The sequence below is a fragment of the Tachyglossus aculeatus genome, chromosome X4 (genome assembly GCF_015852505.1).
Source record: "Tachyglossus aculeatus isolate mTacAcu1 chromosome X4, mTacAcu1.pri, whole genome shotgun sequence".
Lineage (NCBI taxonomy): Eukaryota > Metazoa > Chordata > Mammalia > Monotremata > Tachyglossidae > Tachyglossus > Tachyglossus aculeatus.
In genome coordinates, this window is record NC_052098.1 from 2,650,128 (window position 1) to 2,721,944 (window position 71,817).

Genomic DNA, 71,817 nt, shown 5'->3' on the forward strand with positions numbered 1-71,817 from the left:
TGATCCCGGCTCTGCCGCGTACCTGCTGTGTAATCTTGGGCAAGTCGCTTAACTTCTCTGTGCCTCAGTTCCCTCATCTGCAAAATGGGGATTCAGTACATGTTCTCCCACCTACTTAGACTGTGAGCCCCCTGTGGGACCTGACTACCTCATAATCTACCCCAGAGCTTCGAACAGTAGTGCTTAACAAATGCATTAAAAAATAAAAAGCAGGTGTTCAGGATGCTGCTTGACTGTTTTGTGAAGCACGGCTTGTGGGTGTGGGCAAAGCCCTGGGAAGGGACCTTTATTCCTGATGACTTTTGAGCCAAGCAGTGCGAAGATCAGCATGGGCCTGGAAGTCAGGAAACCTGGGTTCTAATGCCCTCTGTGCCACTTGCCTGTGTGTAATACTACTACTATTGATATTGACAGTACCCTTGTAAATTTTAGCAAGTGGCATAACTCCTGGGTGCCTCAGTTTCCTCACCTGTCAAATGGAGATTAACTCCCTGTCCTCCCTTCCCCTTAGATGGCGAGCCCTATGTGGGGTCGATCAATCAGTGGTATTTATCGAGCACTTATTGTGTGCAGAGCACTGTACTGAGCACTTGGGAGAGTCCAATAGAAGAGAACGGCTTGACCAGTTCCCTGCCCACAACAAGCTAACTGTCTAGAGGGGGAGACAGGCGTGAATAGTAATGGATAAATGAGGGCTATGGATTTCAGTGCTGTGGGGCTGAGGAAGGGGTGAATAAATATTATTAAAGGGTGTCAATCCAAATGCAATGGTGACACAGAAGGGAGTGGGGCTGTGTTCCATCTGATTGTGTTGTAGTTATTGCATTGAACGCTTCCCTGGTACCATCATTGCCATTTTGTTGCTGGGAACTGGCCTCCCACCTAATAACAATAATGATGGAATTTGTGAAGCGCTTACTATGTGCAAAGCACTGTTCTAAGCGATGGGGTAGATACAAGGTAATCAGGGTGTCCCATGTATGGCTCACAAACTTCATCCCTGTTTTACAGATGAGGGAGCTGAGGTCCAGAGAAGTGAAGTGACTTCCCCAAAGTCACACAGCTGGCAAGTGGCAGAAGTGGGATTAGAACCCACGACCTCTGACTCCTAAACCCAGGCTCTTTCCACTAAGCCAGACTGCTTCAATAATAATAATGATTATGGTATTTGTTAAGTGCTTACTATGTGCCAAGCACTGTACTAAGCACTGGGGTGGATGTGAGCAAATCGGGTTGGACCCAGGCCGTGTCCCATGTGGGGCACCTGGTCTCCAACCCCATTTTCCAGATGAGGTCTCTGAGGCCCAGAGAGGCAAAGTGACTTGTTCAAGGTCACGCAGCAGACAAGTGGCGGAGCCGGGATTAGAAGCCAGGACTTTGTGACTCCCAGGCCTGGGCTCTATCTCCTATGCCCTGCTGCTTCTGCTCTGTTCTTTGGTCCTCTACTATGCACCGAGTACAACGCTGCACACAGTAAGCGCTCGATCGGTATGACTGATGGATTGTTATTGTTTTATTGGGCCTCGGGGTGGATGGGGGGAGTTGGTGGGGGCCTATCATGGGGGGGATTTGGTGGCCTAGGCCAGGCAGGTGGAAGGAGGAAAGGAAGGAGGGAAGGAAGAAGGAAGGAAGGAGGAGAGGAAGGAGAAGCAGCGTGGCTCAGTGGAAAAGAGCCCAGGCTTTGGAGTCAGAGGTCATGGGTTCAAATCCTGGCTCCGTCAATTGTCAGCTGTGTGACTTTGGGCAAGTCACAACTTCTCTGTGCCTCAGACTGTGAGCCCCCAGTGGGACAACCTGATCACCTTGTAACCTCCCCAGTGCTTAGAACCGTTCTTTGCACATAGTAAGTGCTTAATAAAAGCCATCATTATTATGGAGAAGCAGCGTGGCTCAGTGGAAAGAGCATGGGCTTTGGAGTCAGTGGTCATGGGTTCAAATCCCGGCTCCACCAATTGTCAGCTGTGTGACTTTGGGCAAGTCACTTAACCTCTCTGGGCCTCAGTTACCTCATCTGTAAAATGGGGATTGACTGTGAGCCCCCCGGGGGACAATCTGACCACTTTGTAACCTCCCCAGCGCTTAGAACAGTGCGTTGCACATAGTAAGTGCTTAATAAATGCTATTATTATTATTAAGGAGGGAGGGAAGGAGGGAAGAGGGAGGGAAGGAAAGAAGAAGGGAGGAAGGAGCCGAGGAAATAAAGGAAGGGCCGAAGCTAGGTGAAGGGCGGCGGTGGGAGTAGGCAGCGGCCGCCAGGAGGCACTCCTATTCCCGGGCAGCGCGGACTCTCCGAACGGCCCCCCGGCCCGGCCCCGCCCCTCCCCCCCCACTTCCGCCCCCAACTCTGCTGCCCCGGACGGACGGACACCCAAATCGCCCGCCCGCACGCGCTGGCCCTCGGCGAAACAGGCGGCGGTGAGTGTGAGGGACGGTGGCCGGGGGATCACCTGCCCGCCGCCCCGATCACCTCCTGGGGTTTTCTGGGCCCGGCCCCCAGACCCCTCTCCCCCTCCCAGGCCGTCGGAGGACCTCCCCGACCAGGCTTTTACTTCATCCCCCAGCCCTACTAGGCGTTCGGTGAAAGGACGGAACGGCCGAGCCCAAAGGGGAACATTGGGGGCGAGAGTTGGGCCAGTTTGGGCCCCTTCCGGCCGCGGAGCCGATCGGTGGCCGCCGGTAGAACGAGGAGGAGAAGGACGGGATTTTGTTAAGCGCTTACTACGCGCCAAGCGCTGCTCTGAGCGCTCCTTTAGATCCCCGCTGAGCCCTCGTCCGACACGGCGAGAATTCAAGCGGAAAAAAAGCCGTTTACGTTCAGGTGGCTGCCTTTGGGCGCAGGCCCCTGACTCTCAAAAATGGAAAGAAGATAGGGCTCGGGACGTAAGACTCAACGGACCGAAATAATACTCAGCAGCGTTCAATCCGTCGTAGTGATCGAGCGCGGTACATTGTTGTCAAGTGTATGCCGAGTACGGTACATTCAAAAGTTTTGGTTCCCCCCCCCCCCCCGCCCCTCGGTGTGTCTGCCTTTGTTCGGTCGGAGGGGGAGAAGCCACAGCTTTGGACTCGAGAACCAAAGAACTTCAAAGAGATACTCTTTAGCATTGTTGTAAGCGTGTACTTAATACATTACGTTCAGAAGTTGTTGTTGTTTTCCCAGGGTCTGTGCTTAAGTTTCGTTACTGGAACAATGAGTCACAAGTGTAAACCGTTCCCCGAATAAGTAAAAACAACTCCAGCCGTATACCCCTAAGAAACTAGATTTTTCAATGCATCGTCATGTGCCTCTCCCTTCCTGGTTGTGTTCGGAATTATGAAAAGAGTCATCTCTAAGCGAGTTTACAACCGACCCCTCCAAGAGCTTTAGTACCCTCTCCTATATGACAAGTTTTCTAGGTTGGGAATTTTGAAAGTGAGGATTATATTTTTGTTTTTCCAGTCCCATTCTTCGTAGAACTGACCAAACTCCGTGACATTTAGACACAATTCCATTTTTTCTCCTAATGTCTTTCATGTTATTAAGAAAAATAATAATGATAATGGTGCCTGTTAAATGCTTACTATGTGCCAAGCACTTGGGTAGATACAAATTAATCAGATTAGACAAAGTCCCTGTCCCACATGGGGCTCACACCCTTAATCCCTGTTATGCAGATGAGGGAACTGAGGTCTAGAGAAGTAAAGTGACTTGCCCAAGGTCACACAGTGGACAGGTGGCAGAGCAGGGATTAGAACCCATGACTTTCTGACTCCCAGGCCTGGGCTCTATCCACTGAGCCATGCTGCTTCTCCAGTCACGTTCTCATCACATGTCAAATCTGGCATTTGTTTGAAGGCAGTTATTAAATCGCCCCTTATCCGAGCACCCTGCCCGGGCTGGGAATCTAAGACTTGGCCCAGTCTCGGCCTAGAACGCCAGACCTAACGGGGAGTGATCCTGGTTTATTTAATCCCCATTTTACAGAAGAGGCAACTGAAGCACAGGCAAGTTAAGTGACTTGCCTAAGGTCACACAAAAGGCAGTTGGTTGAGACGGAATTAGAACCCAGGTCCTCTGACTCCCAGGCCCGGGCTCTTTCCACCAGGCCATAACCGTTTCTCTTTCCAGGCTGACCCCATTTTCTTTAATGTGACCCACGGTCCGGTTGCCTATTTAATGACTTGAGCGGCGTTTCTCCATCCCGCCTCCGTTTTTCCATATTCCCCCATCAGATTTGTAGGCACAATAGTTTACTAAAGGTCCCATCGGTGCTAACTATAGCAGAAGAGTCATTTTCTAACTTGGGTGTCATGCTCTGGTTAAGTAAAGTTGAATATAGGGCTGTATTAATGGAATTGCATGGCTCGTTTAACTTGTGGTCTCCCTGATCTTTGGCTTCCATACTTGTGTCTTTTTGTATCAGGCAATGGCATATGACAAATGAGAACTTATTTATCGAAAACGCCCACAGAGAATTAAGTGCCCTCCAAGGGGTAGTCTTTGAATACAATCAGCCAACCGTATTTATTGATTACATCCTGTGTGTGCAGAGGACTGTGCTGAGCACTTGGGAGAGGGAAATTATTGTAGAGTTGGTGGCCACGTTCCCTGCCTGCAGTTGTTTAAGTCCAGACAGTACTATTTGCAACCAAAGACTACAGTAACTCATTGTTTATTTTTATATCTGAATCAACATCTTTCCCCCGCCCCGGTACATCATCCACCCTTAGGGTTGAATCTTTCCAGAGTAGTCAAACAATGTCCAATTCTCCATGAGCTGGGACAAGTCACATCGTGGTCAAATGACAAATGTGCCAGGACTCACTTTTGGGATGTGTTGTCATAATAATAGTAATGATGGTATTTGTTAAGCACCTACTATGTGCCAAGCACTGCTCTAAGCACTGGGGTAGATACAGGGTAATGAGGTTGTCCCTTGCAGGGGGTCACAGTCTTAATCCCCATTTTACAGATGAGGTAACTGAGGCACAGAGAAGTTAAGTGCTATTGAGGCTTTTCTAGTTTTGTTTTGTTGTCTTTCTCCCCCCTACTAGTCTGTGAGCCCATTGTTGGGTAGGGATTGTCTCTGTTGCCGAATTGCACTTTCCAAGGGCTTACTACAGTGCTCTGCACACGGTAAGTGCTCAATAAATACAATTGAATGAATGAATAATAATAATGATGGCATTTGTTAAGCGCTTACTATGTGCAAAGCACTGTTCTAAGCGCTGAGCACTGTTGAAAGTGACTTGCCCAAAGTCACATGGCTGACAAGTGGCGGAGCCGGGATTAGAACCCACGACCTCTGACTCCTAAGCCCAGGCTCTTTCCAGTGAGCCACGCTGCTTCATTCGAGAGCAGTTGTTGCTTCCTTGGGGTTTTTGGAATTTGTAGTCCTACCAGCCCAGAAGACAACCGAGTATGTGTAGCAGCAGTAGCACACTTTCTAGTTTTGGCCTAGCCTCACTTTCTATCTGCCCTCCTCCCCGCCCCCCTTCACCTCCCGTTCCAAAATATGGAAACAGAAGCCTTCCCCTACCTGCCCTCATTTCCCCCCACTCCCTCTTCCTTCTGTGTCACCTATGCCCTTGGATCTATCCCCTTTAAGCACTTGATATTCAGCCCACCCTCAGCCCCAGGACACTTATGCAGGTATCTGTTATTTATTTATTTTAATGTCTGCCTCCCCCTCTAGACTATAGGAAGCTCGTTGTGGGCATGTCTCCCAACTCGGCTGTATTGTCCTCTTGCTAGCGCTTAGTATGGTGCCCTGCATGCAGTTAAGTGCTCGGTAAATACTAATGATCGATCAGATTGCTTGATCAATCAATCAATCGTATTTATTGAGCGCTTACTGTGTGCAAAATAAGGAGCGCCAGAGGGACATCCCAACCCACCCTTGCTGGATTTAGCCCAGGCTGTGCGCCCTCAAACAGCCCCTCATATCTGGCAATCAGTTACTCTCCTGCCCCGCCGCCCCCCTTTCAAAGCCTTATTGAAGGCCATCTCCTCCAAGAGGCCTTCCCTGACTAAACCCCCCTTTCCTCTTCTCACCCTCCCTTCCACATCACCCTGACTCACTTCCTTTGTTCACTCCCCCCCCCCACCCCAAAACCCACAGCACTTATGTCCGTATCTGTCATTCGTGCACTTATGTCTGTGACCTTTGGGCATTTGATTTTCTCACAGCCCTCAACCCCACGGCACTTAAATTAGACATTATAAATTATTTACTTCTGTTAATGTCTGTCTCCCCATATAGACTGTAAGCTCACTGTGGGTAGGGAACATATCTGCCAACTCTGCTGTATCGTACTCTGTCAAGCGCTAAATGCAGTGCTCTGCACATAGTAAGTGCTCAATCAATGTCATTGATTGACTGATTTCCCATCCACCTGCAACTTCTCCATTCATTTGTATTCCCTAGTCCACACTCCAGATTTTTTCATTACTTTTCCTGGCTGCCACAAACGAGTCAGTGTCCAATAGCTTGATTCAACACTGTCTCATTCCCCAGGAAGCGGGTAATGGAGGTTTTTTTTTTTCAGAAGCTTGGCAGAGAGAATGTTCTCCTTGTGTTTGTTGCATTTTGTAAACCCGAGTATCAATCAGTGGCATTTAATTAAGTGCTGCGTGACCTTGGGCAAGTCACTTCACTGTGTCTCAGTAACCTCATCTGTAAAATGGGGAGTAAGGCTGGGAGCGCACGTGGGACATGGACTGTGTCCAACCTGATAGTCTTGTATCTATCCTGGCGCTTAGTACAGTGCTTGGCTCTCTGTGTGTGTGTGTGTGTGTGTGTGTGTGTGCTTCTAGTGTTGACAGTATGCTGGATATATCCTGGATATATGTCCAAAAAGCAGTTTCATCTGTAAAATGGGAACTTCTCCCTCCTACCTAGATAGTGAAGCCTGTATGTGACGGACTGTATCCAACCTCATTGTCTTGTATCTTTCCCAGTTCTTGACACAGAGTAAATACTTAGCAAATACCACGATTATTAATATTAATAATACATTATCATTGTTGTTATTTTAAAAATTAAGCCCAATCTGATGGCCCTGCAAAAAAAAATTGTATCATACAGGATTTTTGAAGACCAGATAATTTTTTTTTAACTTTTTCAGGAGAAGATATCTCTTTAAGATGGCCTCAGCTGTCTTGAATTCCGTTCCCACCACTGCGTCTCGTTTTGCCCTGTTACAAGTGGATAGTGGCAGTGGTTCTGATTCTGAGCTCGGGGAAGCCAGAAAAGGTCGAAATACTGGAAAGCCTCAAGCTTCAGTTAGCAAATCAGCTACAAATGAGAAGAAAGAAAAACGGAGAAAAAGGAAGGAACAGCAGCAGAGCGAAGCTAATGAGGTAATGAGAACCTTACCAGCGAGCAGTGCTTTCTCTTTCCTTTCCAAAGGGTTCCCCCAAATCACTGACTTCTGGTCTAAACTTGGCTGGGAGAGTGAGGAGGAGAGATTTACCAAAGGCAGGTGTGTTGGGGTGGGAGTGCGAGGAGAGGATCCCAAGACAACTCTGTACTTCTGATTGTTTACTGCCTGTTTACTTGTTTTGATGTCTCTTTTCCCCCTTCTAGACTGTGAGCCCGTTGTGGGGAGGGATTGTCTCTGTTGCTGAATTGTACTTTCCTAGAGCTTAGCACAGTGCTCTGCACACAGTAAACGCTCAATAAATACGACTGAATGAATGCAAACTGATTAGAGCCAGGAGAGGGGTTGTGTTCTAGGCATGTTGTGAGGGTAAAATGATATAACAGAAAAATAAAAGTATATGTAAAATTAAGACATTAAAATTCCTCCCTCCACTTATCTTTCCCTTGCCTAGGTGTTTGCTATCTTATACCCTTCCCTTTGTGGTTGACCATTGATGTTTACTGAGATTTTTGCCTCCCCATTTACGTACATAACATTCAGGATTGTCCAGGGCATGTGGGTAAAATATATTTTTTTAGAGAGCGAGATCTACATGTGAGAGGTTAGCATGGGCCTGGAGTCAAGTGACCTGGGTTCATTCATTCATTCATTCATTCAATTGTATTTATTGAGCATTTACTGTGTGCAGAGCACTGTACTAAGCACTTGGGAAGTACAAGTTGGCAACATATAAAGACGGTCCCTACCCAACAATGGGCTCACCGTCTAGAAGGGGGAGACAGACAACAAAACATATTAGCAAAATAAAATAAATAGAATAGTAAATATGTACAAGTAAAATAAAGTAATAAATCTGTAAAAACATATATACAGGTGCTGTGGGGAGGGGAAGGAGGTAGGGCGGGGGGATGGGGAGGGGGAGAGGAAGGAGGGGGCTCAGTCTGGGAAGGCCTCCTGGAGGAGGTGAGCTCTCAGTAGGGCTTTGAAGGGAGGAAGAGAGCTAGCTTGGCAGATGTGCAGAGGGAGGGCACTCCAGGCCAGGGGGAGGACGTGGGCCGGGGGTCCACGGCGGGACAGGCAAGAACGAGGCACAGTGAGGAGGTTAGCGGCAGAGCAGCGGAGGGTGCGGACTGGGCTCTAGAACGAAAGAAGGGAGGTGAGGTAGAAGGGGGCGAGGTGATGGAGAGCCTTGAAGCCGAGAGTGAGGAGTTTCTGCCTGATGCGTAGGTTGACTGGTAGCCACTGGAGATTTTTGAGGAGGGGAGTAACATGCCCAGAGCATTTCTGCACAAAGATGGTCCGGGCAGCGGCATGAAGTATAGACTAAAGTGGGGAGAGACAGGAGGATGGGAGATCAGAGAGCAGGGTGATGCAGTAATCCAGTCGGGATAGGGTTAGAGATTGAACCACCAGGGTAGTGGTTTGGATGGAGAGGAAAGGGCGGATCTTGGCGATGTTGCGGAGGTGAGACCGGCAGGTTTTGGTGACGGATTGGATGTGAGGGGTGAATGAGAGAGCAGGGTCGAGGATGACACCAAGGTTGCGGGCTTGTGAAACGGGAAGGATGGTAGTGCCGTCTACAGTGATGGGAAAGTCAGGGCGAGGGCAGGGTTTGGGAGGGAAGATAAGGAGTTCAGTCTTGGACATATTGAGTTTTAGATGGCGAGCAGACATCCAGATGGAGATGTCTTGAAGGCAGCAGGAGACACGAGCCTGAAGGGAGGGAGAGAGAGCAGGGGTAGAGATGTAGATTTTGGTGTCATCAGCGTAGAGATGATAGTTGAAGCCGTGGGAGCGAATGGGTTCTAATTGCGGCTCTGCTGCTTGCCTGCTCTGTGATCTTAGGCAAGTCACTTTTTTTAAAAATGGTATTTATTAAGATCTTGCTATGTGCCAGGTCCTGTACTAAGTGCTGGAGTAGACACGGTCTGTGCCCCACATGGAGCTCAAAGTCTTACTCCTCATTTTACAGATGAGGCACAGGCAAGTAACTTGCCCAAGGTCACACAGCAGATGAGTGGTGGAGCGGGATTAGAACCCAGGTCCTCTGACTCTCAGGCCCGTGCTGCTTCTCTAAGTACTCACTAAGTAAATACCATTGATTGATTCTCTATGCCTCAGTTTCCTCATCTGTAAAATAGGGATTCAGGATCTGTTCTCTCTCCCCTTTAAACGGTGAAAGGGGACAAGGGGCTGTGTCTGAACTGATTATTTTGTATCTACCCCAGTGCTTAATACAGTGCTTGGCACTGAGTAAGCACTCAATAAATACCACTGTTATTATTATCATTATTATTAGAGGTTCAACACAGTTTGCATATTTGTAAGTGTAGCTAATAAATAATATGCACCAAAGTGGAATGATCAAGTTCATATGTGGCTCCAGGAAATCATCCCACCAATCTCTCTTGTTTCTACCCCAGCACTTAGTACAGTGTTTGGCACATAGTAAACGCAAAAGAAATACCACAATCATTATTGCTCTCCACATTTAAGCCCCTAGAAGAGGTGAACTTAGAGCCACACATTCAACCTGAGGGAATTTTGTGAGGAATAGTTCCTTGAGGCTGGAATGTGACACCAGCAACTCTAATGCCAAAGTGTACTGGGGCTTCTATAGATCTGTTTTGACCCACAAGCTATTCCCCCTTCCCCCTCCCTCCCCCAGCCCCATTGCTTCAATTGGGGGACCCCACAGTTATCACTTTACAGGGAGGCAGGGAATTTGTCTGTTTATTGTTGTATTGTACTCTCCCAAGTGCTTAGTACAGTGCTCTGCACACAGTAAGCACTCCATAAATGAACTGGTTAATTGATCAATTAACCCCAGGCCCAGTCCAACAGGGCTCTCATAATAATAATAATAATTATGGTATTTGTTAAGCGCTTACTACGTGCCGAGCACTGTTCTGAGCGCTGGGGTAGATACAAGAAAATCAGGTTGTCCCATTTGGGGCTCACAGTCTTAATCCCCGTTTTTCAGATGAGATAACTGAGGCGCAGAGAAGTTAAGTGGCTTGCCCAGGGTCATGCATCAAAGAAGTGGAAGAGCCGGGGTTAGAACCCACATCCTCTGACTTACAAGCCCGGGTTCTTTCCACTGAGCCATGCTGCTTCTCATCTTCCGGGCAAGCATGGAAAAGGTGGATGATGATTTTTGCTTTTCAGTTTTTCCTCCTTGCTGTGTCTGACCCAAAAGCCAGAAATCCCAACAGTCCTAAGAGAGTGAGATTTATCTGCTATAGGGATTTTCTGCAATCCATTTAAGCCCTGAGCTCATACATCTGTCATATCGTGCTCTCCCTAATGCTTAGTAAAGTGCTGTGCATGTAGTAAGCGCTCAATAAATATCATTGAGTGATAACTCTTCTCATCACTGGTATTTATTGAGCACCTCCTGAGTGCCAAGCCCTGTCTGTACTAGGCGTTTCCCCGGGAGAGACCAACCGAAGCAAGATGCCCGATCCTTGCCCCCAAAGAGTTTATGATCTAATGGGAGAGACAGATAGATAAAAAATTGTTGTATTGTACTCTCCCAAATGTTTAGTACAGTGCTCTGCACACAGTAAGTGCTCAATAAATAAGTCCTCTCAAGTGCTACTCCAGCCACCTGTGCTTCTGACCCCATTCCCTCTCATCTTATGAAATCTCTCACCCCTTCCCTCCTACCCTCCGTAACTTCCATCTTCAACTGCTCACTCTCCACTGGTTCCTTCATCTCTGCCTTCAAACATGCCCATATCTCCCCCATCCTAAAAAAACCCTCTCTTGACCCCACCTCCCCTTCTAGTAATTGCCCTATCTCCCTCCTCCCATTCCTTTCCAAACTCCTTGGACAAGTCGTCTATGCCCACTGCCTAGAATTCCTCAACGCCAACTCTCTCCGTGACCCCCTCCAATCTGGCTTCCGTCCCCTACACTCCACTGAAACTGCCCTCTCAGAGGTCACCAATGACCTCCTTCTTGCCAAATCCAACGCCTCCTACTGTATCCTAATCCTCCTCGACCTCTCAGCTGCCTTCGACACTGTGGACCAACCCCTTCTCTTCAACACGCTATCCAATCGTGGCTTTACAGACTCCGTCCTCTCCCGGTTTTCCTCTTATCTCTCCAGCCGTTCATTCTCAGTCTCCTTTGCGAGCTCCTCCTCCCCTCCCATCCCCTTACTGTAGGGGTTCCTCAAGAGTCAGTTCTTGGTCCCCTTCTGTTCTCTATCTACACTCACTCCCTTGGTGAACTCATTCGCTCCCACAGCTTCAACTTTCATCTCTACGCAGATGACACCCAAATCTACATCTCTGCCCCTGCTCTCTCTCCCTCCCTTCAGGCTCATGTCTCCTCCTGCCTTCAGGACATCTCCATCTGGATGTCTGCCCTTCATCTAAAACTCAATATGTCCAAGACTGAACTCCTTATCTTCCCTCCCAAACCCTGCCCTTTCTCTGACTTTCCCATCACTGTAGATGGCACTACCATCCTTCCCGTCTCACAAGCCCACAACCTTGGTGTCATCCTTGACTCCGCTCTCCCGTTCACCCCTCACATCCAATCCGTCACCAAAACCTACTGGTCTCACCTTCGCAACATCGCCAAGATCCGCCCTTTCCTCTCCATCCAAACTGCTACCTTGCTGGTTCAATCTCTCATCCTATCCCAACTGGATTACTGCATCAGCCTCCTCTCTGATCTCCCATTCTCCTCTCTCCCCACTTCAGTCTATACTTCACGCTGCTACCCGGATCATCTTTGTGCAGAAACGCTCTGGGCATGTTACTCCCCTCCTCAAAAATCTCCAGTGGCTACCAATCAACCGGCGCATCAGGCAAAAACTCCTCACTCTTGGCTTCAAGGCTCTCCATCACCTTGCCCACTCCTACCTCACCTCTCTTCTCTCCTTCTACAGCCCAGCCCACACCCTCCGCTCCTCTGCCACTAACCTCCTCACTGTACCTCCTTCTCGCCTGTCCCGCCATCGACCCCTGGCCCGCGTCTTCCCCCTGGCCTGGAATGCCCTCCCTCCACACATCCGCCAAGCTAGCTCTCTTCCTTCAAAGCCCTACTAGAGCTCCTCTCAATCAATCAATCAATCGTATTTATTGAGCGCTTACTATGTGCAGAGCACTGTACTAAGCGCTTGGGAAGTACAAATTGGCATCACATAGAGACAGTCCCTACCCAACAGTGGGCTCACAGTCTAAAAGGGGGAGACAGAGAACAGAACCAAACATACCAACAAAATAAAATAAGTAGGATAGAAATGTACAAGTAAAATAAATAAATAAATAAATAAATAAATAGAGTAATAAATATGTACAACCATATATACAGGTGCTGTGGGGAAGGGAAGGAGGTAAGACGGGGGGATGGAGAAGGGGACGAGGGGGAGAGGAAAGAAGGGGCTCAGTCTGGGAAGGCCTCCTGGAGGAGGTGAGCTCTCAGCAGGGCCTTGAAGGGAGGAAGAGAGCTAGCTTGGCGGATGGGCAGAGGGAGGGCATTCCAGGCCCGGGGGATGACGTGGGCCGGGGGTCGATGGCGGGACAGGCGAGAGCGAGGTACAGTGAGGAGATTAGTGGTGGAGGAGCGGAGGGTGCGGGCTGGGCAGTAGAAGGAGAGAAGGGAGGTGAGGTAGGAGGGGGCGAGATGATGGACAGCCTTGAAGCCCAGGGTGAGGAGTTTCTGCCTGATGCGCAGATTGATCGGTAGCCATTGGAGGTTTTTGAGGAGGGGAGTAATATGTCCAGAGCGTTTCTGGACAAAGATAATCCGGGCAGCAGCATGAAGTATGGATTGAAGTGGAGAGAGACACGAGGATGGGAGATCAGAGAGAAGGCTAGTGCAGTAGTCCAGACGGGATAGGATGAGAGCTTGAATTAGCAGGGTAGCAGTTTGGATGGAGAGGAAAGGGCGGATCTTGGCAATGTTGCCTCTCCTCCAGGAGGCCTTCCCAGACTGAGCCCCCTTTTTCCTCTCCTCCTCCCCGTCCCCCCCACCCTACCTCCTTCCCCTCCCCACAGCACCTGTATATATGTTTGTACAGATTTATTACTCAATTTATTTTACTTGTACATATTTACTATTCTATTTATTTTGTTAATGATGTGCATCTAGCTTTATTTCTATTTATTCTGATGTCTTGACACCTATCTACATGTTTTGTTTTGTTGTCTGTCTCCCCCTTCTAAACTGTGAGCCCGTTGTTGGGTAGGGGCCATCTCTATATATCGCCAACTTGTACTTCCCAAGCGCTTAGTACAGTGCTCTGCACACAGTAAGCGCTCAATAAATACGATTGATGATGATGATGATGATATAACAGTACAGTATGTCAAGCGACTCCTAAGCTTGGGGTTTTGGCTATTGGGGTTCACCCAGCTCACCATACCCTGGGGACTGTGGACACAGTGGGGTTTTTTTATGGTATTTGCTAAGTGTTTACTAAGTGTCAAGCATTCTTCTAAGCGCTGGGGTAGATACAAGGTCTGATGTAGTCCCTGTCCCACATGGGATTCACAGTCCAGGAGGGAGAACAGGCATTGAATCCCCATTTTACAGTTGAGGAAACAGAGGCACCGAGAAGTCGAGTGACTTTTCCAAGGTCACACAGCAGTCAAGCGGCGGAGCCAGGATTAGAACCCAGGTCCACTGGCTCCCAGGCCCGGTCTGTATCCGCTCGACCATGCTGCTTCTCAGTCTGGAAAACCCAGCCATGCCCTTGTTGATGAAGAAAGAAATCAAGAAATGGAGATTTCAGGCAGGGCCGAAGCCATTTGCCTTCCGCACTTTTATGCTCCTGTGTTTCCTTGCTAATCACGTGCCTCTTCTTTGGTCACTTGGATTACTTAAAAATTAAATCCATGTTCTTATGCTTCTGTTTTGAAAGAATCCTAACCTTTCTGTTCCTTCCTCCTGAGTGTTTTATTCCTGGCAGGCCTGTAAGCAACAAGGAATGCATACAAATGCATACAATGCATAGCACAACCCATGCTGAATTTAATGATTTCATGTACCAACCTGCAGAGTAGGGCAAATTTGGCACCGAAAATAACACCCTCATTGTTCTTCCAGGTTACAAAGAATTGATTCAGCTGGGAAATTTTGGCGTAGCGAATATTTGGGTGCTACCTGCTAAGTGACCAATTACTGCTAACCTTCTCGAAGGTTGGCCACTAGTAACGGCATTGGTAATCCATTCTTTGTTTTTTGCTTTGCAGCTCAGAAACCTGGCTTTTAAAAAGTCTCCACATAAATCTTCCCAGGGAGCTTTTAGCGCGCAACGTGGGCAAGCATTGCCAAACCCTGTGGTGAAAGGCTCGCTAGAAGAAAATTGGAACGAGTGGAGACAAAGGGATGAACAGGTGGTGTACTAAATCAACTTATTTTGTTTGGTTGTTTGTCGGAATCCTCTTTCACTAGTATACTTTTCCAAAGGGGAGGAAATTGCCATTCAAGTGTACGTGTTTACTGTTGGCGAAGAGTTCCCTTACATCAGCATCTTTGTCACCATCTTTTGCCAAAAGAACGAGTTGATTTGGCTTTCTTTTAAACTTCGGTTTAAATAGCACAGTGGGCTGAAGTCACTTCCAACCCATTATATTGCTCCGAGATACAGAATGATAATAATAATAATTAATAATTATGGTGTTTGTTAAGCGCTCACTAGGGGCAGGCACGGAAACAAGCAAATCAGGTTGGACACAGTCCCTGTCCCATGTGGGGCTAGCAGTCTCGATCCCCATTTTACAGCTGAGATGACTGAGGCCCAGAGAAGTGGAGTGACTCGCCCAAGGTCATACAGCAGACAAGTGGCAGAGCCGGGATTAAAACTCATGATCTGTTGACTCCCAGGCCTGGGCTCTATCCACTAGGCCATGCTGCTTCAGAAAAAAAATTGAATTTATGGCATAGGGTCAATTGTTACAATATCAATTCCGGTCAGTCAGATATTGTCATTAGGGCGATTTGCCAGCTAATTTGCTGCACTTCTGGCCTGAGAGTCTTGGATCCTCGCTGGTCTCTGTCCCTGAGGCTGGGAGGGGAGGCTGGGATTCCCTCTCCTGCCTCTGGCCGAAGTGTTAACACTGTGTTAAGAGCATTAAGTCCTGTGCATTTCCCAGACAACTCAGCATTCGGCTCATCCCAGCAGTAGCTTCTCTAAGCGGATGCAGCTGATGCCAAAGGGACAGGCAGAAGTAAGGGAACCATGGGAAGCAGCTGATGCCGAAGGGACCGCTACCCTGCTTGTTCAAGCTCTCATCCTATCCCGTCTGGACTACTGCATCAGCCTTCTCTCTGATCTCCCATCCTCGTGTCTCTCCCCACTTCAATCCATACTTCATGCTGCTGCCCGGATTGTCTTTGTCCAGAAACGCTCTGGGCATGTTACTCCCCTCCTCAAAAATCCCCAGTGGCTACCAATTAATCTGCGCATCAGGCAGAAACTCCTCACCCTGGGCTTCAAGGCTCTCCATCACCTCGCCCCCTCCTACCTCACCTCCCTTCTCTCCTTCTACAGCCCACCCCGCACCCTCCGCTCCTCTGCCGCTAATCTCCTCACCGTACCTCGTTCTCGCCTGTCCCGCCATCGACCCCAGGCCCACGTCATCCCCCGGGCCTGGAATGCCCTCCCTCTGCCCATCCGCCAAACTATCTCTCTTCCTCCCTTCAAGGCCCTACTGAGAGCTCACCTCCTCCAGGAGGCCTTCCCAGACTGAGCCCCTTCCTTCCTCTTCCCCTCGTCCCCCTCTCCATCCCCCACATCTTACCTCCTTCCCTTCCCCACAGCACCTGTATATATGTATATATGTTTGTACATATTTATTACTCTATTTATTTTACTTGTACCTATCTATTCTATTTATTTTATTTTGTTAGTATGTTTGGTTTTGTTCTCTGTCTCCCCCTTCTAGACTTTGAGGCCACTGTTGGGTAGGGACTGTATATGTTGCCAACATGTACTTCCCAAGCGCTTAGTACAGTGCTCTGCACACAGTAAGCGCTCAATAAATACGATTGATTAATTGATTGATTGACAGGCAGAAGTAAGGGAACCACGGGAAGCAGTGTGGCCTAGCGGATAGGTCTCAGAAGGACCTGGTTCCCAATCCAGGCTCTGCCACTTGTCTGCTGTGTGTGATCTTGGACAAATCACTTACTTTCTCTGAGCCTCAGTTACCTCACCTGGAAAATGAGGATTAAGACTGTGAACCCCATGTGGGGCAGGAACTGCATCCAACCTGATTAGCTTGTATCTACCCCAGCGCCTAGTACAGTGCCTGGCACATAGTAAGTGGTTAACAAATACAATAAAAAAAATTTGCTGGAATTTTCATCCGGTGAGATGCAGAATCAGACTGGGGATGCCTTCGTACCTCCCAGTCTTCCTCCCCACACCCCACTCCTTTAGCCCGTCTGCAGGATTATTCTCATTTAGGACAGCTAAGGTGGGTTTTTAAAACCAGAATTCAGACATTTTTAGAAACCATTCTGAAGACCAGGTTGGAACCTTTTAATGGGCCATGATTTTGATATCCCACCTCCAAGGTGTTTGCAGATCACAATTTAGAGACCTAGCTTTTGTTCTCCCGAACTATCCCTTATAGCTACATAAAAATTGCTACTTAAAAATGGGGGCAAAAAAGTCGAAAGTTGAGGCACCCCTTATACATATTCGTAGGTCACTCATTGGAACTTTGGTTTAGCCTGGAATCCCATGGTAGTTAGTCAGTCAGAATTTAAGTGCATACTGTGTGCAGAGCACTGTACTAAGCACTTGGGAGAATACAACACAACAATAAACAGACACATTCCCTGCCCATAATGAGCAGGGAACGAATCTACCAATTTTGTTATTTTGTACTCTCCCAAGCACTTAGTACAGTGCTCTGCGCACAGTAAGTGCTCAGTAAATACCATTAATTGATTGATTGATTGATTGACCAGTGACAGTTATGCCAAGAAATCCTATAGCTCCAAAGAGTTAATTTCTTTTAAACCTGGAGCTAAAACCTAAAAATCTGTTCATGTAGTGAAGTGTTCCTTGGTACATCTGTGATATTAGCTGGAGTATTTCTCCAGTTTGGCAACTAAAAGATAACCTGGATTAAAACTCACCGACAAATGTATGAATTCTTTTAGTGAGGGCTGGAGAAACAGGATGCCCAAGGCTACAATAATTACCCTATAAAGATTAACTGTATGGGATGTTAATAGTTACATGCATAAAATATCTTGAGGGCATCGGAAAGCTTGATTTCTTTTGGGGGGTGGGGGGAGTGCTCATTGTGTAAACAAATCCCTATTGCTTTTTGAGAGTCTTGAGGAAGTATGTAAGTCTGGTGAGAATTTATCAGGTGATGAGCAGGGGGTAGAGTACCCAAGCCTCTGTCCCTATTTCTGTTTCCAATATACTGCTTATCTGCCTCATTTAGCTCACTATCCTGTGTTAACACTAATGCCGAAGCCCAGCAGGGAGACTGGGCCTGGCCATTTCTTATGAATTCTGGCCAGGGGAAAGGAGATGATTCTCTCTTAGTTAGCTGTGTTAGATGTCAGCATTGGCCATGTGTAGGCACAACAGTCGGACAGATGGTGCAAATTCTCACCTCAAGACTGCGCCAGTGGACTAGAAAGCAGAGGCAACATTTAAAGGGGGCAAGTTAAAGAAATCTCCCAGCATGATGTAGCAGATAGAGCACGGGCCTAGGAGAAGGTCACGGGTTCTAATCCCGGCTCTGCCACTTATCTGCTGGGTGATCTTGGGCAAGTCAGTTCACTTCTCTGAGCTTCAGTTACCTCATATGTAAAACGGGGATTGAGACTGTGAGCCCCATGTGGGACAGGGATTGTGCCCAACCCAATTGCTTGTATCCACCCCAGTGCTTAGTACAGAGCCTGGCACATAGTGAGCACTTTACAAATACCACAATTAAGTATATATACCTCACCGTGCCTCGTTCTCGCCTGTCCCGCCATCGACCCCCGGCCCACGTCATCCCCTGGGCCTGGAATGCCCTCCCTCTGCCCATACGCCAAGCTACCTCTCTTCCTCCTTTCAAGGCCCTACTGAGAGCTCACCTCCTCCAGGAGGCCTTCCCAGACTGAGCCCCTTCCTTCCTCTCCCCCTCGTCCCCCTCTCCAACCCCCCATCTTACCTCCTTCCCTTCCCCACAGCACCTGTATATATGTATATATGTTTGTACATATTTATTACTCTATTTATTTTACTTGTACATATCTATTCTATTTTATTTTGTTAGTATGTTTGGTTTTGTTCTCTGTCTCCCCCTTCTAGACTGTGAGCCCACTGTTGGGTAGGGACTGTCTCTATATGTTGCCAACTTGTACTTCCCAAGCGCTTAGTACAGTGCTCTGCACACAGTAAGTGCTCAATAAATACGATTGATTGATTGATTGATATACTACATCCTCTAACAGGTAAACTCCCCCACTAGACTATAAGCTCGTTGTGGGCAAGGAATGTGTCTGCCAACTCTGTACACCGTAAGTGCTCCAGGAATACAATTGGTTGAATGATTCCGTTTTCCCTTCAGAGGATTTTGTTTTTCAGGCTGCCCTTACGAGAACTCAAATTCCCAGCATTTCAGGGTTCACAAGAAGGGGAACATCACTTTGTGACTTTGGCTCAGATGTCAAGATCAAAAGGTTCCAAGAATGAAAAGCAACTGTAGGCATTTGGAGGGGGGAAAACCCCCAGAAGTTGGTGAATATTCCAGGATGATTAAAAGACAGTGGTCTAGTTAGAAATGATGAATTAAAATTAGGAGTAAAAAACCAAAAACAGTCTGGCAAATTATCTGTTCAGTGAACCATACAAGTCAACATCTTACCTAATCAGCTCAGCCTGAACTGACTAGAGATGGCAGATGAGATGCCAACAGTGGCTGGTGCTTACCAGAGACAAAACTTTTCAAACTCTGTGGTATTGTTGAACTTAAATAATTCAAGGACCCAGCGACTAGCGGTTTTGCTGCAGATGGGGGTGAAAAGAGAGGCAGGCTGTACCACTGACTCATTGACAAGCAAACAGAAGACTCTTTTGTGTCTGACCTATCAGAAGACAAAGGCGTGAGGGAAAAGGGAGAAATTGAAAGATCGTAAACTCCTTGAAGGCAAGGATTGGGTCTACTCATTTTTTTTTAAGGGTATTTTTTAAGTACAGCATAACGGATAGAGCACGGGCCTGGGAGTCAGTAGTTCACGAGTTCTAATCCCTGCTCTGCCACTTGTCTGCTGTGTGACCTGGGCAAGTAATTTCACTTCTCTCTGCCTCAGTTACCTCATCTGTAAAGTGGGGATTGAGACTGTGAGCCCCATATGGGACAGCGACTGTGTCCAACCTGATTTGCTTGCAACCACCTCAGCACTTAGTACGGTGCCTGGCACATAGCAAGTGTTTAACAAATACCATGATTATTATTATTGTCATTATGGGCCAGGCACTGTACTAAAACACTGGAGTAGATACACGCTAATCAGGATTCATTCTATGTCCCCCATGAGGCTCACAGTCTTAAACCCCACTTGACAAGTGAGGGAATTGAGGCCCAGAGAAATGAAGTGACTAGCCCAAGGTCATTCACCAGGCAAGTGGTTAAGCCAGGTTTAGAACCCAGGTCCTTCTGGCTCCCAAGGCCATGCTCTATCCACTTGGCCATGCTGCTTCTCAAGGGCTTAGTACGGTATACTGACCTATAGGCTTAGTACAGTGCTGTGCACACAGGAGCTCAATGAATAATAGTGATTAATAATAATAATAAGAATGGCATTTATTAAGCACTTACTATGTGCAAAGCACTGTTCTAAGCACTGGGGAGGTTACAAGGTGATCAGGTTGTCCCATGAGGGGGCTCATAGTCTTAATCCCCATTTTACAGATGAGGTAACTGAGGCACAGAGAAGTTAAGTGACTTGCCCAGTCACACAGCTGACGATTGAGAGGAAGCGGGGATGGGGTATTTGCCCTCTGCTGCTACATAATCTCTGCCAAATCTGCAGTTGCTACTAGCCAAGTCATAGCAGCTAAAGCAGTGAGGAGCTACTCCACCATTAATATATACTCCAACTATAATTACATTTTTCTGAGGCATAAAACTTTTGACAGCAGTATCTAACTTTACATGCTTCTTGTCCACAGATTCATATCATATATGTTGAGAAGCTGTGTGGCTTAGTGGATAAAGCACGGGCCTGGGAGTCAGAAGGACCGGGATTCTCATCCTGGCTCTGCCACGTGGCTGTTGAGTGAGCTTGGGCATGTCACTTCACTTCTCTGTGCTTCAGTGACCTCAGCTGTAAAATGGGGATTTAGAGTGAGTCCCATGTGGGACAGGTACTGTGTCCAACCTGATTAACTGGTATCTATTCCAGTCCTTAGAACAGTGTTTGGCGCATAGTAAGTGCTTAACAAGTACCACTATTATTGTTATTTTCCCACATATTTATTTGGGACTGGAAACTAAACTCTTGGTTACATAAAGCTGGACTCACTCTCCAGGGACTCTGCCTTTTCTCCGATGGCATCTCAGGGGACATCTTTGTCTGGGACTTGCTAGGGGTAGATTGGGAAAGAGTAAATAAAACTGAGAAGCAGCACGTTCTAGTGGAAAGGGCACAGTCCTGGGATTCAGAGGACCTGAGTTCTCATCCCAACTCCTCCACCTGCCTGCTGTGGGTCAAGTCACAACTTCTCTGTTCCTGTTTCGTCATCTGTAAAATGGGAAAATCCTAGTCCCTCCTACTTAAACTATGAGTCCTTTCCACTAGGCCACACTGCTACTCTTTTCCTCTTCCCTCCAGTGCCCGCCCCATTCCCCCTTCCCCAAGGTGACCAAACCCCCAAAGGATTCTGGGATCTCTAATCCTTAGCTGGCATAAACACAAAGGGGTTTTGGAGGCAATTTTCTACTTTTTAGCTCTTAGATCAAATGCTCAATGTTTATCAGTGATTGAATATTCAGACTGTCAACTTTTGCTAAAGGTATGTTTAATCAAAAGAACCATGGGCTGTGTAGGAAAGTGATAAGCAGATTTCATGGTGTAACAGGAAGTTTAAAAAGGTCAAGCTCTTTGGTCAAGCTCACAAGTTTGATGCTTCAGTTAGTCTGGAGTGCACCAACTGTGGCTTCAGATTCCCAAGAGGAAAAATTAGCTGAATGGTTCTTTCTTTAGCTTCAAAGGAAGGTGACAATGTTAAGAGCTAGATCTAGTTTTTCCAAAGTGATTAATTTGTTCCTTCTGCATAAGGAATACATAATGAAGGTAAAGTCGTCTTGAGTGGGGTTAATCATTTTAGGTAGGAAAAAGTGAATTCACCCCTCTCTCCCTCGAGAAGTAGTAGTAGTAAGCTCTTGACCATTGGCCTTAAGGTGCTCAATCAGCTCTCTCTTACCTATCTACTGTGTTCTCCCACATCAGTCTGCTTGCCGTCTTTGTTCCTTTTAAGCTCACTTACTCACAGTGCCTCATTCTTGTGTCTCCCACTTCCTACCTGGCCCCATGCCTACCCCCATACCTGGAACTCCCAATCTCTGTAGATCCACTAGACCCCAGCACGGCCTAGTGAAAAGCATGGAGGACTCAGTCAGGAGACTTGGCCTGGTATGTGACCTTGAGCAAATCACTTTGAAGCACCTCTCTGTGCTTCAGCTTCCTTATCTCTGAAATGGGGAGAAAATACCTGTTCTCCCTCCTTCCTTATTATTATTATGGTATTTGTTAAGTGTTTACTATGTGCCAGGCACTGTACTAAGCACTGGGGTGGATACAAGCAACTCAGGTTGGACACTGTCCCTGTCCCACATGGGGCTCACAGTCTCCATCCCCATTTTACAGATGAGGTAACTGAGGCCTAGATAAGTGAATTGCCTTGCCCAAGGTCACACAGCAGACAAGTGGCAGAGCCGGGATTACAGCTCATGACGTTTCTAGACTGTGAGCCCGTTGTTGGGTAGGGACCGTCTCTATATGTTGCCAACTTGTACTTCCCAAGCGCTTAATACAGTGCTGTGCACACAGTAAGCACTCAATAAATATGATCGAATGAATAAATGAATGACGTTCTGACTCCCAGGCCCATGCTCTATCCACTATTCCATGCTGCTTCTCTCCTTGACTGTGAGCCCCTTGTGGGACAAGGACTGTGTCCAGTCTGATTATCTTGAAGCTACCCCGGCACTTAGCACATAGTATGTGCTTTATTATTATTATTACTGCTGCTACTACAGCTCACCCCATCTTCAAATCCTTCCTGAAATCACATTCATTCAGTCATATTTACTGAGCGCTTACTGTGTGCAGAGCACTGTACTAGGCACTTGGGAGAGTACAATACAACAATAGACATCTTCTCCAAGAAGCCTTCCCCAATTAATCTTTCTCCCCACCTATTTGTAAATTCTTTCAGTACCTGCCTCCTCCCCTAGACTGTAATCTCCTTGAGGGCAAGGATCGTGTCTACCTACTCTATGGTCCTCTCCCAAGTACTTAGTACAGTGCTTTGCACCGAGTAGGCATCCAATTAATGCTGTCGGTTGATTGGTATTTGAGTGCTTGTTGAGTGCATTTTAATGATAATAATAATAATAATGGCATTTATTAAGCACTTATTATGTGCAAAGCACTGTTCTAAGTGCTGGAGAGGTTACAAGGTGATCAGGTTGTCCCACGTGGGGCTCACAGTCTTCATCCCCATTTTACAGATGGGGGAACTGAGGCTCAGAGAAGTTAAGTAACTTGCCCAAAGTCACACAGCTGACAAGGGGCGGAGTCAGGATTAAAACCCATGACCTCTGACTCCAAAGCCCGGCCTCTTTCCACTGAGCCACACTGCTTTTCTGCATGACCGTGAAATGACGTGAGACTTGTGCACCTGTCCAGGGCATGAACCCGATAGTTCTGGATCCTCAGGGATGTTTCAGCAGGGACAATACCTTTGGGAAAACCTCAGCCATCCCCATTTGCTTCTTTTCTTGTACATATTGGCTCAGTCAATTTAATCGTATTATTTTGCAAAGGCGGACAAAGGTTTATGATGTGTTGGTATTAACTATTGTTGTGCTTTCATAAAAGCCCTTTTGAGTCTTTTCTTTTTCTTACCTTCAGTTTACATCAGAAATGTTTGAAGCAGACCTTGAAAAGGCATTACTGCTAAGCAAACTGGATTATGAGGAACACAAAAAGGTATTTTTGTATTAATGAATCTGAACATATTAGAAGCCCAACTCACCAGGCATTAAGGCCTTGCTTCACCCAATTTGATTCTTGGAATTTTTAAAAGGCATTTTTGATTTCTTCCAGACAGCCTATTTCTTTCATAAGCCAACTGTTGTTTGTTAAGTATGTTTTTCTCATAAGATAATAGAGGATGGAGAACTGTGAAGTGAAAGTTGACTAGTAATTTTGGGAAACAAACCAAAAGAGTTTTCATTGTCTCCTGAGAGAGGGGCTAGGTTATAGGTATTTTAGAAAAAGGAATAAAGTGGATAGATTTTTATGGCTTAAATCTTCATTTTCTGCCTTTTATGAAGTGCGAGGAAACAAAACACGCCTTTCAGCAAAGTACCAATAATTTAAAGCTTCAGATTCAGTTGGAGGAGCCCTCTCACTGATTAAAAATGACCCCTTTTGTTGTGTAGAGTCGTGTTTGGAGAGGGGAAGTTATTCTTCAACAATTTTTCTTACACTGGAAAGAAAATATCCAGCCACCTTGTCTTCATAGAGTAAATTCCTTCTTATGTCTGTTATTCACCTTTGCATTTGTAACTTCCGAATTAAGTTTTATGAGTGTATGTCTTAATGTTCGAACCAATCAAATTTTAATTACCCGACCTATTTTCTTACCCTCCTGATCCTCCCTCTAAACATTTCACCACTCATTAGCCTTTCCACCACAGGTCAGCCAGGGAGAGGAGGGGAAATTCAAATCAAATAATTTTGCTATGTACTTGTTGGTTTTCTAACCGAAAGAGACAATGAGAAGAGAGGTTGAGAGCAGGTTGAAGTAGTTGTTCTCTTCCCTCATTACTATAATCAAGTTACTCTGGTACCTTACTGTTGCTTTTTGTTCAGAGCTATTCCCTCTCCCCTCTCCCCCACCCCCCGTGCCCCAAAAAAACCAAACCAAAAAACTACTCAATTATTTCTTAAAATTATTTTATGGTAACTCCTGAATTTTGGATGGCCCATGCTAAAGTCCTCCCTGACTAACTTCCAACTGTGGAAAAACTGTCAATGAGGCAGTTTCGATTTAGAATAATAATCTGCACGAAGCTAATGAATGAATCTATGCGATAGGCTTGACATTGGTCCAGTATAGTACATTTACTTTTTTTAGATCTAAAGATTGATTTTTAAAAAGTAATCTTGATGAACGTTGGTAACATTGACTTGGCTGTTTGAGCTACTGTGTAAACAGCTGCATTTGGAGCTTCAAAAATAGACTTGTTTCCTTCAGTTAATTAGTCTGGAGTAAAAGGGATCATGTTCAAAGCCCTCATGATTATTTTTGTAAAATGTAGCGTTTTGATTGTTTTGGAAAGAGCTTGAAAATTAATGTACTAAAATGTTTTTGTATTCTCTTGTAGGAATATAAAAATGTTGAAAATGCTTCACTTCTGCCAAAGGGGGTGAATAAGAAAGAAAAAAAGAAGAGCCATCAGGGAAAAGACAAACCTCTAAAAGTATCATTGAAAGATTTTCAATCAGAAGCCAATATAGGTTTGGATTATTTTGTGCTTCATGAATTAAAATCTTCTCTGGAGTTGACTATAGGACATAAGACTATTCACCAGATTTTGAACAAAATAGCAACTTTTATCTCACTTATTTGGAGCACAATCTATTTTTTAAAAATTCATTTTGAAATATGGTACAGCCAGATTGGGGGTTTAATAATTTTAAGACCCAAGATGGCACACTTATCATATATCTTTTCCTACATTTGAGTGCTCCTACCTCTTTTAAGCCTAGTTTATCAGATGAACTGTAACAAAGAGTAATTGTGTGGTTTTTCCAAAAGTCATATCGAAACCCATAACTTTATCTTCCTTTTACTCGAGATAGCTTTTACATTAAGCAAAACAGTGGTGCCCAGTTTCATTTCATCTATTGCTTCTCAGCCTCTCCTTCCAAGGGAGCTAGAGGTGGGAATTAGAAAGAAACAAAAACCTCTATCTGGCTTCTTAGGTGCCAGCAGTTTGTTTCAAAGGCAGGAGGTTCCAGGGACCTAGAGGCAGAGTCAGGGTTGGGTACCCAGATTTCGAGACTGCAGTGAAATGAGAGAGAGACCTAGAGAGAGAATGATTTGGATAAGAGCCATCAATCAACCCCTTTGATTAAGTGATTGAGGGGCCTGAGCTCAAATCTCAGATTTTACAGGGGAAAAGTAAAGGGCTTCACCTAACTCCCCATCTCCCAAATCTTCAACACTAATCCCGAGATCGGGTAATCACTCCCCCGCCCATGATTCTTCCCGCTGGTCGGTTTTAGAATCCTAGCTTTAATCAAATTACGTTCTTTAGTGAAGCTAAAAACAGAATTACATGGTTTTTCTAATTATAGAAAGCAGTGAACCTGGCACCAGCATATGTTAGCCAACCGGAGAGAGCGTGCCTTTTACAAACAGAGCATTTTATTTACCCAGTCTAAACACATCTGTGAACTGAATCTGGAAGGGGAAGGCCTCAGGAATTGGCTTCTTATTCCAATCAGATAATAAGCTGTCTTCTCTCTGGTGTCACGTCACTTCCTAGGAGTAAGGTGCTTTCAGAGAGATGTGTTCACTCAGGATGCTTAAATTCTCATTTAGTGCTTGGATTAGCAATTTTCCATCCACATGGTAGAGGGTGGAATGTGAAGCTGTCCTCAGCATGTCACCTCTTGGCTCCTCTTGCTTAGACCTTTGTTTTATAATCCCAGTTGAGTTCACCGGTGCCTCCATTTGGGCAACGGGTAGCGTGACTGCGGTAACTCTCAGGATGTGCTCTGTTCCCCTCCCCTCTCTCCGACCCCCAACACCTCCTCAGATGCCACCTCCCCGTCCCACTGGCTTGGCCCATCGAACAGAAGTTTGGCCACGACTCAATCGTGTCTGACTGCTATCCTGCGCTATTTAGTGCTAGAAAAATCTGAAGAAATAACCAGAAGCGTCCTCTCTAAAGCAGCTAACGTGCTGGGTTCCCAGTGAGCCGAGCACTAGGAAGAATCTTGCCAGGTGTAAGAAGCATTCTCTTAAGAAAGCACCTGATTGATTTAACTGTAAAGCATTATCTTATTGGTCAGTTAGGCAGACTGATGGCCTAAGAACACTAGCCTTTAAAAAAATGTTTTGTGTTACACTATTGCTTAAATTAGCTGCAACTGCTGTGTAATACCTGAGCCTGGACTTCTGTTCTGCCACTGCCAGAAATGCCTGAAACAATAGCCTAAAAAAAGGTGAGGTAAGATTATTTTTACTAGGTTCAAACTCCCTTATCAACTCTTTTCCAGCACGAGTGCACTGATTCGGGTGCCAGAATCTTGTTCCCACATCCTTTAAATTAACTTATCGCTATCAAGGAATCAAAGTGTATTTGCCAAGTTATGTTTAAAATTTCTAAATTTAGATGACAACCTCTGTTCAGCAACGTGTACATTTTTTTAGCTGTTGTAAGAAAGAAATTGGTCTGATACCCACAAGAGGATGCCTCACATCAAGAGACGGGACCAAACCAAGGAGGCAAAAAACTGGTCATAGCTCCTGGTGCTTGGGCGGGCCCCACAACAGTCTTGAGCATTACAATGGAGCCTGTTGTGTGGTATTTCATTGACATTCAACTTGATCTTGGACACATTAATTGGACAGAATCATTTGTCGAGGTTCCTTAGCTCCCTGCTAGCTATCAGTGTGCTCTTCAAAGTAGAAAGTAAAGACCTACATACTTAAATCACTTTGTCGATCCCAAAATGCTTCTTACTTTGAAAAGTTTGAGAGATCTAGGCTAAAGCAATTGAACACTTGCATGTCGTAATGTAGCGTAACCAGAAAGGGCACATACAGTCAGGTTGAAAAAAATCTGGACAGTAAGCTGAATTCTAAATGTCCCTATTCAAGCTACCAAATGTTTAAACTCCTTTTTATCTGTTTTGATTTTTCTATTAAAAATAGTCAACTCTTTTCTTTCCTTTTACAGATCACCTTAGTAAAAAAAGTGAGGTAAGATTATTTTAACTAGGTCTTTGTTGTAGTAGATATTTTATTCTTTAACAAATGTCTTCATTAGTTAAAAAAAATTAGACCATGGTGCTTTTTAGAGAGAAACTTTATATGTGGGTGCCAAAAATTACATAACTAACACAACTGCAGCATCAGAGCAGATTTTTAAAGCAGTTCATTATCAGTGTAAAATTACATTCACCCATCAAATATCCTTATTTATATTTTACATGGAAGCAAAGTAGTAGGAAGCTGCACATTGTAACAGGAATGAATTTCTTGGTCAGTATTAAACGGTTGGTCTTACACGGAAATATAGCCTCTAGGATCTGCATGGGATTTAAAAGAGAATATGGAAGTTTTGGAAGTTGAAGTGAGTTCCAGATGAATTTCATGAATGACAGATCTCACTTGTCCACTAGAGGTCAGTACAAGCCTCCATCTTCGCTCAAGGGCGGTCTGTTATATTAATGCAGAATGGATGTTGCCCGATGAAAAATAGCCAAGGAGAGTTTCAGGGGGAGTAATAATAATAATTGTGGTATCTGTTAAGTGCTTACCATGTTCAGGCACTGTACTAAGTGCTCGAGGATCCCCTGTTGTTTGGTATTTCATCGGCGTTCAACCGATCTTGGATACATTAGTTGGACAGAATCATTTGTTGCAGTTCCTTAGCTACCCACTAACTATCAGTGGGCTCTTCAAAGTATCAATCAATCAGTTGAGCACTTACTATGTGCAGAGCACTGTACTAAGCACTTGGGAGAGTACAATATAACAATAAAGGGTTCCTTGCCCACAAGGAGCTTACAGTCTAGAGGAGAAGACAGACATTAAATAATTTACAATCAGTCATATTTATTGAGCGCTTACTATGTGCAGAGCACTGTACTAAGCACTTGGGAGAGTACAATATAACAATAAAGTGTTCCTTGCCCACAAGGAGCTTACAGTCTAGAGGAGAAGACAGACATTAAATAATTTACAATCAATCAGTCATATTTATTGAGTGCTTACTATGTGCAGAGCACTGTACAAGCAAATCGGGTTGGACACAGTCCCTGTCCCCCATCGGGCTCACAGTCTTCATCCCCATTTGACAGATGAGGTAACTGAGGCCCAGAGAAGAGAAGTGACTTGCCCAAGGTCATACAGCAGACAAGTGGGGGAGCTGGGATTAGAACCCAGGTCCTCTGACTCCAAGGCCCATGCTCTTTCTACTAGGGCCCTCCATCTCTCCTCCTGTAAGTTCCCCCAAGCTGTAACCAGCTCCCTTCTCTCCAATGCCAAGCCCCTAAAATCTTTTGGGTGAGTGGATGGTGGTGGTGGTGGTGGCTTTTACCTTGTTACCATAGTTAACTTCCAATGCCTTCAGTCACAATGTGTGCTTGCTGCTGCAGAGTGCAAATTTTCCTTTCTCTCTATGTCATTGGCTGGCTCCTTCTCGGGTCACAATTTAAGCCTTTTTCCATTGGGTTTGATTTTTGACTAGGAGCGTCTCTTTTTAGCATTGATTTTTATACTACCCACACAGCCAGGGAACGCACAGAATTCGGTTTTCAGTGCCTTAGACAACTTTTTGCCAAGGTTGATATGTGTTGGTGTATTTGAGGCACTGCGTTAATATGGTGAGAACAGTGTTAGGAGCTGCCAACAACAAAAACAACAGCATGGCAAGGAGCAGTCTTTGTGTTTCATTTATATATCATATACATAAGTATATGCGTATATATTTGTAGAAATCAGTCAATGGTATTTATTGAGCACTATGTTCAGAGCACTGTACTAAGCACTTGGGAGAGTACAGCATAACAATAAATGGACACATTCCCTGCCCACATTCTCCTCCACTAGAGGAGACAGACATTAATGTAAATAAATAATTTACAATCACTTACTGTGTGCGGAGCACTGTATTAAGCTCTCGGGAGAGTACAGTATAATGGAGTTGGCGAACTTGTTCCCTGCCCCTGAGGACCATACAGTCTAGAGAGGGAGACAGATGTGAATATAAATAAATAAATGATGGATGTGGACGTAAGTGCTGTGGGGTGAATAAAGGCTGCAAATCCTAATGTGAGGGTGATGCAGAAGGGAGTGGGAGTAGGGGAGATGGTGTCGTCAGGGAAGGCCTCTTGGAGGAGATGCAATTTTAATTAGACTTTGCTTGAGTAGGGGTGGTCACATAACTAATTTACGGACATGTAAATAATTTACAGATTGAGCGAAATACCTCAGTGTGATAGAGCAGCAGTGCCTTGGCATTATTTTTTGGTGCCTCAGACCAATATTTAGAAACCTTAGTGTGCTTTGAAAAGAGGCACCTCTGGAAATACTGGATTTAGAAAGCCTCCATATTTTGATTCAAACAAATGCCAGTCTCCTGAATTCTTTATAGAAGTAAGTTTGGGAATTCATTATCCTTCTGATATGTTTCATGCTCATTTCAGGAAGACTGCCTCATCAAATTAAGTACTGTCAAGGCTTCTGGCCATCCATCCCACCTTGTTTCATTTTGTAATCTGTTGATCAAGTTGTCCGAGAGAGTCATGTTTAAATGACGCTTTAAGGCTATTTCTCTTTGAGTCCTTGGCAAGGTCCTCTGAAAGTGCATTACATTATAAGCCAGTCATTTGTATTGTTATCAATACATCACTTTTTAACCGAGACATTCTAAGTGGGCCCTTAGAATTGTATAAGTTTCTGAAAACATGGTAGTTTCAGCTCAACTGGTGAAAAATCACAAGAACCAGAAGCCTTGTTCTGACTGGGCTGGATCAGTGGCCCACCTGGCCTACTGTTCCATCTCCGACAGTGGCCACAAGCTGCTTGAAGGTTGACCTCCTTGACGTTGATTCTAATGTTTGGGGGTTTCCCTATTTATCATCCCTAAGTCCCTCCACCTTCCTAACGTCCCCTCAGGTGTCCCAATATGAAACAACTCATTCGTGAATTTATCCAACCCCTGTTGGACTGACACATTTTTGGCCTGCACAACGTACTGCGGTAAAGAGGGCCCCGAGCCAACTACTTGCTTCCTTTTGTTTGTTTTGAACCAGTCCCCTTCAAGGTTCAATGTTTGTCTCCTCAGTGTTGTGAGATTGGGGGAGAGACAGTGCTGTGTTTCCATAGCTGGCACCCTTCATGATTTGATAGGCTTTAATTTTGCCCCCTCTCGGGTCTCTTCACTCAGGAAAGAGGCAGGCTAAACTCAGTGTGAATGCAGAGCATTGAGTTTGATACAATCCGTGCAATTCTGGATTGAAAGTAGCCTAACCTTTACGCCAGAATGAAAATGGGCGCTTCACACCTAGAGCTAGACCCTATATGGCCCATCTGAGAGACCCACAGATCCTCTGCAGCTCTCAGCCATTTCTAGAGGGGTGGGGGAGACAGAAGGCCAGTCGCCGTGTCCCTTCCCATTTCTCTGGGTCCTGGACCTCCCCAGTGGTGTCCAGAGTACTTGGAGTTGGGCAGAACTTCTAAGGGCAAAGGAGAAGAGGCTTTGGAAAAATCTGCTCAATGTGGATGAGGAGAAATTTTCATGTCAATTGTAAAAAAACTAAAGATGATGATAAGCTCGTACAGTAAATGATTGAAATGGCAATGGAGAGTTGAAACTCCTTGTGCTTTCTTTTCTTCTGGCATGCCTCCACCACCTCTCCTCCTTCTTCCCAAGGGAGGTGTGAGTTAAAGGAAGAGAAGAGTTTATGGGTGAGATTCCGATTCCCCAATTCTCATTGCTTCTGTGCTTCTACCTCTGACCTTCCCTTGATGGCAGGGTGAAGCCAGGTGATTCTCTTGAGTATGTTGACTTCTATGTGCAGTGATAATAAATCGCAATTCGTTGTTAACAGAAAATGAGCTCTTCCCAGACTTCATCTCCTGATGGAGGATTCTTCAATAGATTGGAAGATGATGTTCATAAAATTCTCATTAAAGAAAAGAGAAGAGAACAGCTCCCAGACTTTAATGAAACAAATAATTCTGTGGTCCTCAAACTGCCCCAGGCATGTAAACTAGCTGATTTTCTCTTAAAAGACAATGAATGGGTGGCCATTGAAATTTAAAAAATGAAATGATTTAAGGTTGTTTTTTTTCTTTTTTCCTGTTTACCATTCGATATAAAATATTACTGAATATGCTAGGTAATGGACGTATCCCCACCCAGTTACCTACTGAAAGTCAAAATGGTGATCAGCATTTTCCTACTTATAAAACTTGGTGCGCAAATATCCTCAGTAAGCAGTTAGTAGACATAGTAGTGATATTTATGGAGAACCTAGTGGAGCACGACTCACAATCTCCTCTGCCACTCTGTTACCCTCCTGATCCTACAATTTAGGGGGCTGTTGGGAAGAGAGCAAAGCTCTTTTCCACCATTCCAAAACGCATCAGAAGTCACGGTGGAGTCACCAGAAAATAAGTTTTTGGTCCTTAAAAATACATTTCCATTCATAAAGGATTTTCGTTTTCAACAAAGAATGAGGGAGAAGCAATTCTTATGGGAGTGTTCAGCGCTTCATGCAAATGGAGAGTAGTTCTAAAGTTTTTTTTTTTTTAGGAGTTGGCTTTGAAAGATGGGAGAATGGAAAGATTGAAATTGGATCTTGAAAAGAAAGATGCAGAAATACAGAAGTTGCAAAATGTGATCACTCAGTGGGAGGTTTGTATGGTTATAAATAGGAAAAAGTGTTCCACGTCTTTTAGCCATCCTATTTCTTAACTACAAATACTTTGTTTCTTTTTTGAATATGGATTAAAAGGGTCTAAGGTCTTGCGATTGAGGATCCTCAGAGATTGTCACTCTAGCAATGTGCACTGCGTTGGCTCTCTTCACTCTTCTCCACACCCTCTGTTCTTTCCCTTCCATACCCAAGGGAGTGGATCACTAAGCTTTTGAAACAAAATGAAAAGAAAAATGAATCAGCTTTCTCAGAAGAGAATGGAACTTCACTTGTTAATTTATCTTGATTTTTTCATTTCAAGGATACCTTTTCTGAAGCATCTTTTGATTTGACAAATATGGTATTTGGAAACTTTTGTTAGGCAAAAAAACTTACAATTTTCTTATTAGGAGGGATTAAAATGCAAGGCTATGAATTGAAAACCAAAATAATAGACTTTTTTCCATCCCATTTCACTTAGTCAACGGTATTTACTGAGCGCTTACTGTGTACAGAGCACTGTACTAAGTGTCTGGGAGAGGACAGTACAATAGAGTTAGTAAATACGATTCCCTGCCCATAAGGAGCTTACATTTTGCTTTGGGGGACAAAATTAAAATCAGTTACAGATAGGGAGAAGAATAATAGTGGAGCACCAGTAAATTATTGGGAATATTGCTATAGAATGAGAGGCTTTTCCATTGAAGAATTTGTAGAATGAAAAATGCATTTTCATTCTAGTTTCCAAAAATGTAAATGATATTCTCATAACACTGGCTTGACAAAAACCAGTTGTTTTAGAAGAGAAGGAAGAATCGTACCTTTCTTTAAAACAGATTTTTTTCAAGTAAGCAAAACACTTTGGTAGTTTGCTCTCCTGCTAGTAAAGTACGCTTATAATAGAAACTACTTCTATTCATCAGCCTGTCGTGTGAGGGCAATGTGAAAAACATTCTTAGCCTCGTGGATGATATACTGGGGACATTTTCTCCATTGGTTTGTTCCCCAAAGTTTGCATTTTTGCATATAATTTGTGTATGAAAGTAGCGATGTCTAGAGCTGTGAAAGAGAATATAAGCAGAAATAAATCAAAGAGGAGGTAGTACAGAAAAGCCTCATGACTTCAGACTCAGTAAATCAGTAATATTTATTAAGCACCTGTTGTGGGCAGAGCATGGTGCTAAGCACATGGGAAAGTACCCTAGAACTAGTAGACATGATCCCTGTCCTCAGGAATTTACAATCTAGCAGGGGAGACAGATCCTAAAATAAAATCCAATGAGGAGGAAACAATAAGAGTATAAAGAGATGTATGTAAGTGGTCCGAAGGGTGGTATGTAAGCATCAAGGTTGTAGGTGATGCGGAAGTGCTGGAGTGTCAGTAGGGGTTGGGGGAAAGGGGATAGGGTGAGGGAGATGTGAGATTAATCAGGGAAGGCCTCCTGGAGGAGGTGGGCTTTCAGAAGAACTCTGAAGATGGGAACAGCAGTGATCCTCCAGATGTGAAGGCAGGAAGGGAGTGTGTGAGCAAGGGGTTGGCAAGGAGAGAGCCCCAATCTCAGGTATTAAAAAGTCCAAAAATTGAGAAGTTGATTTTTAAATTGAGTTTTTGTCTCTTTTTGTCTTTGCATGTGTCTCTGTGTCTGTCTTTGCATCTCTGGCTGTGCGCTGAACTTCCGGTATCTCTACTGTTCTTTCTGTCTGTCACAATCTGTAGGCAGTTGAGTGGATGAGCACATTCTTGGTGACTCTTCTGTCTGAGTCCCCCTGCTGCCTCAAACTGTTCTCCAGGTTGGGGCTTTGTTCACCTCAGGTAGTTTGAAGCTTCCCCTTGTAGCTCAGAAGCACCTACCCTTGGCTTATAAGGCAAAGAAAGTAGCAGTGGTGGTGGGTGGGTGTATGGGGGGGTGTCAGTACCATGTTCAAGTGAGCATGAAATTCCTGCCAAATGGGCCTGATTCCGTGAGGTTTTTCTGCACATTTACTTCTAAATACTTCATTAGTCACAGAAGCCCCATGTTAAGAAAAGATAGTTCAGGCTTGGGTCTTAACAGGGAAGCTTCTGCTCCACATTTGCACTTTGGGTTTGGAACAACGGTTTTTGTCGATAGTACCCTGAGTAGGGAGTAGCTCTGTGTCCTCTTCCTTTTTCCCTAATTCCAAGACTCCCAGCCCAGGGGCTTCCCCATCTACTTCCTCTCCTGGTCATTTCCCGGTCCGCCTCTTGAAGGGTGCTGGCCCGAGGTCACAGGGCTCCAGATAAAGGCAGGAGAGAGATGGATTCCCAACTCCTCTCTGGGGATTCCTGGATCCCAAGAATGACTTCCAGCCCACCGGGGAGGGGTCTGGAGAAATTTCTGTGGGGGGAATCGGGCCATTTGGCAACTGCTCTAATTCCTCCCCAGTTCTGCCCTAAATGTATTTGTTTCTGCAGGGATACCTAGAGTTTTTTGCTTCTGAAGTTGCTATGGGTTGACTCACAGGTCGCGTTTATCATCCTTTCTATTTCAAAACTGAATCTCTTTGAATACTAGGTGAAATATAAAGAAGTAAAATCAAGAAATACACAGCTGTTGAAAATGCTACAGGAAGGCGAAAGTGAGTAATGAGTGTTCTCTTAATAATAATAATGGACTAAAGCATTGAATCTGCTCACCCTCTCCTACTTTACCTCACTGATTTCTTACTACAACCCAGTCTGCTCCTTTTGCTCCTAGAATGCCCATCTACCTGGATCTCATCTACCTCGCAGCTGACCCCTTCCTTGCCCACTACCTCCATCTGGCCTGGAACACCCACCCCCTTCAGAACAGTGCTCCAGTGCTTAGAACAGTGCTTGGCACATAGTAAGTGCTTAACAAACACCATCATCATTATTATATCCAACAACAGACCACCACTCTCCCCACCTTCAAAGCCTAATTAACATCACATCTCTTTCAAGAGGCCTTCCCTACTTAAGCCCCCCTTTCTCCTCCTCCCTCTCCCTTCTGCATCACCTCAGCACTTGGATCTGTCCCCTTTAAGCACTTGATATTCACCCCACCCTCAGTCCCACAGCACTTACGTATATATCCGTAATCTATTTTCATGTCTACCTCCCCCTCTGGACTGTGAGCTCCTTGTGGGCAGCGAATATGTCTCCCAACTCTATTATACTGTGCTCTCCCAAGAGCTTTGTACCAGTGCTCTTCCCACAGTAAGTGCTCAGGAAATACCATTGATTAACTGGGTATTTGTTAAGTGCTTGCTATGTGCCAAGTACTGTACTAAGCCCTGGAGTTAATCAGTTTTATGGAGATCTTGTATATTGTGTTTCACTTTGGAAGATTTTTATTTGATGTAAGCTTTCACACAAACGTTTTTAAGCAGTTTTGACACGCAGGTCCAGGCAAGCTAAGTCATGCATCCTAATTAGATGGGGACTGGAGAAGGTTGTATTGAATCAGTACCAGCCAAGTCCATTCTCCTCTTTTCCTTTCCTCTTCTCCCCAAGTCTGGCATCCTTAGCTAAGGAATTGGGGGGAGGAGACGGTGAGGTGCCAATGGGCCCCCAGCAAAGCAGCCATCGAGTTCCTCCACCAACACCACTCCCAGTTCAAGGAGTTCCAATCACCTCACGGGTGTGGCTTGGCTGGAAAAGCAGCTGTGCTGGGTGATTGGCGATGAGTCATTCCTTTGGCAGCATGATATTGCAAAGCTGCATGATATTGCAAAGCTGACTGATCGAGCTTTGACGTAATAATAGTGGCAATAATTGTGGTGTTTAAGTGCTGGGGTGCGGACAAGATCATCAGGTCCCACATAGGGTAGATACAAAGTTAGAGTCCCCATCCCACATGGAGTAGGAGGGAGAGCCGGGATTGAATTCCTATTTTCCAGATGAGGAAACTGAGACCCAGAGAAGTGAAGCGACTTGCCCAGGGTCACACGGCAGGCAAGAGGCAGATTCTGGGGGTGAGGTATCAAAGTGCTTAAGAGGTAAAGACCCAAGTGCCTAGGCAACGCAGAAGGAAGGGCAGATAGCATAGGGGAATGAGATGTTAGGGGAGGCTCCTTGGGGGAGATACAATTTTAGTAGGGCTTTGAAGACCCAGAGAGTGGTGGTCCGTCGGATATGAAGGGGGAGGGAGTTCCAAGCCAGAGAGAGGATGTGGGCAAGGGGTCAGCAGTGAGATAGATGAGATTGAGGTACAGTGAGTAGGTTGGAGTTAGAGGAGTGAAGTGTGTGGGCTGGATTGTAGTGGGCAATCAGCGAGGTGAGGTAGGAGGCAGAGAGCGTTGATTGAGTGCCTTCAAGCTGACGATAAGGAGTTTGATACGAAGATTGGATGGGCAGACTTTGGAGGAGTGGGGAGAAGTGGACTGAATGGTTTTTTTTTTTTTTTGAAAAATGAACCAGACAGCCGAGCGAAGTACGGACTGGAGTGGGTATAAGTGGTTGTGTGTGTGTGGGTGCCCTTGGTCAAGGCGTGATGCTGCTAAGTATCCTTGCCTCCGCCTTATTTAACTCTCCCGAAAAGTACTTCGTGCTTTTGTAGTTTTACAGTGTTTGATATGTTAAAGGGTGGAAAGCGCTCTGCTAGCAGTGGACAGAACCGTAATACAGGAGTGTGGGTCAAAAAGTGTCACTGAGGGGTTTTTGAATCATCAATCCCCTGACCCATTTCCACTGAGCCAGAAACCCAAGGTTCTGGAAGGACACAATACCCATGTTAATCGCACAAATTCCTGTATTCAGGCTTGCTAAGTCAGCTTTGGTTATATTTCCATGGTGCTGATTCTTGGTGAGTCAACTTCCAGTATCCGGAATTTGTCATTCCTCCATTCCTTTTCACCTTTGAAAGATGTAGGACAACGGTCATTGTAATAGTAGTAGTAACCGTGTGCCGCTTGAGCTAGAAACACACCTGGAATTTCAATTTCTGGTGCTTTACCCAAACTGTGGGCTGTTGGGATTTCAGGGCGCACTCTTCTCACACTTGCACGATTGCAATGTAGGAATTCCCAAATGCACCGCATAGATGTTTTAAGTGCCTCCCCGGATTAGCCAGGGGAGAGCCGAACCCAACTGGATTTTTGGGAGACCCAGTCCGGCCCCTGGGTGCAAGACTCTAGCCAGAGACTCCTCCAGGGTGGAAACCTGCCTTTTTCCTACCCTTTCCCACGGAAGATGGCAGTCTTCAAGGCGGACGCTGCATGGATTTGGGTCAGGGCAATGTCCTGCAGCATATAACCAAAGGCCTCCGCCAAATGCAAATGGGGAAGTGTTTCAGCTCCCTCCGCAGACCTCTGAATTTTCAATCCCATCGAGGTTAAGGCAACCGTGGGGTTAAGTCTGTTTTACTGGAAGGTTGCCTATTGACGGGTAAGCAGGGGGAATACATTTCGGTCGAATCTGCGTGATGGTCAGAAAAAAAAAATGATGCTCCCCATCAATAAAAGCAAATAAAGGGCACTTTTTATTGGAAATCTGTTCCATGACCATTTTTAGAGGGTTCAAGTTCTTCTATCTTAAAGAATGGTTGAAGACTTCCAGTAGCCTATTTGGTGCAACCTTTTTGTACTGTCACCAACCTGTGCCCATCTTCTCGTTGGTAGTTGAAAAACTTTACGAGAGCCATAAGAAACTTATGCAGTCGACCTTTTAACTCTGCTGTACAAATAATGATACATATTGAGCACCCAGTGCACTATACTAAGCACCTGTAAAGTAATGTAAAGTGCCTGTAAAATTTCTGAAGAAACAGGTGGTTCACAAGTTCAACTCTTGATGATTAAAAACTATCCAGGATCAGGAACTACTGTACTTAACGTAACATAGGTGTTGGAGAGAAAATTGTGAGGTTGTGTTTCTCGAGATGGACATACATATAATAATAATAATGGTATTTGTTAAGTGCTTACTACGTGACAAGCACTGTTCTAAGTGCTGGGGGGGATATAAGGCAGTAAATACACCTTGAAGAGCTACGTATCTTTGGAGAACTTGAGATTCTGATTTTCCTTCTTTCTTTCTCAGTGAAAGATAAAGCAGAGATCCTTTTTCAGATTGATGAATCACAAAGTATCAAGAATGAGCTAACTTTACAGGTAAGAAATCTCAGGGGGCAGGCAAAATTTTCAGTTGAAGCCCCTCTCCAAGGGGGCTACCGAGTGCTGCATCTGAACACCGGTTCCCCCCACCCCCCACCACACACTTTGAGCATGCCACTTCCCTCAGCATCTTAAAAAAAAAAAGTGCTGGAGGCTTCAGTCAGGAATTAGGGGCCGTAGGGGGAGATTGGGGGGTGGAAATGGAGGTTCGACATGCAGGGGAAGGAGCACATTTTAGACACCTCCTTCCATCCCTCCTGCATTGCAAAGTGGAATACCTAGATTCCACTTTTTTTTTTTGAAAAAAGGTACTTCTACGTGCTCACTATGTGCCAGGCACTGTACTAAATGCTTGGGTAGATACAAGCTAATCAGTTTGGACACCATCCATGTCTCATGTGGGACTCATAGCCTTAATCTCCATTTTTCCAGATGAGGTAACTGAGGCACAGAGAAGTGAGTCTTTCCCAGGGTCACACGGCAGACATGTGGCAGAGCGGGTATTAGAACCCAGGTCCTTCTAACTCCCAGGCCCATGCGGTATCCACTAGGCCACTTATTTAGAAAGGGAGAAAATATATGTGGGATTTTTTTCTTTGTACCTGTCTTTAAATCAAATTGTTAGAGTCAGCATAAATCAGAATGCTTCTCATTGTATTGCAGTGTATGAAGTAACTGTACTAGATTATTCTTCGATCAAATTTATTAAATACAGTGAAAGTAGGGGGCCAGTGTCCCTGAGATAGGGGAGAGAGGCTATATCTCAGTACTGTCCCAAGTGCTTAGTACAGTGATTGATTGATTGATTGCCCAATAAGTACGATTGAATGAATGAATGAAAGGTAATGTGATCAAGATTGGGGACTTCCATCTCCCACATTTTTTTCCTCAGTGTGTCCCTCCCTGTTTTTCTCTCTTTTAATGGTATTTACTAAGCCAGGGATTGATCACTGTGGGTCAAACACTGTTCTAAGCACTGGAGTAGATACAATTGTATTAGGTTGGACACAGTCCCTGCCCGGCATGGGGCTCACAGTCTAAGTAATAATGGTATTAAGCGCTTACTACGTGCCAAGCACTGTTCTAAGCACTGGAGTAGATACAAGGTAGTCAGGTTGGACACAGCCCCTGTTCCACATGGGGCTCACGGTCTCGATCTCCATTTTACAGATAAGGTAACTGAGGCCCAGAGAAGTGAAGTGACTTGCCCAAGGTCACATGGCAGATAAGTGGTGGAGTCAAGATTAGAACCCATGACCTTCTGACTCCCAGGTTTGGGCTCTATCCAGTACCTGCCCCACATTGGGCTCACAGTCTTCATCCCCATTTGGCAGATGAAGGAACTGGGGCCGAGAGAAGGGAAGTGACTTGCCTAAGGTCACGCAGCAGGCAAATGGTGGCACCAGGATGAGAACCCAGGTCCTTCGGACTCCCAGTCCCATGCTCTAGCCACTAGGCCACGCTGCCTCATTGCACTTTACTACACTGTGATGGCTTTGGGGACAGAACCTAACTGCTCCCAGCCCTGCAGCACTTATGGCCACATTTGTAATTTATTGATTTCTATTCATGTCTGTCTCCCTCTCTAACCTGTAAGCTTGCTGTGAGCCGGGAATGTGTCCGTTATATTGTTATAGTATACTCTCCCAAGAGCTTAGTACAGTGCTCTGCACATAGTAAGCATTCCATTCATTCCTTCATTCAGTTGTATTTTAGTGAGTGCTTACTGCATGCAGAGCACTGTACTGAGCACTTGGGAGAGTACAATAGAACAACAAACGAACACATTCCTGCCTACAATGAGCTCACAGTCTCAAGGGGGAGATAGATGTCTATATAGATAAATAAATTACAGATATATACATAAATACGATTGAATGGAATGAATGAATGGAAGTGTGTGGGAAAAGATACCCTATAATATTTAAGATAAGATGCCTCATAACATTTACGCTAAACCCACATCTCTGAGGAACATATTACATACAGTCCAATCATGGGATACTCCCATACTGCGATCTAAGGGTCACGGTTAACCCTGCTCGTTAGACTATGTTTCTAAAGTGGGAAGTCGTGTTTAACCAGTTGTCTTATTAATAGGTGTCTGCGCTTCATGCTGCATTGGAACAAGAAAGATCGAAAGTAAAAATGTTACAGGCTGAATTAACCAAGTATCAGGTAGGTCTTCGATCAATCTAAGCCTGGCACCAAAGAATTTAGTTTTAAATTTGAACTAAAAGAAACTTTGACTACTCTCTAGTTGACGAGGACAGTGTTTACTAAAATCTTCGAAAACATTCATCTGAAGAACATGGGCTTAGCTGTTCAGGGACGGACAAAGAAACAGAAAACCTAACAGAGAATGCTAGCCGAGCCTTTAAGAAACGACGCCTGTCTCCTCACTCGTCAGAAACCTCCTATGGTTGCCCATCCCGCTCTTCATCCAGCAGAAACTCCTCACCCCGCTCCTTGACTTATCCTGGCTCCTCCCCCTCTGCAGCCCAGCCCACACACTTCACTTCTCTAATACCAACCAATTCACTGTGCCTTGTTCTCTGCTCTCCCACTATAAATCCCTTGCTCACACCCACCCTCCTGCCTGGAATTCCCTCTTACTCTGCATCCAACAGAGCATTGCTCTCTCCATCTTCTAGTCCCTTCTGAAGGTGTATCTCCTCTAGGAGGCCTGTTCGGATTCAGGTTCATCTCCACCCCACCATCTGTCACTTCTCTACCGCCCAAGCACTTGGGTGCGTGCATGCGTGTACACAAAAACACACGCACGATCATATATGTACATAAACACCGAAAAACAGTGTGCCCTACTGGTTAGAGCCTGGGCCTAAGAGTCAGAAGGACCTGGGTTCTAATCCCAGCTCTGCCACTTGTCTGCTGTGCGACCTTGGGCGAGTCACTTCACTGTCCCTCAATTCCCTGTAAAATAGGGATTAAGACTGTGAGCCCCATGTGGGACATGCACTCTGTTCAACCTGACTAGTTTGTATCTACCCCAGTGCTTAGTACAGTGCCTGGCATGTTGTAAGAGCTTTACAAATGCAAGACAAAAACATCTTCTACTCTAATACTTCCTCCTATCTGTAATTTATTTTAGAATCTGATTCTCTGGCTAGATTGCATATTCCTCAAGGGCAGGGATTATACTTACTCCCGCTATCGTACTCTCCCAAGCACCGTGGGCAGTGCTCTCCACCTTAGTAGCTGCTCAATAAATACTGTGACCTGATTTGTTGAAGCGTGAAATTCGGACCACAGATTGCAGTGAGCTTTTTTTTAGTGATTTTATCAGCGTCGTCTTTGAGTTAGACGTGATATTAAATGTCAGGACAGGGCACGGGTAATGAAGTCGAGGAATCCCATCTATCCGCTGGGATCAAAGCGTTACTCATTAATAACATAACTTTGCTGAGCAGGGTATGTGTGAAAAATAGGCGAAAGAACAATGCCCAAGCAGCTGTTAAATGAGCTGCATTCCGGGATGGAAGAATAGCTGTAAATAGACCGAAATGACCCGGTCAGGCAGTGGGCTAGAGAGAGGTCGAGCCACTAGCCTGCTACAAGGCATTCGGGAAGGGGGTCGTTCTCTTTGAGCAGAGGGGGGATAATCGTGATTCTAAGAGAAAGAGATCAGGCATTGCCAATGCAACCATCCAGAAGAGGATGAACTTTGTGTGTAATATGGAGTGGACTATCACCTACCCATCAGTCCTTTTGGCCATGTCAACACACAAGGACCAGATTCGCTCTCAGTAAGTGTCCCCTTCAGTCCCAAAGTATGGTGAATGACAGATAGCTAATGAGTGTTTCTCACTGTGAGGGAGGAATCTGGACGATTTCATGCTTCTCTATCAAATGATCAGTGCTTTGGTCAGTCATTTGAGTGGTATGTTATTTTTGATCGATTGACTGTCTTTCCACCTCCCCAAAAAGTCATTCCCCTCCATTCCAACCTCAGAGGTCACCATGGAGCAGACTTCAGGATAGAGAACCTGTGTTCAGGAATTGATTCTAGAGCTGGTGGTGTTTTCTAGAGCTGGCGGTGTTTTGTTTTTTAATGGTATTTGTTAAGTGATTACTACGCGCCAGGCACTGTACTAAGGGCTGGGGTCAATATGAGCTAATCGAGTTGGACACGGTCCCTGTCACCACATGGGGCTCCCAGTCTTAATCCCCATTTTCCAGATGAGGGAACTGAGGCCCAGAGAAGTGAAGTGATTTGCCCAAGATCACCCAGCAGACAAGTGGTGGAGCCAAGTTTAGAACCCAAGTTCTTCTGACTCCCAGGCCTGGGCTCTAGCCACTAGGCCACACTGCTCCCTGCCAGCCGTTGTTCCTTCTGGGGCCTGGAGTGCAAGGAGCAAGTAGATGGGTTGGGTTGCAGCAGATTGCAAAGTACACACAAATGGGACAGCCCCATTTATAGCTGTGTGCACTTTGCAATCTGCACAGTGAGAAGGTTAGCACCAGAGAAGCGAAGTGTGTGGGCTGGGTTGTAGAAGGAGAGAAGTGAGGTGAGGTAGGAGGGGGCAAGGTGGTGAACTGCTTTAAAGCCAATGGTGAGGAGTTTCTGTTTGTTACAGAGGTGGTGAGCAAGTGAGTTTTTTTGGTGGAGTTTTTTTGAGGAGGGGGGTGACTTATCCTGAGTGTTTTTGTAGAAAAATGATCCGGGCAGCAGAGTGAAGTACGGACTGGAGTAGGGAGAGACGGCGCTGGGAGGTCAGCAAGGAGGCTGATGCAGCAATCCAGGCAGGAAAGGATGAGTGATTGGATTACCGTGGTAGCAGTTTGGATGAAGAGAAAAGGGAAGATATTAGCGATATTGTGAAGGTGGGAGCGACAGGATTTGGTGACCGATTGAATGTGTGGGTTGAATGAGAGAGAGGAGTCAAGGATAACGCCAAGATTATGGGCTTGTGAGACAGGACGGATGGTGGTGCAAGCTACAGTGATGGGAAAGTCAAGGGGAGGACAAGATTTGGGTGGTAAGATAAGGAGCTCTGTTTTGGACAGGTTAAATTTGAAGTGATGGGAGGACATTCATTCATTCATTCAATCAATCGTATTGAGTGCTTACTGTGTGCAAAGCACTGTACTAAGCCCTTGGGAGAGTACAGTGTAACAATAAACAGACACTTCCTGCCCGCAGTGAGCTCCAAGTAGAGATGTCTTGAAGACAGGAGGAGATACGAGATCAGAGCTGGAGATGTAGATTTGGCTATCATCTGCATAGAGGTGGAAGTTGAAGCCATGGGAGCGAATAATAGTAATAATAATGATGGCATTTATTAAGCAAGCACTTACTATGTGCAAAGCACTGTTATAAGCACTGGGGAGGTTACAAGGTGATCCGGTTGTCCGATGGGGGGCTCACAGTCTTAATCCCCATTTTACAGATGAGGTAACTGAGGCACAGAGAAGTTAAGTGACTTGCCCAAAGTCACACAGCTGACAATTGGCGGAGTCAGGATTTGAACCTGTGATATCTGACTCCAAAGCCCATGCTCTTCCCACTGAGCCATGCTGCTTCTCCAAGGGAGTGGGTGTAGTTGGAGAATAGAAGGAGTTCCAGAACTGAACCTTGAGGGATCCCTTCAGTTAGAGGGTGGGAGGGAGAGGATGAGCTCACAATGGAGACTGAGAATGAACAGCCAAAGAGATAAGAGGAGAACCAGGAGAGAACAGAGTTAGTGAACCCAAGATTGGATAATGTTTCCAGGAGCAGGGGGTGGTCCAGAGTGTCAAAGGCAGCTGAGCAGTCGAGGAGGAGTAGGATGGAGTAGAGGCCATTGGATTTGACAAGAAGGAGATCATGGTGACCTTTAAGAGGGTAGTTTCTGTGGAGTGAAGGGCATGGAAGTCAGATTGGAGGGGGTCAAGAAGAGAATTGGATGAGAGGAATTTGAGTTAGCAGGTGTAAACAGCTCACTCAAGGAGTTTGAAAAGGAATGGTAGGAGAGAGATGGGGCAATAACTGGAGGGAACCATGGAGTCAAGGGAGGGCTTTTGTAGGATAGGGGAGACATGGGCATGTTTGAAAGCAGTGGGAAAGTAGCCATTGGGCTGCGAGCAGTTGAATGTAGCTGTTAGGAAAGAAGGGAGGGGATGAGAGGTTTTTTTAATGGTATTTGTTAAGCGCTTACTATGCGCCAATGACTAAGCACTGGGGTAGATAGGACACCAACCAGCCATCAGGTTGGTTAGACATGGTCCCTGCCCTCAAATAGCTAATATTCTACATTAGATATTACATTATCTAATGGATAGGCCAGTGGACTGGGAGTAAGAAATCTAGTTTTCCATTTCTGGATGGAAATTTGGACACCTTTTCTTTTTATTCTCTTAATGGGATTTTGGTCTCAGAGCAGGGCAGAGAATAAAGCTGTTTCCTTCTAATAATAATAACTGTGGAGCACTTACTATAATAATAATGATGATGATGGTATTTGTTAAGTGCTTACTATGTGCGAAGCACTGTTCTAAGCACTGTTCTAAGCACTGGGGGGGGGATACAAGGTGATCAGGTTGTCCCACATGGGGCTCACAGCCTTAATCCCCATTTTACAGATGAGGTAACTGAGGCACAGAGAAGTTAAGTGGCTTTCCCAAGGTCACACAGCTGACAAGTGGTGGAGCTGGGATTCGAACCCATGACCTCTGACTCCCAAGCGTGTGCTCTTTCCACTGAGCCATGCTGCTTCTCTGATTCTTCTGCTTCTACAGTGTGCTGAGCTCCCCTCTCAGGGTCGCACCTGGAGAGTTTCCAGTGCTCTACCAGTCTCAACTACGGGAGGGAGGGTCAAGCAGAGGCATATCCATTCCATTCCTAGCTTGGGCAGTGGTTAGCAAGTGGAAGGCAATCTGCTACAAGTCAAAACTCGCCTGTGCTGGGCGACAGCAGCATGGGAGAGAGTCATGGGCAGAGACTCAAGTTTACTGCCCAGAAGGAGACAATGGTAAACAACTTCCAGATTTTTACCAAGAAAACTCTCTGGATCAACTACCAGAACGACTGCAGATGGAGGTGGGGCATTCTAGGAGAGATGTGTCCATGGCATCGCTATGGGTCAGAGATGACTTGACAGCATAAGACAGTGTGCCAAGCACTGTACTAAACGCTGGGGTAATAATAATACTAATAATGGCATTTGTTAAGCACTTACTATGTGCGAAGCACTGTTCTAAGCGCTGGGAGGGGATACAAGGTGATCAGGTTGTCCCACGTGGAGCTCACAGTCTTAATCCTCATTTTACAGATGTGGTAACTGAGGCTCAGAAGTGAAGTGACTTGCCCAGTCACACAGCTGACAAGTGGCAGAGCCGGGATTAGAACCCATGACCTCTGACTCCCAAGCCCGGGCTCTTTCCACTGAGCCATGCTGCCCTCCGGGTAGACACAATATAATCAGGTCAGTTAGAGTCCTTATCCTACCTGGGGCTCTCACAGCCTAAGTAGGCGGGCAAATAGGTATTGAATCCCCAGGAAACTGAGGCCCACTGAAGTGACTTGCCCAAAGTCACCAGGCAGGCAAGTGGCGGAGCCAGGATTAGAACCCAGGTCCTCTGACTCTCAGGCTCTTTCCCCAACTAACCTGCCTCTTCTGTTCTTGATGTATTTTATTATTGGTTTGAGCAGTGAGATCAAGGAATGACCCAAACCCTGCTCCCCATCTCTCTCTGTATATATAAACCCACATACTTCGTATTTTAACAGTCAAAATATTTTCCTATGTAAACCCACCTTTAACTTTCAGACAGGTGTCCTTCTGATACACAGATGTCATTACTGGTGGTGAAGCTATTTAAGTAGCTAAATAGTCCATTTGAAACTGTCCACACAAAAAACTCCCTTTACTTTGCAGCTGCAGTTGCTATTTGCAGAACCTGGCATTTTTTGTGACATTGGTATTCTTCCCAATTCCTCCACTGAAAATAGTCACCCGAATCCTGATTACTGAACAGCGGGGTGGGCCCTTGTTTCCCACTAGCTCCTGATTATAAGCCATGGCTTGCAGTGTGTTTCAGTAAAAATGCAGATTTATTTGGGTGGTTGTTACCTGCGAGACCTGTTTCCATCCTTTTTCACTTTCCTGCTTTCTCATAGGAAAATGGTCTTTCTCTGATACCTGTACCCTAAATATTCTTCATTTTAGAACCCACACGGGGAGGCCGGTCCTTTATTTTATCCCTTCAGAGCATCTTGTCCTTGGACCTTTTTTAAAGTGTTTCACTTGTGCTGTCTTAAGGATGGGCTTTTAAGTCTCCTCTCTCCTCTTGATTAGGTCTAATAGTACAGGCATTTTTTTCATATGGAGAAAATGTGGAGGTTGGGTTTTCCAGATTTTTTTTTTTGCATGCTCATTTTCAGACAGTTGATGTAAATTTTTGAAATTCTCTTTCAAAATGTAACTTTTGGAGAGGAATGGACATGATGGAAGTACAGTCAGTTCACTGTTACCATTCTCAACAAGCCCCGTGTTAAGGCAAACTGTTGTTACAAAACTGCCACCTTGGCTGTTGTCCCCAGGGATGGTGCAAAACCGTTTCTTCCGACATCGGACTGTGTTCATTCCCCAACAGCATTCTGTCTAACACGCGGAGTGAAAAGCCTCATTATGAGAGAAGCAGTTCATTCATTCATTTAATCGTATTTATTGAGCGCTTACTGTGTGCAGAGCACTGTACTAAGTACTTGGGAAGTACAAGTTGGCAACATATAGAGACGGTCCCTACCCAACAACGGGCTCACAGTCTAGAGGGGGGAGACAGACAACAAAACAAAACATGTGGACAGGTGTCAAGTCATCAGAATAAATAGAAGTAAAGCTAGATGCACATCATTAACAAAATAAATAGAATAGTAAATGTGTACAAGTAAAATAAATAGAGTAATAAATCTGTACAAACATATATACAGGTGCTGTGGGGAGGGGAAGGAGGTAGGGTGGTGGGGGTGGAGAGGGGGAGAGGAAAGAGGGGGCTCATTCTGGGAAGGCCTCCTGGAGGAGGTGAGCTCTCAGTAGGGTTTTGATGGGAGGAAGAGAGCTAGCCTGGCAGATGTGCAGAGGGAGGGCATTCCAGGCCAGGGGGAGGCAGTTGTATTGCTATGTTGATCTGGCCGAGTTGGGCTAGCTCAAGTTCATGCTGCAGGCAGCCCTTGGATGTGCAGCACAATTGGTTTGTTAAAAATGGATCTTAAATGCAGGGGATTTGATTCAGAAGTGCAGTTGCTTTAATCGATCAATGGTATTGAATGAGCATTTACTGTGTGCAGAGCACTGTACTGGGCTCTTGGGAGAGGATAATACAGCAGAGTTGGTAGAACCGTACCCTGCCCACAAGGAGCTCACAGACTACAGGGGGAGACCGACATTAAAATCAGTTACAGCTATGTACCTAAGCACTCCGGGCCTGAAGAGTGGGGTGAATATCCACTGTGCTTAAAAGAGTACAGAGCCAAGGGCATCGGCGACACAGAAGGGAGAGGGCAGTAGGGGAGAGGGAAATTAGTCGGGGATGGCCTTTTGGAGATATGACGTTAAAAAGGCTTTGCAGCGTGGCTCAGTGGAAAGAGCATGGGCTTTGGAGTCAGAGGTCATGGGTTCAAATCCCAGCTCCACCAACTGTATGCTGTGTGACTTTGGGCAAGTCACTTAACTTCTCTGTGCCTCAGTTACCTCATCTGTAAAATGGGGATTAAAACTGTAAGCTGCCTGTGGGACAACCTGATCACCTTGTAACCTTGCCAGCGCTTAGAACAGTGCTTTGCACATACTAAGCGCTTAACAAATACTATCATCATTATTATTATTATTTGAAGATGGGGAGAGTGATTGTCTGTCGGATGTGAAGAGGGAGGGAGTTCCGGGCCAGAGGGAAGATGTGGGAGACGGGTCGAGGTACGGTGAGTAGGTAGGCATTAGAGGAGCTGAGTGTTCGGGCTGTTTTGAAGCAGGAAATCAGTGAGGTAAAATAGGAGGGAACAAGGCGATTGAGTGCTTTATAACTGATGGTAAGGAGTTTCTGTTTGATGCCGCGTTGGATGGGCAACCCCTGGAGGTTCGTGAGGAGCGGGGAGACGTGAACTGAATGCTTTTTTTAGAAGGATGTGATCTAGGCGGCAGAGTGAAGTATGGCCTGGAGTGGGTACTCTGTTCTTACCAAAATTACCTTAGAGTGGTGTACTCGATCAATTACAGGTGGGTAATCTGGCTACGTGAGAGTACTTCAGGAAGATTGGAGGGGGTCAAGGAGAGAACTGGAGGAGAGGAAGTGGAGGCAGTGGGTGCAGACAACTCAGGAAGTTTGGAGGGGAATGGTAGGAGGGAGATGAGGTGGTAACTTGACATTAGAGAAGCAGCGTGGCTCAGTGGAAAGAGTGCGGGCTTGGGCATCAGAGGTCATGGGTTCGAATCCCGTCTCTGCCACTTGTCAGCTGTGTGACCTTGGGCAAGCCACTTAAGTTCTCTGTGCCTCAGTTACCTCATCTGTAAAATGGGGATTAAGACTGCAAGCCCCACTTGGGACAACCTGATCACCTTATATCCCCCAGTGCTTAGAACAGTGCTCCGCACATAGTAAGCGCTTAACAAATACCATCATTATTATATGAGGAAAGCGAGGCACAAAGAAGTTAAGCGACTTGTCTGGGTCACACAACAGACAAGTATTGGAACAGGGATTAGAATCCAGGTTCTCTGACTCCAAGGCCCATACCCTTTCCACTAGGCCATACTGCTTCTCCCAAAGCAATCAATCAAACAATCAGTCGATTAATGGTATTTATTGAGTGCTTGCTGTGTGCAGAGGATTGTACTAAGCAGTTGGGAGAGTACAATATAACAGAATTGCTAGACACATTCCCTGCCCTCAAGAATCTTACAGTCTAGAGAGGAAGACAGACATTAATACAAATAAATAAATTATGGATATGGGCAACATTGTAAGTGCTATTTGTCCTAACTCAACATTTTCACCTGTACAATTACTTTGAAAGCAACTTAAACTTTAGATAAAGTACGATTGAAAAATTTTCAAGTGGCAAATAATGTATAAACCCCATTTAAAATCACTCAGTGGTATCTGTTAGTGCCTCAATGGTATTTATTGAGTGTTTATTATGTGCAGAGTACTGTACTAAGCGTTCGGGAGAGAACAGAATTAGCAGACACGTTCCCTGCCCATAATGAGCTTACAGTCTAGCAGGGGGAGCTGTCTTCTATTCTTATCAGATTCAATCCTCAAGCTTATTTATTCATTCTTGAAAATATCCAGTCATTTCCCAAATGTAATTTGTTTTTATTTTCTTTTTTTCAGGGTTGCAGAAAAGGAAAAAGAAACTCTGAATCTGAGCAAAGTAGATGATCACACCTGCCATCAAGTTCAAATTTAATCTTGTTTAGGTTTTTGCAAAGATTACATAATTAATACCTTACAACGGCTTAATTTTGCAGTTTGGGAGAAGTTAAGATTACTACTTACTGACTGAAAATCCTCAAATCATTCACTGTTGGTTTAAAGTTAAGGGTTGAAACTTAGAATTTCAAAAGAATTCAGTGCGTGAGTAATGTTTACCGCTCATACCCATTTCTTTCATTTTTTCTTGGCTAACAAAATTTACTTTTCCGTGTATGTTTGCATTGTTTTGTTTTTAAAGTTTCACAATGCAGGAGCAGTATTGATTTGACTCAGGAGAAACCGTATGAGAATCAAACTGCATTGTACATTACTCATCTCCTTGGTGGTCATTCACATACCATATGCGACTATTTTAGCCAATCGTTTAAATGTATACGCGTATAGTTACTGAGTCAACTCTATCCATATGAAGGAGTGAGACCTTAAAGACCGTTACACAACCACCGGACCCTTTCTCACCTTGCACCTAAATAAAGGTCACCTTTGGCTGTGCTGTTGAATTTGCTATCTTCAGTGCCGGGCTCCATTTTCATTTCAGTCACTCGAAATCCAGTTCTACAACTGGAGGGCTTCAGTCACTTTTAATATTAATAATGGTATTCGTTAAGCACTTACTGTGTGCTTGGCACTGGGGTAGTTACAGGGCAGTCAGGTTGGAAACAGCCCCGGTCCCACGTGGAGCTCACAGTCTTAGTCCCCATTTTACAGATGAGGTCACTGAGGTCCAGAGAGGTTAAATGACTCGTCCAAGGTCACATGGCAGAGCCGGGATCAGAACCCATATCCTCTGACTCCCAGGCCCAAGCTCTTTCCCCTAGGGCATGCTGCTTCCATAGCTAGGTTCTTGGTTAAACTTTGTTTAACACCTCACCTGATCAGGGTAAACTAAAGCTTTATATTCTGCTTTTCGTTGCTTTTATTTCAAGTGGAGTGTTGCTGGAGGGGGAGATGAATTAGACAGTTTAATGCCTTCACTTAGTATGCATCGTTCAGAATCAGAGCTGGTGGTATATAAGAATACGAGAAGTGCCATTAGCTGGTCGGATACATCCATTCAATTGTATTTATTGAGCGCTTACTTTATGCAGAGAACTGTACTAAGCGCTTGGTCAGATCCTTGGACCAGAAGTGGCAATAGGGTACTTGGAAGGACAATGTCATAGTTGCCCTCCTTGACCTCCACCCGAATAGAAAGTGTTTTATTCATTCATTTATTCAATTGTATTTATTGAGCACTTTCTGTGTGCAGAGCACTGTACTAAGTGCTTGGAAAGTACAAATCGGCAACAAATAGAGATAATCCCTACCCTCAAACTGTTCCCCTTGCCTCTGATGTCCCACTGTGGACCTCTCATCCATGAAATTTATAACACTAATAATAATAACAATGATAATAATGGTATTTGTAAATGCTATGTGCTTTATGCACTATACTAAGCCTTGGGGTGGATACAAGAAAATGGAGTAATAATAATAATAATAATGATGATGGCATTTATTAAGCACTTACTATGTGCAAAGCACTGTTCTAAGCGCTGGGGAGGTTACAACGTGATCAGGGTGTCCCAGAGGGGGCTCACAGTCTTAATCCCCATTTTACAGATGAGGTCACTGAGACACAGAGAAGTTAAGTGACTTGCCCAAAGTCGCACAGCTGACAATTGATGGAGCCAGGATTTGAACCCATGACCTCTGACTCCAAAGTCTGTGCTCTTTCCACTGAGCCATGCTGCTTCTCTATGGTGTAGTGGCATAGTGAGTAGTGGCGCAGTGGAGAGAGCGCAGGCCTGGCAGTGAGAAGGTCATGGGTTCTAATCTCAGCTCCACCACTTGTCTGCTGTGTGGCCTTGGGCATGTCACTTCCCTTCTCTGGGTCTCAGTGACCTCATCCATAAAATGGGGATTGAAACTGAGCTCCATGTGGGACAGGGACTGTGTCCAACCCCATTTTTTTGTATCCACCCTAGCGCTTAGTACAGTACCTGGCATGTAGAACAGTGCTGGGCACATAGTAAGTGCTTAACAAATACCATCATTGTTATAGTAAGTGTTTAACAAATGCCATCATTATTATTATTATTATTATTATTGAGTTGGACACAGTCCCTGTTCCATGTGAGGCTCGCAGTCTCAATCCCCATTTTGCAGATGAGCGGTCTGAGGCCCAGAGAAGTGAGTTACTTGCCCAAGGTCACACAGCAGATAAGTGGTGGAGCTGGGACTAAAACCCATGTCCTTCTAACTTCCAGGCCCGTGCTCAATCCGCCACTCCAAGCTGCTTCTCTCCTCTTCAACGGACTCCTATTTTCAGCCTGCAAAGCTTCCTGAGGCAAAGTCCATATGTTACCACCTTTTGACTTTGTTTTCAACCTCTCACCTTCAAGCTTTGGGGATGGCACTCATACCTATCATGCCATTTGGTGAACAGCGATTCTATTTGGCCTGTCCACACCCTTTGTGATTTATCTACCCTTTCTCCCTCCCCCTTAACCAAGCACCCCATGAGGGACAGGGAAGCTGTCTGGTTTGATTGTATTCTATCGACCCCAGCGCTTAAGCCCAACACTCATTCATTCATTCAGTTGTATTGAGCACGTACTGTGTGCAGAGCACTGTACTAAGCACTTGGGAAGTACAAATCGGCAACATATAGAGACGGTTCCTACCCAACAACGGGCTCACAGTCTCAAAGGGGGAGACAGACAACAAAACAAGTAAGCAGGTGTCAATACCATCAGAATAAATAGAATTATAACTATATACACATCATTAATAAAATAGAGTAATAAATATGTACAAATATACACAAGTGCTGTGAGGAGGGGAAGGGGGTAGGGCGGGAGGGGCAATGGGGAGGGGAGAAGGAGGAGGAGAGGAAAAAGGGGGGGCTCAGTCTGGGACTCAGCACATAGCAAACACTTAACGAATACCATAATTATCACCCACTCCCAGAATCCCAATACAGTGTCCTACTGCAGTGAGGCCCGAAGGACACGATCTTGGTAGACAGACTGTCAACTCGTTGTGGGCAGGGAACTTGTCTACCAACTCTGCTGTGTTGTCCTCTCCCAAGTGCTCAGTCCAGTGCTCTGCACATAGCACTCATAAATACCATAGATTGATTTGCAGCACGTCAGGTACAGGAGAAGCAGCGTGGTCTAGTGGAAAGAGCAAGGGCCAGGGGACCAGAGGACCTGGGTTCTAATCCCAGCTTGCCAAATGCTTGCTGTGTGTCCTTGGGTAAGTCGCTTAACTTCCCTGTGCCTCGGTTCTGTTCTTCCTCCTACTTAGACTGTGAGTCCCATGTGTCACAGGGACTGTGTCCAACCTTATTCACTTCTATCTACTCCAGTGCTTAGCACAGTGTTTAACACACAGTAATAAGCACTTAAATACAATTAAAAAAAAACAGAAGAAGCAGAAGAAAGGCTCAGGGAGCAGGACCAAGAAAAGTTACCGACAAAAGAATTTGCCACCCCCTGTAGATCTGGGCTCTGGCAATAGCTTAACAAACTTGATTGCTGTGGGATATTTGATCCAGTTCCCCAGACCTATCTGCTACTAAAAAAAATTTCGGGGATTCACACGTCTTTCACAGAAAAGATGGCTTTCCTTCTATACTGTAAGCTCCCTATGGCCAGGGAACACGTCTACCAACTCTGTTATATTGTATTCTTCCAAGCATTCCACCCAGTGCTCAAGGAATACCATTGATTGATTGAAAGACAGAACTAAAAGATCTCAGCGATCTCCTTTCCAACCGAGTGCACTTTTTACCCCATAATCGTAAAATGTTCCCACTGATTCCTTAGCCTCCTTCCTGCTTGTGACCTATTTGAAGAACTTTTTTTATTATTTGCTTTGGTATCCCTTGCAAGGTACTCTTCAGACTTCTTTTGGTTCCTCTTGATTTCCTTTTTGCATCTGATCTGCCGCTTTTGTGGGCTGGGCCGTTCTCGCTCGGTGAACTTTCCATCTTTGAAAGGATGGCTTTTTCGCCCTGACGGTTTCTTTTAACTTGCCAGTTGGCCGCCCGAGGTTTCTGTTATTTGCTTTTTTGTTTGTGTTTGTTTCTGGAGCACACGTTTTTACTGTTTGTTACCAACCCCTAGGTTGTCTTTAGTAGTCCCTTTTAGCCATTTCCCAATTAAAGTGCTCTTTTTCATTTTCATTTTCCAAAATTAACTTTTTTGGAGGGTGGGGGAGCTGTGGGGGGGTTGGACATCCTTGCCCCCTGCCTGCCAAAAACAGTGGGAATTTTATCCAAGTTGTGAAAATGTACAGTTATTGCATTGGCCCCAGGATTAGTACTACTACGTACATTTTTGTTGAATCCGAACCGGAACCAAATCTGATTTTTGCTATTTCCCAGCTGTCTATGGGAGCAAACGTTTAGAGCTTGAAAAAGCGGAATTTGACTATTTTCAGTCACTGGTCAATCTAAAGTAGAACTGAAGCAGTGCCACCGCTCCCTGAATCGACACAGCCTACCTAGCGATATCTCAAAAATGCAAGATTAAGCTTAGTGTGGGGTACAATTTCTTCAAGCCAGTGTATGGTTTTTCTCGTTCCAACGGTCTTCAGTTAATCTCCTGAAACATTATCTCTCACGTTAGACATTGAAAAGCCAGTGAATAAGAGAGCAGAGTTATTCTGATGTCTTTGTTAAAAATTAACAAATTCAGTCTCCTTGTTTTCCACAGTGGTTTACATCAGGAAATTACTTGAGGTCAATCTTTCTTGTATTTGAGGGCCAGATAACCATCAGTAAGTTTAGTATTTACTCTACTAATGAACATTGTTGAAACTCTTCTGTGGGAGTAGCACATTATTGTTTAGCATATTGATGCTGAAAGAAAAAGAATCACCCCTGCCATGAGGCAAACCCATCCACAGAGGTGGGTCTTATATCAACCTTTTGGGGCTCAAAATTCCTTTTATTAGATTATCCATCTCTGCCTTAATGTCTTAGCCCACTTGAAACCCAAGTATTTGGTTGATTGGTTTGTTAAATTGTTTTTATCAAGGGCAATCTGCCTTCCAACTGATAGCTATCAGGGTTTCTTGAAGTTTCTATAAAGAAACAACTAGCTAGCTAGTTTCACATTAGGCATTGACCCTATATAAAAGACCGCTCCTTTTCTTACTCCCAGCTCCTATCCATGGATTTTACAAAACAACAAGCCCATTCATTCATTCAATCGTTTTTATTGAGCGCTTACTGTGTGCAAGGCACTGTACTAAGCACTTCGGAGAGTACAATGTAACAATAAAGGCACATTCCCTGCCCACAGTGAACTTACAGTCTAGAGGGGGAGATGGACGTTTTCATTCATTCAATCGTATTTATTGAGTGCTTACTGTGTGCAGAGCACTGTGCTAAGCACTTGGAAAGTACAATTCGGCAACATACAGAGATAGTCCCTACCCAACAACGGGCTCATGGTCTAGAAGTATAGACATATATTACAGATATATGCATAAGAAACCTAGTTTCACATTCCAAAATCAGAGTTAAGGTAGAAAACAAGTCGCTTCTCTGTGCCTCACTTCCCTTATCTGGAAAATGGGGATTCAATCCCTGTTCTCTCTCATCCTTAGACTGAGTCCCTTATGGGATAGGGACTGTGTCAAATCTGATTAACTCATGTCTATTCCAGCACTTAGAACAGTGCTTGGCACATAGTAAGTGCTTAACAAGTACCATTATTATTATCATTATTATGAGGGACTATGTATGATCTGATTGCTCTGTAACTATACCAGCAGTATAGTGCTTGGCACATAGTAAGTGCTTATTAAACCAAAAGTTCAGGTCAGTAAGCCAAAATCGAAGTCTTGACCTTCCAAAGGGGTCTGTTTGATATTCATTCAATCGTATTTATTGAGCGCTTACTGTGTGCAGAGCACTGTACTAAGCGCTTGGGAAGTACAAGTTGGCAACATATAGAGACGGTCCCTACCCAACAACGGGCTCACAGTCTAGAAGGAATGAATGAATGAATGTTTGATATCTTCCATTATTATCATTATGGGTAGTATTATTATTATTCCTCTTGTTCATTAAGCAATCATGGTGTGCAGGGCAGTGGGGTAATTAGATGAAAATCTTTCAAACCTGGTACCTGGCTCCTAAGTGGGTTGAGGGTAGATGCACATAACAATCCACAGATCCGCCCATAAAAAATCATTGCCATCATTTGGGGGAGGCAGTCTTCAGGTACCGCAGAGCTCCAGGCACACAGTCCTTGGTGAGAAAGTGGGGTGACCTTCCCCAGGTCCTATAGGTCATGTCGGGTGGCAGGGTGGGGGCGGGCCGCCCATGGGGAGAGCTCAGGCCTGGTGCCTGCAAAGGCTTATTGAAGGCTCATCTCCTCCCAGAGGCCTTACCCCGACTAGGCCCTCATTTCCTCTTCTCCCACTCCCTTCTGCGTCACCCTTGCCCTTGGATTTGCTCCCTTTACCCACCCCTCCCTTAGCACTTATGTCCATATCTGTAATGATTGACATTAACATCTGTCTCCCGCTCCAGGCTGTAAGCTCGTTGTGGGCAGGGAATGTCTTTACCAACTCCTTTATATAGGACTCTCCCGAGTGCTTAGTACAGTGCTCTGCTCACAGTAATGGCTCAGTAAGTACCACTGATTGGTGTTCTGTGTTCCCTGCCATTCCAAGTCCAGCCACCCAGGTGAATGTAAATTTGAAAATAATAATAATGATAATAATGGTATTTATTAAGTGCTTACTATGTGTCAAGCACTGTTCTAAGTGCTGGGGTAGATACAAGCTAATCAGGTAACAAAACAAACCTATTGGTGGGTGGCTAGTGATTTTCACCATTCAATGAAGCAATCAGTGATATTAATTGAGTGCATACTGTTTGCAGAGTACTATACTGAGTGCTTGGGAGAGGTCAATATAACAACAGACACATTTCTTGCCAACAAGGAGCTTCCTCTTAGCACCTGATGGTTGGCTAAACTGCTAGGAAAAAAATATCAATGCGCTATTTCAGTTGGTGCTATTTTGTTGAGCTTTGAGCAGGCTCAATCAATATCAGACAATCAATCGATCAGTGTTATTTATTGAGGGCTTACTGTGTGCAGAACACTGTACTAAGCCCTTGGGAGAGTACAATAGAATGAGAAGCAGCGTGGCTTTAGTGGACAGAGCACAGGCCTGAGAGTCAGAAGGACCTGGATTTTAATTCTGACTCTGCTGCATGTCTGTTGTGTGACCTTGGGTAAGTCACTTAACTTCTCTGTGCCTCAATTACCTCATCTGTAAAATGGGTGATTAGAGTATGAACTCCACATGGGACAGGAACTGTGTCCAACCTGATCAATTGTACCTACCCCAGTGTTTAGAACAGTGCTTGGCACACAGTAAGTGCTCAACAAGTATTATTATTATTATTAATAGAGTTTGTAGACCCCATCCCTGCCCTGAAAGAGCTTAGAGTTTACTGTGTGCAGAGCACTGGACTAAGTGCTTGAGGGAGTCCAATGCAGCTGGTAGATACAATCCCTGCCCACATTTTAGTGTAGTGATGAAGCATCTTCCATGCAATGATAATAATAATAATTGTGATATTTGTTAAGTGCTCACTATGTGCCAAGCACTGTTCTAAGCACTGGGGTAGATAAAAGGTTAAGACTGTGAGCCCCCCGTGGGACAACCTGATCACCTTGTAACCTCCCTAGTGCTTAGAACAGTGCTTTGCATGTAGTAAGCACTTAATAAATGCCATTATAGAAAAAGGTTATCAGGCTGGACACAGTCCCTGTCCCACATGGAGCTCACAGTCTTAATCCCCATTTTACAGATGAGGTAACTGAGGCACAGAGAAGTGAAATGACTTGCCCAAAGTCACACAGCAGACATGTGGCAGAGTCAGGATTAGAAGCCACATCCTCTGACTCTCAGGCCCACGATCTTTCCACTGGGCCACACTTCTTCTAGTACAACCTACCTTGATATAACCCTGTTTTGTGTTGGACTTAATCTTTGGATTCCCTAGTCCTGGGTTCCTAATACTGCCTCTGCCACTTGTCTGCTGTGTGACCATGGACGAGTCACTTAACTTCTCTGTGCCTCAGTTTTCTCATCTGTAAAGTGGGGATCCGATACCTGGGAGCCCCCCAGGAGACAAGGACTGTATCTGACCTGATTAACTTATATGTGCCCCAGCACTTATTATAGCACTTAAAAAATACCATAATTATTATCCTCTAATTTAGCCCTTTTTCAGGCATCATGATCTTTTCTCATTTCATACCTGTGGGGCTTCTCGACGGAAATTTTTTCCCTATTTGCTACTCTTTTTCTTGGTGCTGTTGATATTGGCCTTTGGAAGAAGTTTTTATGTCCTGTTGAACTCCATGGTTAAGGATTTTTGTTTTTTTAAAACTTATGTAACCATGTTGCTCAATGTAGAAGCCTCCTGACCTAGTGGAAAGAGCATGGGCCTAGGAGTCAGAGGACTCCTCCACTCGTCTGCTCTGTGATCTTGGGTGAGTCACTTTACTTCTCTGTGCCTCAGTTATTCATCCATTCATTCGATCATATTTATTGAGCACTTACTGGGTGCAAAACACTGTACTAAGCGCTTGGGAGAGTACAATATAACAACAAACAGACACATTCCTGCCACAACGAGCTCACAGTCCTAGAGGGGGAGACAGGCATTAATATAAATAAATGACAGATATAGACATATGTGCTGTGGGGATGGGAGGGAGGGTGAACAAAGGAGCAAGTAAGAGCGGAGCAGGAAGGGAGTGGGAGGAGAGGGAGGAGGGCTTAGGGAAGGCTTCTTGGAGGAGATGGGCCTTCAGTAAGACTTTGAAGTGGGGGATGAAGACTGTGAACCCCATGTGCAACGTGAACTGTGTCCAACTTGATTAGCTTGTATTTACCCCAGCTCTTAGCACAGTGCCTAAATACTTAAGAAATACCATTAAAAAAAAATGTAAGTTTCCAGCTTGGCCCAGCTCCTTCTAGATATACCTCTCCAAGCCCTGAGACAAATAATAATAATAATAATAATGATAATGATAGTATTTGTTAAGCACTCATTATGTACCAGGCACTGTAGTGGATACAAGCAAATCGAGTTGGACATAGCCCCTGTCCCATGCGGGGCTCACCGTCTCAATCCTCATTTTCCAGATGAGGGAACTGAGACCCAGAGAAGTGAAGTGACTTGACCAAGGTCACACAGCAGACAAGTGGTGGAGCCGGCATTAAAACTCATGCCTTTCTGACTCCCAGGCCTGTGCTGTATCCAATCAATCAATCAATCAATCAATCGTATTTATTGAGCGCTTACTGTGTGCAGAGCACTGTACTAAGCACTTGGGAAGTACAAGTTGGCAACATATAGAGACAGTCCCTACCCAACAGTGGGCTCACAGTCTAGAAGGGAAGGGGGAGACAGAGAACAAAACCAAACATATTAACAAAATAAAATAAATAGAATAGATATATACAAGTAAAATAAATAAATAAATAAATAATAGAGTAATAAATATGTACAAACATATATACATATATACAGGCGCTGTGGGGAAGGGAAGGAGGAAAAACGGTGGGATGGAGGGGGGGCGAGGGGGAGAGGAAGGAGGGGGCTCAGTCTGGGAAGGCCTCCTGGAGGAGGTGAGCTCTCAGTAGGGCCTTGAAGAGAGGAAGAGAGCTAGCTTGGCGGATGTGCGGAGGGCGGGCATTCCAGGCCAGGGGGATGACGTGGGCCGGAGGTCAACGGCGGGACAGGCGAGAACGAGGCACGGTGAGGAGATTAGCAGCAGAGGAGCGGAGGGGGCGGGCTGGGCTGTAGAAGGAGAGAAGGGAGGTGAAGTAGGAGAGGGCGAGGTGATGGAGAGCCTTGAAGCCCAGGGTGAGGAGTTTCTGCCTGATGCGCAGATTGATTGGTAGCCACTGGAGACTTTTGAGGAGGGGAGTAACATGCCCAGAGCGTTTCTGGACAAAGACAATCCGGGCAGCAGCGTGAAGTATGGATTGAAGTGGGGAGAGACATGAGGATGGGAGATCAGAGAGAAGGCTGATGCAGTAGTCCAGACGGGATAGGATGAGAGCTTGAACGAGCAGGGTAGTGGTTTGGATGGAGAGGAAAGGGCGGATCTTGGCAATGTTGCGGAGCTGAGACCGGCAGATTTTGGTGACGGCTTGGATGTGAGGGGTGAATGAGAGAGCGGAGTCGAGGGTGACACCAAGATTGCGGGCTTGTGAGACGGGAAGAATGGTAGTGCCATCAACAGTGATGGGAAAGTCAGGGAGAGGGCAGGGTTTGGGAGGGAAGACAAGGAGTTCAGTCCATTATCCACTATCCACTCCACTATCCACTAAACCATGCTGCTTCACACAGAGATTGGGAATTGGCGAGGAGTCGAAAGCCAAGAGCCCGGGCTTGGAAGTCAGAGGTCATGGTTTCTAATCCCAGCTCCACCATTTGTCAGCTGTGTGACTTTGGGCAAGTCTCTTAACTTCTCTGTGCCTCAGTTTCCTCATCTGTAAAATGGGGATTAAGACTGTGAGCCCCACGTGGAACAACCTGATAACCTTGTATCTACCCCAGCACTTAGAACAGTGCTTGGCACATAGTAAGCACTTAACAAATACAATCATTATTATGATTAGTAAGTCTTTTTGTCTTCTAGTCTATTCCTTTAGACTGTAAACTCATTGTGGACAGGGAACGTGTCTACCAACTCTGTTACGTTGTACTCGCCCAAGTGCTTAGTATGGTACTCTGCACACAGTAAGCTCTCAATAAACATGATTGACTGATTGATTGATTGTTATTCCATCACTAACTGTGAGCTAAGGCTGTCTAGCCACACCACTTTTCCAAGCCCATAGTAGTTAAAAGAGTGAGATGAGGTGGATTATTGATTGCCTCTTCAGAACTGAGCAAACTAAAGTAGTAGTTCTCCCTCCGAGAGCTACCACCAGACAGCCTTGGTCTCTGCACTTCAAGCCAGACCATTGAGGATTTCTTCCCAGTCTAGCCTTTCTGCTAATTCCAGTTTGCCTTTGCTGGTCCTAATTATTACCGTTATTATTATTATGGTATTTGTTAAGCGCTTACTATGTGTCAAGCACTGTTCTAAGCACTGGGGTACATACAGGTTAATCAGACTGATTCCTGTCCCACATGGGGCTCGCAGTCTAAGGGGGAGAGAGAACAAATATTCTAACCCCCATTTTACAGATGGGGAACCTCATTATTATTATTATAATAATTGTTAGGTGCTTACTATGTGCCAAGGACTGTTCTAAGTGCAGGGGTAGATACAAGTTAATCAGGTTGGACACAGTCCTTGTCCCACATGGGGCTTCCACTCTTAATCCCTATTTTCCAGATGAGATAACTGAGGCCCAGAGAAGTTAGGTGACTTGCCCAAGGTCACACAACAGACTTGCAACAGAGCCGGTATTTGAACCTTTTGACTCCCGAGCCCATGCTCTTGCCACTAGGCCATGCTGCTTCCCTGGACGTCACCCTGATGAGATGATGCCAGGTGGGCAGAGGGGCAGGTAGGCGGCAGGCAAAGAGGGCTGAGCCAACAGACCTAGGCCAGCATGGGCAGCGGCTGGGATGGCATCCGCTGGCAAAGTCAGGATCAGAAGCAGCGGGGCCTTGTGGAAAGAGCACACGCCTGGGAGGTGGGAGACCTGAGTCCTAATCCCAGCTCTGCCACTTGACTGCTGTGTGACCTTGGGCAGGGCACTTGACTACACTGTGCCTCAGTTTTTTCGCCTGTAAAATGGGGGTGAAAACCTGTTCTCCCCCTCCACTAGACTGTGAACTCCACATGAGACAGAAACTGATGATCTTGTTTCTATCTCAGCACTTAGTATGGTGCTTGACACGTTAGTAGGTACTTAGCAAATATTAAATTATTATTATATCATGTGGCTTAGAAGATAGAGTACGGGCCTGAGAGTCGGAAGGTCATAGGTTCTAATCCCGACTCTGCCACGTGTCTGCTGTGTGATGTTGGGCAAGTTGCTTCACTTCTCTGGGCCTCAGTTACCGCATCTGTAAAATGGGGATTAAGAGCATGACCCCTATGTGGGACATGGACTGTGTCCAACCTGACTAACATGTATTTCAATCAATCAATCAATCAATCAATCGTATTTATTGAGCGCTGTTCTGATGATTTTGACAACTGTCTACATGTTTTGTTTTGTTGTCTGTCTCCCCCTTCTAGACTGTGAGCCCACTGTTGGGTAGGGACCGTCTCTATATATTGCCAACTTGTACTTTCCAAGCACTTAGTACGGTTCTCTGCACACAGTAAGCACTCAATAAATACAGTTAAATGAATGAATGAATGAATCCACCCCAGTGCTTAGAACAGTGCTTGGCACATAGTAAGCGCTTAACAAGTTATTATTATTATCAGCATTACCTGTGTCAACCACACTGAACATGTCATTTATATCAAAAAACAGTTCATTTATGTCAAGATGGAATCATAAACCAGATTATAAGTAATGAGGTCCTGGAATGCAGTAAGGTTCTTGGTGTCATAGCATCCCTGGGCAGGCCATGTGAGAAGAATGGATAACACCAGGATATCAGTTGAACAATAGTAGTTATTGAGAGCCTTCTTGTGGCAGAGAACATTACTATATGCTTGGAAGAATGCGACAGAGTTGGTAGACACGATCCTTGCCCTCAAGAATCTTACAGTCTAGGGGGGGACAACAGACTTTTTTATGGTATTTGTTAAGCACTTACTATGCGTCAAACACTGTTCTAAGCAGTGGGATAAGTACAAGTTAATTAGGTTGGACACAGTCCCTGTCCCACATTAGCCTCACTAATTATTTTATTAGCCTCACTAAGTATTTTATTTATTATTTATGTATTACGTTTGTTAAGTGCTTGTTATGTGCCTGCCACTATACTAAGCACTGGGATAGATACAAGGTAATCAGATTGGACACAGTCTCTGTACCATATGGGGCTCACAGCCTTAATCCCCATTTGACAGATGAGGTAACTGAGGCCCAGTGAAGTGACTTGCCCAAAGTTATACAGCAGACCAAGGGTGGAGCTGGGATTAGAACCCAGGTCCTTTGACTCCCAGGCCTGTGCTTTTTCCACTAGGCCACGCTGCTTCTCAATTAAAATAAATTAGGAGTAGGGGGAGCCACCAAGTATAAAGCTATGTTCATAAGCATTGGTAGGAGTAAGTGGGTCGGGTGAGGACGTAAATGCTCGGCTGGGCGGGTGTTGAGGACTCAAGTGCATGGATGATGCAGTAGAGAGTGAAATAGGATGGGAAGATTAGTCAGGGGAGGCTTTCTGGAGGAGCTGGACTTTTAGTAGGGCTTTAAAGATGGGGAAAGTAGTGGTCTGCTGGATGTGAAGGGAGAGAGGGAGTTTCAGGCAAGAGGAGAGGATGAGCAAGAGGTTGATGGTGAGAGAAACGGAGTGAGGCACGGTGAGGAATGTGCGGACTGGATTGCCGAGGGAGGGTTGTGAGAATCAGCATGGGACTGGGAGTCGGGAGATCATCATCATCATCATCAATCGTATTTATTGAGCGCTTACTATGTGCAGAGCACTGTACTAAGCGCTTGGGAAATACAAATTGGCAACATATAGAGACAGTCCCTACCCAACAGTGGGCTCACAGTCTAAAAGGGGGAGACAGAGAACAAAACCAAATATACTAACAAAATAAAATGAATAGAATAGATATGTACAAGTAAAATAAATAGAGTAATAAATATGTACAAACATATATACATATATACAGGTGCTGTGGGGAAGGGAAGGAGGTAAGATGGGGGGATGGAGAGGGGGACGAGGGGGAGAGGAAGGAAGGGGCTCAGTCTGGGAAGGCCTCCTGGAGGAGGTGAGCTCTCAGCAGGGCCTTGAAGGGAGGAAGAGAGCTAGCTTGGCGGATGGGCAGAGGGAGGGCATTCCAGGCCCGGGGAATGACGTGGGCCGGGGGTTGATGGCGGGACAGGCGAGAACGAGGTACGGTGAGGAGATTAGCGGCGGAGGAGCGGAGGGTGCGGGCTGGGCTGTAGAAGGAGAGAAGGGAGGTGAGGTAGGAGGGGGGCGAGGTGATGGAGAGCCTTGAAGCCCAGGGTGAGGAGTTTCTGCCTGATGCGCAGATTGATTGGTAACCACTGGAGATTTTTGAGGAGATCTGGGTTCTATGCTCACCTGTTCACTGGCTTGCTGCGTGAGCTTCGGTAGGTCACTCCACCTTTCTTTGCTTCAGTTTCCTCATCTGTAAAATGAGAGTAGTAATACCATCTCTTCTTTCCTCACAGGGATGTTGTGAGATAAAAGTGGGGTAATTGATGTGAAAGGACTTTTTGTTTTGGGCAAGGAATGTGTCTACCAATCCTGTTATATTGTTATAATGTACTCTTCCAAGTGCTCAGTACAGTGCTCTGCACAGAGAAAACACCCAATAAATATGGTTGATTTAGGAAAATAAAAATGCTGTGCAACCCATCCCCCTACCCCAAACTAAACATGAACATAGGTCAATGATTAGTGTAATATTGGAACAAGAAAACACACACACACACACACACACACAGTTCTTATTTTAAGGTGACTCTGTTGATGGTGAGAATCTATTGTATGTTTGGATGAGGTTGACGAGACCTATGTGTGACAGTCTAATCCACACTGGGCACATAAAGGATGATGCTGAGAATGTGGGCAAGAAGTTAAATGTAGCTTCTATAGTAGGCCAGTTCTCCTAGTCGTTTAGTATAACATTTGATCATCATCATCATCAATCGTATTTATTGAGCACTTACTATGTGCAGAGCACTGTACTAAGCGCTTGGGAAATACAAATTGGCAACATATAGAGACAGTCCCTACCCAACAGTGGGCTCACAGTCTAAAAGGGGGAGACAGAGAACAAAACCAAATATACTAACAAAATAAAATAAATAGAATAGCTATGTACAAGTAAAATAAATAAATAAATAAATAAATAGAGTAATAAATATGTACAAACATATATACATATATATTGATGCCCCATTGTAACCACACTCTTCAGTCTTCTAAGTAATATGTCGAACGTCTTGTCTGTGAACGGTACACTGCCTAAGTAGCAGAATTTGAAGATTGCAATTCAGCTGTTTCCATTTATAATCTTTGGTTGTATGTCGTGAGAAGCAATGATACATTAAAATATGCCTCCTGAATATTGAGTTTGTTTCCTTATCGAAAAAGCCTAATCAACTATCAGCCCGAAAAAATGTGAACCATCCTCTCTACTATTTCTCGACAATAAATGCTTCTAACGTTTCTAAAATAAATGTTTTTAGGAGGCCTTCCCAGACTGAGCCCCCTTTTTCCTCTCCTCCTCCCCACCCCCCCCCCCACCTCCTTCCCCTTCCCACAGCACTTGTATATATTTGTACAGATTTATTACTCTAGTTTACTTGTACATATTTACTATTCTATTTATTTTGTTAATGATGTGCATATAGCTATAATTCTATTTGTTCTGACAATTCTGACATCTGTCTACATGTTTTGTTTTGTTGTCTGTCTCCCCCCTCTAGCGCTTAGTGAGCCCGTTGTTGGGTAGGGACTGTCTCTATATGTTGCCAACTTGTATTTCCCAAGTGCTTAGTACAGTGCTCTGCACACAGTAAGCGCTCAGTAAATACGATTGAATGAATGAATGAATAATAGAGCTTCCCGCTTTTATCATTAATGCCCTGGCAGATTTATATATCCTGATAACCTAAGTCTAGCTTTGTTCTGCTTGCTATGGGGTGTTAGCAGTGTTTGGAAATTAGTGTACTTAGTCATTCATTCATTCAACCGTATTTATTGAGCGCTTACTGTGTACAGAGCACTGTACTATGCACTTAGAAAGTACAATTGCCCTGCAAACAGTAAGCACTCTGTCAATACGATGGATTGATTGATTGATCGTGTCCTTACTTTAGCACATGGATCGCAGCAAGCTGTTATATCCAAGTCAAACCTGCCTTACTGTTGTGAGTTGCCATGACTACTGCAAATTCAGCAACTGTTGTTGTGTTACTTATTGCATGTTCTTTATCAGATAAATCTTCAAGACATTAATAGAACATTCTATTTTGTTTTGCTTTTAGGTAGTAAGAATTCTCTCATATTATCACATCTGGGCCAGTTGGCTTTTTAAAGGTTACGTTCAGTCCGGTGCTCAAAGCAGGAAGTGAGAAATGATTCCTTTGCAATAATTACTTCATCCACATAATGATTTTGGTCTCATTTTCCTTTTATAGTCCTTATTCCTTATGAAGATCATTTCTTGTGAGTGGGAGTCGAGAGCAAACTCTATTTGGGGGTGGGAGAGGCATTTGAAAGCACACCTACTTAAGATCTGGTGAGAATCATCAATAGTATTTATTGAACACTTTCTGTGTGCAGAGCACTGTACTAAGGTCTCAGGAGAGCATAATGCAACTGAGTTGGTAGGCACCTTTCCTTCCCACAGTTAATTTGCAGTCTGGAGGGAGACAGACATTAATATACATAACTAATTTATCACATATAATTTATAGATATGTTTTGTTTTGTTGTCTGTCTCCCCCTTCTAGACTGTGAGCTCATTGTTGGGTAGGGACTGTCTCTATATGTTGCCGACTTGTACTTCCCAAGCGCTTAGTACAGTGCTCTGCACACAGTAAGCATTCAATAAATACAATTGAATGAATGAATGAATGAATGAAGTGCTGTAGGGCTGAGAGTGGGGTGAATATAACATGTGGAAAGGTCACAGATCCAAGGGCAAATGGAGAATGCCTTTCAAATGAGAAGCAGTGTGGACTGATGGATAGAGCACTGGCCTGGGAGTCAGAAGGACCTGGGTTCTAATCCCTGCTCTGCTGCACATCTGTCTTGTGACCTTGGGCAAGTTACTTAATGTCTCTGTGCCTCAGTTACCTCATCTGTAAAATGGAGATGTGAGCCCCTTGTGGGATATGGACCGTGTCCAACCTGATTGTATCTACCCCAGTGCTGAGTAATAATAATAATAATAATAATAATTTTGATATTTGTTAAGCACTTACTATGTACCAAGCACTGTTCTAAGTGCTGGGATAGATACAAGGTTGACCCACATAAGGCTCACTATCTTCATCTCCATTTTACAGGTGAGGGAACTGAGGCACAGAGAAGTGAAGTGACTTGCTCAAAGTCACACAGCTGACAATTGGCAGAGCCAGAATTTGAACCCATGACCTCTGATCCCAAAGCCTGGGCTCTTTCCACAGAGCCACACTGCTTTTCCTACAGACTACAGTCTACAGTCTAGACTGTAAGCTCTTTGTGGGCTGGGAATGGGTCTGTTTTTTGTTCTGTTGTCCTCTCCCAAAAGCTAAGTACATTGCTCTGCACACAGTAAGTGCTCAATAAATACGATTGAATGAATGAATGAATGAACAGGATGCTTGGAGGAATTGTGTGATGTTTGCCCCCTTTGGATAGCCATTCGAACATGTCTATCAACTCTGTAGTATTATACTCTCCCAAGCGCTTAGTACAGTGCTCTGCATGCAGTAAGTACGCAATAAGTATGACTGACTGATCTATCAATTGATAACAGTTAGAGCTGGACTAGCTGAAATTTCCAGTGTTCCTTCTAGGGATTCATTTGAGGCTTCTCCTCCATGAATTTATCCAAATCCCTCTTGAACCAGCTGATCATTTTAATCTGCACAACTGAGAGGCAGTGTGGCCTAGTGAGAAGCAGCATGGCCTGAAAGTCAGAGGACCTGGGTTCTATTCCCTACTCCGCCCCTTGTCTGCTGTGTGACAATGGGCGAGTCACTTTACTTCTCTGGGCCTCAGTTACCTCAGCTGGAAAATGGGGGTTAAGTCCTCCATGCTCTGATTTAGACTGTGAGCCCTATGTGGGACATGGACTGTCCCCAACCCGAGTTCCTTGTATCTACCCCAGTGCTTAGAACAGAACTTGACACATAGTAAGTGCATAACAAATACTTTAAAAAAAACCCCAAAAGACAAAAACATTCCTCCATTCATAATTTTTTTTAATGGTATTTGTTAAGTGCTTACTATGTGCCAGGAGCTGTTATAAGTGCTGGGGAGATACAAAGAAATCAGGTTGGACAGAATCTATGTCTCACATGGTTCTCCCAGTCTTAACCCCCATAGTACTGAGACCCAGAAAAGCAAAGCAACATGCCCGAGGTCACACAGCAAACAAGTGGCAGAGCCGGGATGAGAACCCAGGCTCTTCTTATACTGGTGTTGTGAGACTTGGTGAACAACAATGACATGTTTGCGATGTCCACCCTCTTCATGATTTATAACCTATCATTAGTATTTATTGAGAGCCTCTTGTGTACAGAATATTGAACTCGGCGATTGGGAGAGTCTGGCAGAGTCAGTAGACACAATCTCTGCTCTCAAGGAGCTTATTATCTACTGTGTGCAGAGCACTGGACTAAGCATTTGGGAGAGTCAATAGAGTTAGTGAACATGATGTAGTAGACTGCAAGCTCACTGTGGGGAGGGAACGCATCTACCAACTCTGTTGTATTCTCCCAAGCACTTAGTAAGGTGCTCCACACTCTGTAAATGCTCAATAAATACCATCGATTGATGATCCCTGCCCTCAAGAAGCTTGAGAAGCAGTGTAGCTTACTGGAAAGAGCATGGGCTTGGGAGTCAGAGGTTGTGGGTTCTAATCCCCACTCTGCCACTTGTCAGCTTTGAGACCTCAGGTAAGATACTTAACTTCTCTGTGCCTCAGTTACCTCATCTGTCAAATGGGGATGAAGACTGTGAGCCCCACGTGGGATGACCTGATTACCTTGTATCTCCCCCAGCACTTAGAACAGTGCTAGGCACATAGTAAGTGCTTAATGAATACCAACATTATTATTATTATTATTACAGTCTACTGTGTGCAGAGCACTGGATTGAGCATTTGGGAGAGAACAGTAGAGTTAGCAGACTCGATCCCTGCCTTCAAGGAGCTTCTAGTCTAGCGGGGAAGAGAGATACTAAAATAAATTACCCGTAGGAGGGAGCAAAAGAAGTAATTGTTCGTAAGTGTTACGGGGAAATGGGGGGACACACCGAGGACCCATGTTCTTAGGTGTTGCAGAAGTGCTGTAGTTGCAGTTAGGGGGGAACTAGGGTGGGGAGATGAGTGAGTATGCAGGGAAGGCTTCCTGGAGGAGATGGAATCTTAGAAGGGCTTTGAAGACAGGGAGAGTGGGGATCGGCCGGATGTGCAAGGGGAGGGAGTTTCTGCCAGATGTGAAAGGGGTGGGAGTTCTGGCTGATGTGAAGGGGGAGAGAGTTCCAACCAGCTGGGAGGATGTGAGTAAGAAGTTGGAAATGGGAGAGACAGGGATGGGTAACATCAAATCTTGTCCCCTTACAGCCCATGTGATACCAGACTGATGAATCTTATCCCCTTCAGACTCTCATTGTGAGGATATTTCCCCGTTCCCCCGATCACCTTGGTTGCACTTTCGAATGATGTTGGAAACCTTCACCCAACTTCCCTCAACGGTGGGGAAAAAAGTCTTAGCAGTCGAGTTAATTCATGCATGCGGCAATTCTTAGCAGCGTTAAGCGTAACTAGAGCATCTTCCCAATTTTCCTCCTTCTGACTCTAAAGCTAATCTAGATCAATCTCAAGCCCTTTCAAATCATTTTCAATTCATATCAATTTGACATTGATAAGAGATATTAGGCTGGAGGCAGATCTCTAATTCCTTCAGTTTCAGACTGGGAAGAACAGAGAAGGGATAGATCTCAACTGAGGGTTAGTTGCTTAGTTGCTATGTAATGTAGAAAGGCAGTGAATTGTAATTCTACCTGGGAACAATGCCTATGGCCTTTGATATCTGCGAACAAATGGAATCCCTGATGGTACGGGAAGAAATAAAATTTGATTTGAATTTTTTTCTCTCGGTCACTTGAAGCTTATTTTACTTTGTTGATTTAGGTCTTAATTTATGGCATCCAGCACAAAACACTGTCAGGGATGTTGGACCTAATCAGTAAAATGACGATGCAGAATGAAGGCGGGAGAGGGGAGAGGGTTCAGTCAGTCTGTCTGTCTGTTGGTGAGTCACATATCCTTGAAAAAACATGACCTGCAATTTCACACCCCCAAGCTAGATAGAAAACCATGTTGTCATTTGGGCTCTATAGAGGAGAAGCACCATGCCTTTAGTGGATAGAGCACAGGCCTGGGAGTCAGAAGGACCTGAGTTCTAATTCCAGCTCCGCCATATGTCTGCTGTATGACTTTGGGTCAGTCACTTAACTTCTTTGAGCCTCAGTTTCCTCATCTGTAAAATGGGGATTAAGAGTGTGAGCCTCATGTGGGACAGGGACTGCAACAACAATTTACAGAAATTACAACTTGCCCGTATTTTTAAAATATTAGTTAAATGTAGTTTAGTTAAATGGCAGGCACTGTACTAAACACTGGGGCAGATACAATCAGGTTGGACATAGTCCATATCCCACATAGGACTCACAGTCTTAATCCCCATTTGACAGATGAGGTAACTGAGGCAGAGAAAAGTGAAGTGACTCACCCAAGGTCACACAACAGACAGGTGGCAGTGCTGGTATTAGAAGCCAGGTCCTTCTGACTCCCAGCCCTGTGCTCTGTTTTACCCTAGCTTACACTCTACTTGGGTAGACACACATGAAAGGATTTACAAGAGTAGTCAAAATAAGTAAATGAATGTCTAATCGAATAGACATATGTGCAAAAGTGCTAAGGATAGACACAGAGAAGTTCCTGTGTCACTGAGATGGACACTGAGAAGCAGCATGGCTCAGTGGAAAGAGCACGGGCTTTGGAGTCCTCTGCCGCTAATCTCCTCACCCCGTGCCTCGTTCTCGCCTGTCCCGCTGTCGACCCCCGACCTGCATCCTCCCCCTGGCCTGGAATGCCCTCCCTCTGCACATCCGCCAAGCTATCTCTCTTCCTCCCTTCAAGGCCCTACTGAGAGCTCACCTCCTCCAGGAGGCTTTCCCAGACTGAGCCCCCTCCTTCCTCTCCCCCTCCTCCTCCTCTCCATCCCCCGCCTTACCTCCTTCCCCTCCCCACAGCACCTGTATATATGTACATATGTTTGTACGTATTTATTACTCTATTTTATTTGTACATATTTATTCTATTTATTTTATTTTGTTAATATGTTTTGTTTTGTTCTCTGTCTCCCCCTTCTAGATTGTGAGCCCACTGTTGGGTAGGGGCCGTCTCTATATGTTGCCAACTTGTACTTGCCAAGTGCTCTGCACACAGTAAGCTCTCAATAAATACGATTGAATGAACGAATGAATGAATGGAGTCGAAGATCATGGGTTCAAATCCCGGCTCTGCCAATTGTCAGCTGCGTGACTTTGGGCAAGGCACTTCACTTTTCTGTGCCTCAGTTCCCTCATCTGTAAAATGAGGATGAAGACTGTGAGCCCCCCGTGGGACAACCTGATCACCCTGTAACCTCCCCAGCACTTAGAACAGTGCTTTCTACATAGTAAGCACTTAATAAATGCCATTATTATTGTTATTATTCCTAAGTGGTAGAGAGAGAGGAAGAATTAGAAGGTGGGCTTGGGAAGAATGAAGAGACCAAGTTGGGGAATGGTGTGCTCTGCACACAGTAAGCGCTCAATAAATACGATTGATTGATTGATTGATTGGATGAAGAGAGTGGAGAGGGAAGGTGGGATGAGTTGGTGGAGAGAGCCTGAAGCCAAATGTGAGTTTTTACCTGATGTGGAGAGACACAGGGAGACAGTGTATAGTTATGAGGAGAGGAGAGAGGTGTGAACCTAGTTACTCTTCAAGAAAATAATAAATACAGCAGAGTGCATTGATTGGAGGACAGAAAGAGCCTGGAGGAAGGGAGACCATCAAGGAGGCTGATGTTATATAATAATAATAATGATGGCATTTGTTAAGCGCTTACTATGTGCAAAGCACTGTTCTAAGCACTGGGGGGATACAAGGTGATCAGGTTGTC

General features: G+C 45.0%; 1 protein-coding gene and 1 non-coding gene across 4 annotated transcripts; both read left to right on the forward strand.

The window, feature by feature from the left end:
- The first annotated feature begins 2,344 nt into the window (after window positions 1–2,344).
- GKAP1 (G kinase anchoring protein 1) lies at window positions 2,345–50,270 on the forward strand. Of its 3 annotated transcripts, XM_038769980.1 has the most exons (12): window positions 2,345–2,415; window positions 7,108–7,342; window positions 14,577–14,720; window positions 23,485–23,562; window positions 24,966–25,098; window positions 27,552–27,574; window positions 31,432–31,584; window positions 32,139–32,240; window positions 34,776–34,839; window positions 38,264–38,334; window positions 40,438–40,515; window positions 49,669–50,270. In XM_038769980.1, exons 2-12 carry the CDS (start codon window positions 7,127–7,129, stop codon window positions 49,714–49,716), a joined length of 1,110 nt encoding a protein of 369 aa, XP_038625908.1. In that variant the 5' UTR covers window positions 2,345–2,415; window positions 7,108–7,126; the 3' UTR covers window positions 49,717–50,270. The 3 variants fall into 3 exon arrangements, with proteins under 3 accessions (XP_038625908.1, XP_038625906.1, XP_038625907.1); XM_038769978.1 differs by lacking the exon at window positions 31,432–31,584; XM_038769979.1 differs by lacking the exons at window positions 31,432–31,584; window positions 32,139–32,240.
- LOC119948370 lies at window positions 45,087–45,224 on the forward strand. The gene has a single exon (XR_005456770.1). It is a non-coding gene; the product is annotated as a small nucleolar RNA SNORA7 (small nucleolar RNA).
- Window positions 50,271–71,817: the final 21,547 nt, after the last annotated feature.

Coding starts and splice junctions, on each gene's coding strand:
- GKAP1 (XM_038769980.1), top strand. CDS start 7,127: ATGGCCTCAGCTGTCTTGAATTCCGTTCCCACCACTGCGTCTCGTTTT. Junction 27,575..31,431: donor ACCTTAGTAAAAAAAGTGAG/GTAAGATTATTT, acceptor CGTTGTTAACAG/AAAATGAGCTCTTCCCAGAC. Junction 31,585..32,138: donor TGGTCCTCAAACTGCCCCAG/GCATGTAAACTA, acceptor TTTTTTTTTTAG/GAGTTGGCTTTGAAAGATGG.